Source organism: Rhinolophus sinicus, linkage group LG07, assembly GCF_036562045.2.
Source record: "Rhinolophus sinicus isolate RSC01 linkage group LG07, ASM3656204v1, whole genome shotgun sequence".
Taxonomy (NCBI): domain Eukaryota; kingdom Metazoa; phylum Chordata; class Mammalia; order Chiroptera; family Rhinolophidae; genus Rhinolophus; species Rhinolophus sinicus.
In genome coordinates, this window is record NC_133757.1 from 90,235,678 (window position 1) to 90,306,515 (window position 70,838).

A 70,838-nucleotide genomic window follows, 5' to 3' on the forward strand; every position below is an offset into this window, starting at 1 on the left:
TGCTCTGAGAGGTGCCAGAACAGGCAGCTGGCGACTTCCTCTCAAGCTGCCATTTTGGACTGGTTCCCCCGGCAGCTTCTCCTTGACTTCGAGCTAGGTCTTCTGCACTCGGCAATTCCAGCTCTGCTGGGAGCCTAACTTTGGGATCTCAAGGACAGCATGACATCCTATTGCCCTCCCAAGTACCTCCTCTGCCCACTGCTCGTGCCAGAAAAGTTCACTCTCGCCTCATTCATTTAGCTTACTTTCCTAGGAAGGTAGAGCTGGGAAGGAAGCAACAGTAAGCTGCATGCATCATACACACCTCAGTGTGAAGGACTCTACTTTATCACGATCAGAGTATCCCCAAGAATTGCGGTAAATGTCATTTCATTCTGCTCTGTATGTCTTCCTGTTGTCCCTGCCTGGGGAATTACATTTTCCGTGTCACTCACAAGCGCCAGAAAATAAGGATATGAGGGCAAGAGACTTAGCCAAGGTCACACAGCTACTAAGTGCAGAGTCAAATTCAAAACCCAGGTCTCAAATCCCCATCTATAAGGGAAAAATTCCTCCAACTTTACCAAGAGCTTCTTCCAGATGAAATGCTCACCTGGCGGCTGCAACAGTCCTTCTGTGCTGTTCCCAGCCACGTTCGAGCTAAAAAGAGCCTGAAGTTTTTAGTCCCAGCTAACAAGAGTCAGGAAATGCTGGAAGAGACCTCAGACTACCTGGTACAACCTCCTGCACCCCCACCCTCTGTGCTCTTCTTCTCCTCTGTCGTTGCCGGTGATAAGATGGAGGCCTTCACGTAGACAATGCACTCAGTCTGGAAATGAAGCAAAGCAAGGGATCAACACCAGGAGAATTTGATTCACAAAGTAAAGAGAGTGAGGTTAATTCCAGAAGACACTCGGGGAGCAGGTGCAGTGACCAGGGGACTCAGTTAGAAAGCCAGGCAGGCCAGCAGGAACCAAGGCCCAGGGCAGTCCCTAGTCTCCAACGACCAGCCTCTGATCCCACCAACTCTTAGGGGACAGCCTGGGCCTTTCGGTCTAGCACTTGGGAGCAGCTTCCTGAGAAATGACTGAGTCAATGTGTAAATTAAATTTCAGCACACAGGGTCTCAAAAGCCTCTGCTGTTTGTGTCTCCCCACCTGGGGGAAGGAAATGAGCACACCAACATTCCCCATGGGGGAACTAAATGATTCCCCAGGAGTCCTGGTCTCATGTGCTCTATTTGCTTAAATGAGTTTAGAGCTACAAGCAAATGTGAGCTTGACAGGCCTCATTTGCCAAAGACCTCCCTCGGAACTGACAAAGGTCATGCCAGCTTCTTTGTCTGCATGCCATTCCTCAACCCCGGGGAGAAATTAGCCCAAAGTCAATTAGTCCATTAGTCACCACCCATGTGCTTAGCAGCAGGCTGAACAGTATTAGGGATATAGAAAAATAAGAGGTGGTCCCTGCCCTTATTCAGTCATTAAATATTTGTTGAGTGTCTATCGTGTGCCAAGCATTGAGCTGAGCACTTAAAAATCTAGTAGGAAAATGAGAGTGATTCACTTGAAACCATAGAGCACATGTTGCAAAGTGCACAATGAAAGAAAGAATAGAAGGACATGGGTATGCTATTTGATGGCACCTCAGTGGGGTGGGCCTGGGGGATCCAGGGGGGCTGGGTCAAGGCTTGGGGAAGGCACCTCCATTCTGGCTTGAAGGAGGGCAAGGGAACAGAGGTGCAAGTGGCCCTGAAGGAGGTGACGTGGTGGTGTGGAACTGAGGAGACGTGATGGAGAGGAAGGGGAAAAGGGATGGGGGGGTAAGGCCGGGGGCACACTGTAGAGGTGTTTGAAAGCTAAGCAAAGAAGGTTGACCTTGATGATAGAGGCAAAAGCTACTGTTTATCTCTTGTGCTTACTGTGGTCCTGGAAGGATCTGGTTTGGTTTGGGGTCTCTAGCCTTGGGTAGAGCTGATAAGAGTCAACTCTAAAGAGACAGCTGGAACAACAGAGAGAGCGAAGGCTTTGGATGGACCTGTATACCAGCCCTTTTTCCTCCATTTAGTAGTGGTGGAATCTGGAGCACGTTACTTAACCACGCTGAGCTTCATTTGGAAAACAGAGAGAATGATTTCTATGATTATTAAACAAGATACTACAGATAAAAATGTCCAGCCAAAAGGTGGTACATAATAGGCAGCCATGACTATGTTTCTCCATGGCTTTCGCCTTTCTCCTCAAAGACAAACATGAGATATACAGGTATGTCCCAATATCTGCTGCACCCCAACCAATTGGTCAAAGCCAACCACGATAATCTTGAGTTTGCCAGTGATTGTCAGATGCTGCTGCCACACCTGTCTAGAGTCAGCTGAGCCTTTTGGGGAAAGGTTTCCTTGATCCTAGGAAAGCGGTAGAGGAACAAAGGACCTTTATTCCTCAGCACATTGCTGATTCTGGGTGTGACAACTAGGCTGATAGATCCAACCGGTAGTCTGTAGTCATGAAGCAACCATCCTGAGGGCAGAGCCTACTCTGGGAACATCAGAACAGAGAGATGGAAAGACCTGATCTCTGATAACATTGTGAGGCCAAGCTATGAAGTAACCTGGGAGCTGATCTTTTCATTCATTAATTCGTGAGATTCTTTTTCTTTTGTTTAAGCCAGTCTGAGTCAGGCTTTTTTGTTAGTTAGAAGTGGAAACATCTTCCTATTTCAGAGCTTTGCACAAACTAGTCAAAACCACGGAAGAGACAGATTCCAGAACAGGTGATAGGTCAGGACCTTGCAGAACTAGGAGGTTGAATTAGAAATAACCTATTGCATCCTTTTGAAAATTGTGTTTGGGGTTGGGAGAGTCGAATTTGAATACTTCCTTCTCATTTCTCTATCCTCTAGCTCAACCCTGCATTTACACTGAAGGGTTTGTTAAATGATTGTCACATGAGCCTTGTCAGCTGGTGGTTGAACAAAGTCTATTTGAACTGGAAGCGGGTTAGTGCCATTTGAACCCTGGTTTTGCATTAGCCAAGGTGGCTGGTTCACTGTTCTCTGCTCAGGGCTGCCTGCTTATGGTCTACACTGCCCAAACCAAGCCACACCTGAGGCGTTGCATCAGTTACACGGTTTCCGAGGCAGGTATGGGATACATGCCTTAGAACCCTGGGGTCCCAGTTCCAGTGAACGGGGCCCATTTCTTCTCTTGCTCTTTAACTTAGTTTTCCTTTCAATGAAAGAGTGGGGTGGACATATTTCCTAAGGTAACTTGAGCATGTCAGTGGGAATGAGTCATCCTTGAATAGGAATTCTGAAGTCAGCAAATTTTCCCCAGGGCACCTAAGAGTTCCATTCCTTACAACTTCCCTGGTCCCTTGCACCTGAATGCAGGTTAAATACTCAGCGTAAAGTTATAGGTAATCATGCTACTGATGGTGAGGATAATGATAACAATAAACAATTCCTTGAAGTGATATAGTATTTTCTAGGAAAGGAGAAACACTACTTGCATTTTATCTCAGTTAACACCCCGAGAAATCAAGGAAGAGATGTTCCTCCCAATGCAAAGGAGAGTTTACTGAAGTCCAGAGAAAAGACGTACAAGGTGCCCAGGAACATACAGGTAAGAAAGGTACATTCTGGTTATAAGAGCAACACATCCAGGGCAATTCCAGGGGAACTGCTTTCTACCTGGTGGGAGACAGGACATAGGTCGGCATCCTCTAAGGTCAGAAGGCACTGGCTCAGCCTGCAGGAAACGCAGCCTTTCTGTACTTTCTTGGAGTAGTTGAGAGACAGATGGAGTAGTGGCAGCCAGTTGATCCCTGGAAGCTTTACTCAATGATCTAGCATTATAATATTTTCTCATCTACTTTTGGAGATGACCCAACAATCTCAGTTCAATATTGTCAGTCAGCCTTTCTTATCTTCCAACACAAGGCCCTGGATTTTTAGACTTGAAATAATATTAAACAATTATTTAACATTTTTTACTTTTCTTACCACATTTGACTTCATTGATTCTTTTCATCTTTGCATTATTGCCACATGACAAATAGGGCAACTGTTACTAGGCCCATTTTACCAAAGAGCAAACTGAGTCTTGCAAAGATTGTGATAGGACCGCACGTCTGAAGATGTGGGAATAGTAAATGTGGGTCTTCTGTATGTGAGCCCATCCTGCTCTCTGAAACATCATCTTGTCCCCTTCATAGAGTTCATTCAAGGATTCTTTGAGTGCTTGCCATATACCAACAATGTGCTGGGGATTCAATGCTGAATAAGAAAGATGTGGTCTTGAACAAGAAACGTCCAGAAGAGTTGAAAACAAACAAGAAGGCAGGGAATTATTTAAATTGTGATAGGTGAAAATCCTTGTAAAAGACAGAGGTGTTTCTAATCCACACAAGCTGCTGGGTTAACTGGTCCGTGGGCCTGGTCCTATATAGCCAATCTTAGGTCTTAAAGATGAAAAACAAAATGATAAGTCAGGACAGTAAGCCATTTGAATCTCACGTGATGAGTAGATGAGGATGGCTGGACATTTCTTTTTATAAGAACATGCCTTGTGACCCAGCTTTCTAGACTCTGCTCAGACAAGGGAGAGCCTGAGGGATGCAGAGGTCCAAATGGGAAACCCAGGGCTCAGGGAGGGCAGCACTCCTTCCTTAGACAAAGGAAGAGGAGCCACACTGAGAATCTTACCAGGCGTTTTAGGGGCAGACACACCCAGCCATTGCATTACCATACCCAACAGCTGAATCAGGGAGCTAATTATGGCTTTGTACTTCTGGAGACCACATTCCTGAGGCTTTTATGAACACACACACACACACACACACACACACACACACACACTCCACACACGCTATACCATCACAGTTCTACTCCCCCATTCTGCTTCCCTACTTCCACCTCTACTGTCAACGTACCCTTTATCTCTGAAGCATCCCTTGCACAGGGTGTTTCTGTTGTTCCACACTGGATCTGGGTTCCACCCCTTGCACGTACACCAACACACTGCCTACACCCTTTGCCTAACTCAGTCATTATAAGAGGGCTGCATGTCATGCCCTGTCTTCTACCCAGAACGCCTGACAGAGACCACAGTATGCCGGTCGGTGCTGCAGGAGGGCCCTTAGAGAGTTTCATCCAAACTACCCACTTTGCAGATGAGAAAACTGAGGCCTACCAGGGGACATGGCTTGTCCACAGCATTTAAATGGTCATTGGTAGGACCAGAACCAGGAGCGGCAGCCCTCCAGGAGCCTTTTGCCTCTTTCATGGATTTCCACATCTGAAGACACAAACATGAGTTTCCGGAGGCCACCAGATCCCTTACTCTACTTTGCGAGAGTCTACCCTTTATTTAAGGGGCTGGAATGTTTGATCTATATTAACCCATTAAGCAAATATTCTTGAGAAACTCCCACCTGTGAGGCACATCTGTCTCTGGAGGTAGATGTAGAATCCAGTCCCTGACTCCAGACAGCTCAAGGGAGACAAACTTGCAGTCACAGCCACCATGCAAGCAAGCATACATATGGTGTGTCAATGAATGGGACACAGGAAGCAGCGGTCTTTAGAGGAAGGAGCATCATTCTGCCTGGGATGGTCAGAGAAGACATGAATAAGGGTTGCATTTTAGGTCTCAGATTTTGACAGTGAGTGAAAGACTTTTCAAACTGAGGTACAAGTACATAAAAGGGTGGGAAAGAAGGCCTTTGGGGTTGACACAGAAAAGTTGTAGGGTTTGTTACTTGTAAGAGCTACCATGTGTTAGTGCTTACCACATGTGAGGAGTTCTTATTTAACCCTCACAACAAGCTATAAACTAGAAATTAATTTAATAACTATTTATTGAGTGCCTACTACGTGCCAGGCAAGTTCTAGATGTTAAGGATATACTTGTGAACAAAACAGACCAAGGTCCTCAGCCATGAACGCAAGAGAACAGTCTCTTCCCTCTCAGGAGTTTCCATTCTGGGAATTGTCACCCCCATTTTATAAGTGAAAACTCTGAGATATAAGAGGGTTAAGGCGACAGTCAGGGTCACACGGATAAGAAGCACAGCCTATCTGTGCTCTCAACCCTCATGTTCTGCTGCCTTCCAGGAAGCCTGCAATTGCGAGTTGGAGTCTTCAGGGCCAAGATCTGGAGGTGGTGAGGATCTCCTATACGGTACTGAGCAGAGGGGTGGCAGAAACAAAATGGTGTTGCTTCCCTTAGGGCAGTCTCCTGTATGCTATTAGGTCGGTGCAAAAGTAATTGCGGTTTTTGTAATTATTTTTAACGTTTTAAACCGCAATTACTTTTGCACCAACCTACCACTTATAGTCAGAGGTCAGCCACCTCAGTCTTCCCCCCTACACACACACACACACACACACACACACACACACGCACACGCACACACACACACACACACACACACACACACACACCTCTTTTGGCTGAGGCTGATGCTCCCTGGGCAGAGTCATGCATGGGTTTTAGAGGATTAGCCTCAGTGCACCTCCAGACCAGAACCCCATGCAACACCAGGCACCCCATTTAACTGTCACACCAAAGCTTGTGAGCTTGGTTTTACTCATAGCTCAATTTCGAGAAGTTGAAAATGAGTGTGGTAGAGAAAATGATAGTGTTGGAAAGGTACTGGGTGAGATTAATAGCTGTAAACTTGAAACAGGCCCCAGCTTTTCCCTGAAACTTAGTCCCTGGGAGGGAGGATGCTGAAAAAGTTTGCCTTTGAAATGTCTTGGGAATGGGAGGGACAGTTTTCTGGGTTCTGGTCTGTAATCCTGACATGGTGAAGTAATGCACCTTATAGGCTGTTAATCAGGTCTTTGGACCTAGAAATCCAGCCTTTTTGCGGGGTTTGGGGCTTGGAGTGCAGAAACGTTACTGGGAAAAGGAAACTGGCGGATTAAAAGAAGGGATGATAAAAGAAGGAGGAAATACGGAGAAAAGGAGAAAAAGAAGGAATGGATAAAGGAAACCTGAAGGAGTGAGAATGGAATGCAGGTAATAAAAGGGGGGAAAGGAGGGGCTAAGAGCAAGATGGGAACAGTCGGAGAAAGGAAGAGAGGAAGGAGAGAAAGACAGCAGGTCGGGTCGCCCGGCGGGGTTTGCTGGAAGTGAGAGCAGAGAGATGGGAGTCCCGAGACCCAGCGCCCGTAGCGGGCGCAGAGAAGGGAGATCGCGAGCAGCTCCAGCTGTCAGCTAGAAACAAAGGCCGCCGAGCGGTGAGGGCGAGGCTGCCGGCCGCGCCTCGGCCAATGAGTGGTGCCGGCGCCAACCACGTCCCGCCTCGCCCTGCCTAGGCTCCGCCCCTCTCCGTCCCGGCCAATGAGAGGCCCCTCCCCGCCCCGCCCGCCCGCGCTCTGCCCCACCCTGGCCAATGAACAGCGCCGGCTCCAGCCCCACCCCGCCCCGCCTGCGGCTCCGCCCCGCCCTGTCCCCACCAATGAGCGGCTCTGGCCCCGCCCCGCCTGCCCACAGCCCCGCCCCGCCCGCCCGCCCGCGGTTCTGGGACCCCGCACAGAGGCCGGCGCGCCGGGAGCGGGCGGGCGACGGGCAGCGCGCGGGCGGAGCAGCCGAAAGTTTCTCTGCTCGCCTCATCCGGCGAGCCAAAGCCACCCGTCAGCTCTGGGAAAAGAGAGACGAGAATACATTGCAAAACACACTGAAAAATAATTCTCAAGTCAGCCCGAGGCGCAGGGGGCAGGTAAGGTGCGGTGGATGAGTGGTCTCGCTCACTCCCAAAAGGGTCTGCTGCCACGGAAGGCGTCCAGGGTCCGGGGACACCGCGCTCCCCGCGGCGTGCAGCGCGTCCGCGCGCGTCTGTAAGTCTTTGTCTGTGCCAGGTCTGTCTAGGTGTCTTTGTCTCTGCAGGTAACTGTCAGGGTCTCCCCTCTGCCAGGGTGGGTGCTGCTGGGTGGTCTGTCCTTCTGTCTTTTTGTTTCCATCTCCTGTAGATGGGGTTTATGTACTCCCAGCCCCGAATCTGATCTTGATGGACATAAGTGTTGGGTGACACTGGTGTCAGAGATGAGGAAGCCTGAGGTGTACATGAGGCTGGAGGGGCCCTGGCCCCCGTCAGTGGGTTTGACAGCTGCAGCCGGCCTCTGAGCTTGGCGGTCTGGAACTTTGGAGACGTGCTGTGTCCCCACTGATAGCAGGGACACTGATGCAGTTAGAGGTTTGGAATGATTCACTGAAGGAGTATGTCACATGGGCTGAAATGAATGGGGGGGTGATGAACCCCGGAATTAAAGTGGCCCCCTGAAGCTGCAGGTCACCAGAATCAGTCCTGGACATACAATTCAGCCAAAGTAACACGCGCACACACACATGCACACTCACACTCCCACCTCCACACACACCACATTCACCTCTTTCTCTCCCCCACCAGGAACAACCAGCCCCCCACTACTTCCACACATACATCCTTCCACATGCTTAAGGCACAGAAACATCAAGGGCCAGGTGATCTTTCTCTTTCCTGCTGCAAGTGGAAAGGATTGAACTGTGGAGCAAAGGCGTATTCTGCTGGCGCACTAGTGTGTCAGGCCTAGGAAAGTGCCCCAGACTTGTTAGCTTCAGAGCCCTCAGTTTCTCAGGAACAAGGAGTGCCTAGGGTTCTTACCATCTGAAGTTCATGGGTCCTTCCTCTTCCATTCCGTCCACACGGTCCTGCCTCCATCAGCCCCTCTGCTCTGGCCTTGGGTCCTGGCAAACAAGTGAGGAGGCACCGAGTTCTGGAGAACTCTTGTCAGGAGCTGTGCCAGATAAGGGTCTCCTGCTCTGCGGGAAGCACGGCCTAATTATCATCGTGGGAGCTGAGGAGCCCAGCCACAGACAGATGAGCTGTCTGCTTGGCAGTTCTTGAGAGACCCTTGAGAAGAGTTTGTGGGTGGGAGCAAGAGAGTGTAACCTGAGCTTCCTTGAAATTCAAAAACCAATTTTCTGTGGGCATGCTGGGGGAAATACAGGTGTTGGGAAGTATGTATGTATATGTGTGCACATGAAAATGGGTGTCAGAGACAGTGTTCCTGGGGGAAGGGTGTTCGTGCTCAGGGTGGGAAGAGCCGAGTCTGTGGGTGGAAGTCTGTGGGCTGAGGCATATATGCTCATCAGGCGTGGTGTCTGCACCTTATATTTATCCAGCGCCTTTCTTCTGAGGCGCTTTCTGCACATCACAGATGTTATCTCCTTTGCCATCTCCATTGTTCTCGAAACATAACTACCAGGTCGGTATGAAGTACGGTTAACTCTCTGTGTTTACCAGCTAAGACACTGAGGCACTGGAGAGGCAGGGCTTTCCCTGAGGTCTACAGCCACTGAGAGCAAAGTTGGGCTTAGCAACCTGGAGTTCAAGTACAGGCAGAGTCTCAGCCAGATAGATGTGAGTGGGGGACGCTCACTCTGCTTGAGGTGAGAAGAAACTCACGTGGAGAAAGAAGGGTGTCTCTCACAGGCGAGCCAGAGAGAGGGTGGGATGGTTGAAATGGTTATTATTTAACATTTGTGGCAGCCTCTGCATGCTGCACTAGGTGAAAGCTGTTTCACCCATTCAGCTTGTGCATGTGTGTGTCTGTAGAAGGTCTCCGGTCTGTGTGTGTGCCTCAGTAGATGTGTGGCTGGGTGGCCACCATCAAAGGTGCACTGCTGTGTAGTGTGTGCTGGGAGAGGCTGTGCATTAGGCATGTGCCAGGGAAAGATTTGCCAGGCAGTTTTGAGAAGCCATGTGTCTGCCTGTATGGGCCAAGAGGTAGATGGGCACCAGCCATAAAAAAATGCCTTTCTAATCCCCAAAACTTATTTATATGCCTTTGCACTTCACTCAACATTCATTTAATAAATATTCATTGGGTGCCTACAAAATGCAAGGCTCTGGGCCAGGCAGCGAGGCTTCAGAGATGAATAAGGTAATGATGGCAAACCTGTCATTAAGCAGCTTACAGACAAGCGTAATGGGTAATACCATCTTTCCCTGAAAATAAGACTGGGTCTTATATTAATTTTTGCTCCATTAGGGCTTATTTTCAGGGGATGTCTTATTTTTTTCATGTACAACAATCTACATTTATTCAAATACTGTCATGTCATCTTCTTCTGGAACATCGTCATAACGTACTAACAGTGTCCATCTGGCTGAGATCTTAACTGGGGCTTATTTTCGGGGTAGGTCTTATTTTCGGGGAAACACGGTAGTTCACAACATCTAACCCCATCCACTACGTACACTGTGTGCCCAGTACTCTTTCTTCATGATCTCATGTAATTCTCAGCGCAGCCCTGCAGGGTATGTACGGTGATGGGGGAGGAGACTTATAAATAACATAGCTGGGATAGCAAATGGTGGCGCAAGGATTTGAACTCAGCTCAGCCTCTGGCTCTTCCACTTTCTCCTGCTACCTCTGAGCACAGAAATACGTGTTTCTTCTCTGTAAAATGTCCCTGCCCTGTCCCCGCACCTCCATCCACCTAGTCGGGTCATGGGCCTTCCTCTGAGCTCCTGCCGTCATTCCATGGTATCTCGCGTTTACCCTCTGGTTCCTGAAGAGCCCACAACGTTCTCAGAGTCAGAGATTGTGTTGTGAATTCCCAGGTTAGAGGACAGAGTCTGGCTACTCTGCGTAGGCCCTTCATGAATGCTTGTTTAATAGAGTGATGAGAGAGCAAAGAGCTATCAGAGACCCTTGGCAGGGAACATTTTTCCCAACAGTGGCTTTCTGCAGGGGCACACATTGCCGGACTTTCCTGCCTCTGTTATTGGGCCAGCTCTTCAGTGCCTCTGCCTAGACAGGGCTTCTCCATCCCAACTCTTGCCTCTCTGACAGTTCAGGTGCCTAAGGAAAACCTAGCCCCCACCCACCCTGCCAATCCACCCACTCCATCTCCAGCTCAATCAACGGACAAATACAATTACAAAGGGGGAGATGCCAGGCGTGATCTAGACTTGGGGTTTTACAATCGCGCACTTGGAACCCTAGGGGCAGTGGTTTCAGGGCAGCGATGAGGTGTTTCTGGGGCTTTGCCAACAAAGAAGTGTCCAACTGCCTGGGGAATCTTTAGGCAATTTTCATGGTAGGTCTTCGAGTTTGCTTTTGACTAGATCTTTGTGTTGCTGCAGTTTGAAAACCACTGATCTGAATTGGACTCTGCTGCTGGGAGAGTGAATTGCTTCCATGTTTGGGGAGGTAATCTGGCCATGATTTGCCCAAGGTCACACTGTCACAGACCCGGTGACTCTCTTCCCATGCTCTTTGCACCACCCATTATTTCTCATATCAGGTTTGCCACATGCCTTCTCAAGAATCGTGATGATTTTAATTCACCTTTCAAAGATCAAATTTGAAACACTCTGCATTTCCCTATTTATTCACTGTTTACCCATGCCAGACGCCAGGGAGAGGGGGGATTTTTTTTTTTTTAATGGCTCGATAATGGTCTGAAATTAAACTCTGTGATGAGATTTGGGAAGAGGAACCAGCACACGTGGATCAATGTCAAGTACAGTGACAACTGGATTGTACCACCGTGGAACCTCGCAGCTGCTCAGTGTGAGGGAAGTGAGCTTGAGGACAGCAGGCAGGACGGGGTCGTGGACTGAACGTCAAGAAGGTGTGAGAATAGATGTAGCAGCAGCAGCAAGATGCAAGCTGAGAGCTGAGGAGATGGACTTTCTCTTCCAGGGGGTACCCTGGGGAGGGAGCCTGTTATCTCCTCCTTCCCCAGCTCAGCCAGTCACCCAGGCCAGACAGAGCCAGGAATGACGGGAGGGAGGGCTCACTTCTTATAACTGCCTCCGGCCAAACGAGTGTGCACACTGGCCTTGTACCTCCTCCTCCGAGGGTTTAGAGCAGTGAGTGGGCATGTGTCCGTGGAGCAAGGTTGAGTTGGGCTTCGCGTGAGCTGCCGCTTGGCACAGCTGCCTCTGTATCTGCAATCTCCATCCTGCTTCTCTCACTCTCTTGCTTCCTGTCAGACACAGACTTCCACCAGACGGCCAAACACCATCCCTAGGCTTCCTGTAGTAATGATTTTAATAGCCTTTTTTATCTGTACAGGACTTCACACTTTAAGAGACGTTGTTGTTGTTATTATTATTATTATTACCAACTCTATAGGAAGATCTCTTCTACAGTTTGACAGATGAGAATTCCCAGGTTAGAGGACAGGGTCTCCTGTCTAAGCAAGTGCTCCTGTCTGAGGTAAAGGAGTTCACCTAAGATTTTAAGTGGAACGCTGGGATTGGAACCCAGCCATCCTGTCTCCCAATCTGGGGCTGTAACTACCCAACCATCAGACTTCATTAGTTAAACAGATTTAGGTTCACTGAATTGTTGACAACCGTTTAATGTGCAGAAAACAAAAAGAAATTTTTTTTAATTATAAGAACTCAGTTAACTTTCATAGGTATTGTAATTCAAGCATTCTGAGTCTTAGAGTTTTCTTCACTTTTTTCTGCACCCCCCCTTATCCGTAAGCACTTGTTATGCACATATGTTAAATCAATAAACAATAAACTAGGAAGTATCTAGCATATTGGAATGTCTGCTTGAGACTTATGTGAAGGAATGAACTTTATCTTATGTAGGTTCTTTCTTTACAACTAGTCAGTTCACAAGGTTGAAATTATAGCAAGTTTTGCCTTCACAGAATCTGAATTAACGACATTTCATTGGAATAGCGACCTTTATTCCATTATCTATTTCAGTGTTTCAACCTTATCTCTGGACAGCTAAGTTCCAAACTAAAACGGGCTTTGCAGTCTCTTCCCTGGTAACATGAGCAGTATGTGGAAACCAGACTGGGGTGCTGCTCACACATGGCGGCTGCCTCCCGATGAGGAACGACTCTGATGGAGTGTGGACGGGGAGGAGAGTGCGGTGGGTGTGAGGGAGATGGAAGAGGCAGAAGACAGAGAGCGCGCGTGCACACACGCACGCGTACACACTACCAGCTAACACTAATTGTTCTAATCAATCCAGCAGAGAGGTGATTTTTCCTAATAAGTGACAGGCCAAATTGGTGTCGGAACAGATGTGATGTGGGTTTCACCCAGTACCTGGAACAAAGGCAGTAAAGAGCTGCCCTGCCCAGATCATCCATAGATTTGCTTCCATGTCAGTTTATCACTGTGGGAGACGATAACTGCCTTCAGGACGGCTGCCAGCAGACACACACACACACACACACACATTCATTCATCTACGCTTGTCATCTCTCTCTCTCTGAGACATGCTCTCCTCACAGTCACTTCCCATGAGAGGAATCCTCAGATTCTCCATGGCAGGACCTGGAAGACCCACACCTGGGTCTCCCCGCGTTGGCCTCTCTGTGGCATGATCTGAAGTGTGCTCAGACAGCCCCTCCCAAGCTCCCCAGAACCTCCATATCTGCCATGCCCAGAGCAGTCTCCCTTCAGAGCTGCAGATGTCCCCAGGCCGCAGCATCCCCCAGAAGAAGAGGGAGCAGTCTAAGTGAAACTCTGAGCCCAGGGTGTAGCCAAGCACACAGCCCCTCAAGGATGTCAAAAGTGGAGCCGAGATCCGGGGGGAGTGGGCATCACCCTGAAAATCCACTGGTGTCTAAGGACAAACCCTACGTGCCCCGTGTATGACTCCAGCCTCATGCATAGACTGCAGGGTGGCTGAGGCAGTGCCTGCCGGGCCCCGGGGTAGGGCTGTGCACGTGGCTCACTGGCCTGCTGGTTTGGGGGCACCTGCACGCTCCTTGCTGTGGCAAAGCCGTTTGCTGCTCAGTCAGCCTCCTCCTGGCACCCCGGACTGCTAAATTGGTCTCAACTTGCTGTACTTCCACCCACCACCTTAGTCATTATTCACTGGCAGCATTCAGAGAGTGGGTGTAAAGCAGCCGAACATTATATTCCTGCAGAAAAGAGAGAGAGTTGAGTATAGGCAAGCGAGGAAAAGACAGAGGGAAGGAGCTAAGAGAAAGAGACGGAGGTAGGGGAACAAAGCTTGGGTTTGCCAGTACCTTTCCCCGGTGACCCCAGTAACCCTGGATGGTGGGGCAGTGGGCGACAGATGAGTGGCTCCTGGCTCAGCAGGAGGAGAGACAGGCGTTCTAGGGTGAGAGGGGTACACTCACAACTGAGGGGCTGCACCTGCCTGGTCTGGACAGAGGTGAGGCCATCAGCTGTGGGAAGAGAAAGACCCGACCCTCCATCTGCTACTTAAATTCTGCAGTAGATGCTGTCACGCCCAGGGTGCATCCAATCCCATGAATCAGTATTTCATTCTCATCTCTCTCCTTCCTCCCTGCTTAGACTATAAAACCCCTTGAAAGAGAAAGTATGTCATGCCTCAGGTGCATAGCCCCAGGCCCTGGACACAGGGCTGAGCCCCAAATGCCTGAGACTGATGTTGGTGAGGCCTGCGGTGGCCCTTCCTACCCAGCCACTTCAGATCTCCCTGTGCCACCCAAGGGTCCCCGGGTCCAGGAACACAGGCAGCCAGGAGGAGAAGGTACAACGAGGGAGCTTCCAGGCTTGGCCTCCCATCTCTGTGAGGACGCTTCAGAGGCAAATGGGCACAGCACAGGACAGACCAGCAAGGGAAGCAGCTGCTTAGAGGCCTGTCCAGGCTCAGCGGCTCCATCCACAAGCTCTCCAGCCCACGGATGGGGGTCTCCCAGAGGGCTCATGCCGTGCCAACATTGCACTGGGGCTGGCAGGAGGTGGAGAACAGTGGTTCTCCTGTCAGACCGCAGAGACAGTGTCAGTCAGAGCAGACTGACCTTGACAGGAGGTTCCCTGAGTCACTGATAATATTTGTTTGGTCTCCCAGGGAGAGGATGGAAGGGGAACACAGCAACCACCCAAGCTGGAACTTGCTGAGCCCCCAACCCAGTTTCTTCCCTCCCAACTTCTTCTCCAGTAAGATAATGGGAAACCCTGAGAACAAAAGCTGCCTCACAGCTAGGCAGGCAGGGACACTGGGGAACCATGCTCAGAATGTCAAGGGTCAGAAGTCTGGGGAGTGAGCCCTGGGGCTGCTCTTGACCTTCTGCCCGTCACTAAGAGGCAGCCTGTCTGAGTGCCTCAAGGACGCTGTGCAGTCTGTCCTACCACCTCAGCAGTGAGGTCAGGGTTTCAAAAGGACACTTAAAGCCCTCACGACCCTCCCTTATTTATTGCAATCTTCAGACTCTGCAGTTTCTGCTCCCTTCTGCTCTTCCCTCTGGGGAAGGGCATCTCAGCAGGGCCCCAGGAGGTGGGAAGGATTAGACTGGGCTCCTATCTTGGGGAGACAGCCTCCCCCGCCTTGCTGATCAAATTCCCCCAGCCCCAACGCCTCAGTGGCGCCAGCAGACAAACCGCACTGCAGGCAGGTGGGGAACACGAGAGCCCAGGCAGCCCCCAGCCTCCACCTGCACTGTAAAGGGAGCTCCGCTGACGGCCAGGAGGACTTCCAGCTGCCTGCCTCCTCCCTGGCTGGGCCAGCAGCTGCCCCTGCCCAAAGGCTCTGCACAAGCTGGGGGGAGGGGGGCAGCTGGGGGCAGGATGCTAGGCTTTTCCTGACGCGACATTTCCTCATGCACCAGGACGACTGGAGCACCAGGCTTTCAGCTTCCCCAGGCTTCCTACTAAGACCTCAACCATCTGTTGAATTAGAAATCTTCTCTTGACGATGGAGTTACTTCTGTGCTACAACAGGACCGCCAAGTCCAGGGTCCCAAGATTTATCAGGAAACTAACAAACCTGCGTTAAAGGAATGACCAGGACTCTGCATAGAAACACAAAATCTCAGGGTTGAAGGGATCCTTAAATACCATTCTATCTGCTTCCCGCCCCACCCCACCGCCCGAAAAAACACCTTCTCCCCCCATTGTCTTTTCTCTACTTCTAGTCACCTCCAAGAACTGCTGTTCTGGACCCCAGGGAAACAGTTCTTTCTATTTTAGTTCCATTCCTTTAAAGTCATTGAAGGCTGGGTTCATGTCAAGCGCTCTGCCTGCCACAAGGTGTCACCGGCCTAGAATTGGGGGAGGTGACAGATACACCTTTTAAAAAATCACTACACAAAGCAGTTCAGGTCTAAAAAGTCTTCATGGAAGACGTAGAATTTGAAAAGGGCCCCGTGGGTTGGGTGTGATTTTAAAAGATGGAGGGAGGGGGCGGCAAAGGTCCAGGACAATAAGTGGCCGGGGAACAAAGGCGAGTCAGAGTAAGGAGCACCCCTCTTACCCAGTGCAGAGTCCGCATGTCATTTGACGGGCGGTGGAGAACCAGTGCAGTAATGGGAAGGGACCAGCTCGTAGCTGACTTGGCTTTTAGGAGGTTCCTCTAGCAATGGAGTATGGAATAGACGTGAGGATGGAGAACCTTCTTTCTAGAAATGACATTATGTATTAGAATGCCTTTCTATCTTCCTCCCTGTCTCCTAGTTGATGGCATGTGTTCCCAGAGCTCTCGTGCTGGTCTGGAAATGTGGGGGAGCGTAGGCTTCAGAGAGAGGGGAGTTCCTAGTCCAAGATCAAAGGTCAGGGGTTAACGTGCTGTGTCGAGGACTTATTTGTAACAGGAGACATGACTAACACCTTACTTTGGACTGCTTTGGACCTGGAAGGAATCACAGCATACTTAAAAAAAAAAAACCAAGATAAAACAAAACAGATGAGGACACAGAGGCTAGACTGGGGAGGGCCTTGCCCAGGGTCCCTCGGCTGCTTAGTGGCAGAACCAGGGACCGTGCTCCCAGCTCAGAACCTTTTCCTCGCCCCGCTGTTAATTGCAGGGCCAGTGGAATTCAGCAGAGCCTCCAACCTGAGCGCTCAGCAGGTGTGCCCCAGCGGGTGGTCTCAGTCTCTCTGGATTTCTCCCCACCCAGGACAAGGGGCAGCATGACAGCTGATCACCCTGGCCTCTGGGTCTCTCTCCTGTCTTCTTTCTTATTTCTCTGGGTGCTTCAGGCATTTCCTTTTCCTCCTTGCTCTGCCTTTTCCTTTGCTCTGAGGGTTCGGAGAAATTCCCAGCTAATGTGACAGTGAAGGTTGACATGTCAATCGCAGTTGCTACCAGTGGGCGCCTTTCAAAAATGAAAAACAAGTGCTCTGCCTCAGTCTCCTAGGTGCTAGGTTTAAACCAAGTCCAAACAAAACGCAAAGGTTGCAAATGTTAGTCAACCGTGCTAACTGCCCAGGGCATTGATGCTACTGGGAGTCGGGAAAGATTCCCAGACAGGAGGCAGGTCTCATCAAGCAGGGACCTCCTTCACTCTCAGAAGAACAGGGTGCCCGGAACCCCTGCCCACAGCCATGAAGCTCTCAGAACACCATTCCCCACCTTCCTCTGGAAGGCTCCTCAGCCTGGTACCTGCTCAAGAGCTTCCCTCTTGCCTGCTGAAAAGCCGGCTAGCCAAGGGAGGGCAAGGCAGGCATAGTGTCCTGTGAAGTCTCCAGTGAGGTGATGCCTGGAGACCGGGCTTTCCTCCGGAAGTACTTATGTCCCCGCCATGCTCCCTTACTCTCCCAGGGAAGCTGATCCTCACCTGGTTGGCAACCTACAGCCCTGGCAGAGAGAACAGGCGAGTCCTAAAGGTGAGGCATGGGCTTTTTCATGTTTGTCAATCCTGTGTGCAAGTTTGGACATGGACAGTAGAACATCATTTTGGGAATCAGAGAAACCAGTGTTTGGATCCCAGCTATGCTACTAATCGCTGTGTGACATTGGGCAAGTCACTTAGCCTCTCTGAGCCTCCGTTTTCTGATCTGTAAATTATATTGGGTCCCATATAGAATTTTTAAGAAAATTCCACGAGCCAGTGTAAGTAAAAGTGCAAGAAACTTAGTAGGAGCTCGCTTTGTGTTAGTCTCAGCCCCTTCCCGTCAGCTCCAATCGAAGGAGACTGGGCATAAGAGTGAGTTGTCTGTGAGGGAGGATCATGAGGCTGTGGTCCAGACACACGTCCAAGGGGTCAGGGAGGGACAATTTTGGAGTCAGGCAGTACTGGCTGTGACAACTGCCTTCTTATCTGCTTACTCTGCAAAGGGAAAACAATATGGGAGGGAACCACTCCATCTTTGTCTCTCTGCATCTCCAGCCACACTGTCAAGCTGACGAACTTAAAATTGACTTATGAAATTATGTAGAACAGTAAGTGTGACATCATGGAATGTCCTGAGGTCGAGACTCAGCGCTGAAAGTGGATCTCTTGCTCAGTTGGGCTTACGCCACATGTGTGAAGGAGAGGAGAGGTGAGAGGGGCAAGCTCAGAGGCCCAGGGTCAGCTGGGTGTTCCCTCTGCCCCAGGAAGGACCCCGCAACACCATCTCGAGGGCTTGTGTGGAACAGAACGAGGGGGTATGATTTCTCCCCAGGGTGAAGGGCTGGCTAGAAGGGGTGTACGCTGAGCCTCTTTCCTCCTTCCTCTTGCCTCTTGCTTCAAAGCCAATGTCTTTCCCATCTGGATCATTTTCTGGATTACGTAGCACATAAGGTCAGGAAAAGGGGAGAAAGAAAAACAAATAAAATGAAACATTTCTGTGCATTCGGTTTACGGGGGGTGCCCAGATGTGAGAGAGCCCAGGTCTGGCTGCATCACACAGGAGAATGCAAATGACTGAATTCTAATTCTGCCTTGGAAAATTAGAGAACAATTATTCCACCTAACTGGCATTAAACTAGACAGAGGCAGGAGCCTGGGTGGACCAAGGAGAAGCTGTTCTTGTTTTAACACACATTCCCCGTGTGAAACAAGCAGGCTGGCGTGGAACGTTCCTTCCACCTGCCTTCTCCTATTCCTCTGTGTTCTTTTCTGTTTTAAGTGGAGGAAACTTTGCACTTTAATGGTGAGGCCCACAGTTGAGGTGATTTCCTCCACGGCGTGCAGCACACAGCTGTTAGGTCTCTGATCCCACGTCTTCAGAGTCCAGCGATTTTCGGTCTGAGCATGTTGGTACCTAAAATCTGAAAAGACAGTACCTCCACCAGCGTGGGGCTCTCACAGCTTTTAGGACTGTCTGGGAAAGGGTGCCAGCCCAGTTGCAGGGGCCTCTGTTCTAGAACTAGGAGAGCTTGAAGAGATCTCAAAGGGCTGCTCAGGAGAAAAGAAGCCATGGGACTTGCCTTGGGCAGTCTCTGCACCCCCTCTCCCTCCCCTGCCCCTTTTTAAATCAGGCAGAACCTTGCCTACAGGACTGAGAGCTCAAAGGACTGCCCGAGGCACAGGCCCTGGGACAGCAGCTGTGAATCTCCCTCTTGACTACGCTCCATGGTTTGAGAAGCTGACAGAGCTGTGGAGCGAGGAGCACAAGGCAGTCTGGAATTGGGCCTCACTCGCGCGGACATACAGTGGCTGTAGTGACGCCTGCCAAGGGTCAAAATTAATGGTGTCTGTTGAGGTTCTTGCTTAAAATATCTCCACCGAGCAGTCCCTTGGGGGGTTCGTCCCAGAAGACAGGTTGAAGAGATGGCAGCACAGACTCAGAGCCCCTCTCCCTCCCCCCCATCCCTCCCACACAGACCTTTCTTTTACACCAGTGGCTGAGGGACAGGGACAGGGAAGCAGGTAGGGATTTCCGGGAGCAGCCAATTATGGATCCGGTCTCATGGAAGCGCGGCCTCCCTGCCTTGCCCAGACCTGTGCTGCCTACACAGCGCTTCTGAGGCAGCCAGGGCGCCAGTCTGCAGGGGCACAGTGGCAGGGGGACCCCAGGGATCGCTGCTTCTCCTGAGGACCAGAAAGGCCTTGTAGGGTCTGAATCTTCGCAGGCAAATATGTTTCCACATTAAATTACAGAGAGGCACCTGCAGAAGGTAGTCTGGCTTCCGAGAGTGGTTGGTGACTGTGGTGGTTTCTCTTGCCAGAGAACCCAGTGTGTACCAGGTCTCTTTTCCTGCCCAAGCTCCTGAGCTCAGATGAGACCCTGGAGCCCCCCCACCCTGTCCTCTCCTTGCCTCTCGCTGGACTCAGGTGAAAGGACCCACCCCTCCCCCCACCACACACACACACACACACACACACACACACACACACACGTGCTCCTCTTAAATTCTCCTCAAGGAGGCAGTGGTGAAAAATGTGGGCTGGACAGTGGAGGCAAGAGACAGGGGAGGCCAGGGTCAGTACTGCAGCCCACAAGGAAATCAGAGATGCACAGAAATGCCTGTGAGGAGAGCCTGGGCTGAGCTGCTATTCCCCACCTGCAACTCGGCGCATGTGCAGGGGACAGGAGCTGGCTCTGGCTAAACATGCCCCAGTCTCTAACCCTCTTTGCCACCAGGCGAGAGGCTGGGACTGCTCTCTCCTGCGTGGCCATGCTTCTGGCTGTCTGCTCTTTCCTTGAGTGTCCCAGGTTCTTCTGCCTGGCAGGCTCCATGGGACACCAGGTGTCCTCAGGGGGATGACTATCCATTGGTCTGATCAGTGATTTCTAGGCACTTTAAGAGCAATTCTTACAAACAATTGACAGATGATGACTCATTTTTTAAAAATCGAATCTCTCGAGGCCCCCAATGGAAGGAAATGTCCCCAGTTCTTTAGCCAATGCGAGAAAAGAAACAGAGCCCAGGGACCTGCAAAGTTGGAGAAAAATATATCAGGAGTTTGAGCCTAGCCTTAGAACCTAGCAATGTCTTGAGCCACCAAATCCAAAACAAAACAGAACAAAAAAACTAGCTGCCGTTTGGTAAGCTCTTAATTATATGCTAGCGCCTTTACAGGTAAAATTTACTCAATACATACAGAAGCCCTATAAGGTAGGTAGTTAGTGCCACTCTACAGAAGGAGGTAGAAGCTTGGAGAGCCTACAGCAGGGGCCCAAGAGTGTGGGTGAGCAGAGAGCGGGGGGCAGGGGGTGAAGGAGGGGCTGGGCTATGTGGCACAGTTGAGGTGGCTTAAACAATCAACATTCATTTCTCACAATCCTGGGGGCTGGGAAGTCTCAGCTCAAGGTGCTGGCGGATCTGGTGTCGGAGGAAAGTCCACTTCCTGATTTGCAGATGACCGCCTTCTTGCTGTGTCCTCATGGTGGAAAAAGAGGGTTCTAGTCTCTTCCACTTCTTCTAAGGGCACTAATCCCTTCACGGGGCTCCACCCTCATGACCTCATGGTTGGGGCTTCAACTTAGGAATTGGGGGTGGGGAGGGGGACACACACCTCAGTGCACCTGTCGGGCTGCAGCGTTCAGCCCTGTGCTAGGAATCAGGGTTCCTGCCCCTGAGGGTGCAGAGCCCCCCGAGGACCTGAGCGAGAGAGAACAGCCCTGGAGTCAAGTCAGGAGATGATGCAGGGGAACCCACACTGGGGGTCTGAACCCCCGGCCTCTCATCCCCAGGTGACCCCGGACCCGTTCCTTGTTCCCTCTGGGCATAGTCTCCTCATTGGTAAATTGGAAAGAAGGAAAGATCCACCTTGTGGGTTATTGTCAGAATTTTCTGGAAGTGAAAATTTTATTGAAGTATAATATACACACAGAAATCACGGATGAACAAACAGCCAGATGAGTTTTCAGAATTGTCATATAACTAGAACCCAAGGCAAAAGATAGAGCATGAAAAGTACCCCCAGGATCCCGCATGTTCCCCTCCAGGTCATGTCCGTCCCTGTCCACGACGCCATCACTTTTACCTCCGTGTAAACATCTTATTCACAGGCTCCCATAACGTGGGCATCTTTCTGTGAGAGGCTGGTCCAGGTGGTCGTGTGTCACAGTCGTTCCATCATTCTCATTGCTCCACAATAGGCTACTGTACAACTAGTCCGCTGTGGATAGGATTTAGGTGTCCAGGCATTTCCCTGGTGGGACGCTCACACGTGGTGCTGCTAGGTCTTTAGTAAACACATGTGAGCATTTCTACTGGGTGTACATGTGGAAGTGGAATTGCTGGGTCACAAGGTCTGCATATGCCAACCCTTCTCAGTGTGGTCGAGCGTGATGGCGGTCCCCCAGCGGAGTGTGACAGCCTCGGTTGCCTCACATCCTTGCCACCACTTGATATTGTCTGGCTTTTTCATTTTCCCACTAGTGGTTGCTTAGTGGTATTTAATTCTGGTTTTAATTTGCATTTTCTTGATGATGGACCATGGTGAGCGCCTATTTATACATTTTTCACCATTTGCATATCCTGCTTTATGAAGTGGCTAATTGAAATCTTTTCTTCATTTTTAACTCGGTTTCATTTTATTAGAGATTCACAAGAGTTCTTTTTTGCATTCTGTTGGGAGTCCTTTGCCAGTTATGTGTACTGGAAATATCTTCTGCCACGCTCTGGTTTGCCTTTTAACTCTTAATGGAAACCTCTGAGGAAGAGAAATTCTTAATTTATCAATATTTTTCCTTATGGTTAGTGTTTTTTTATGTCCCGGTTAAGAATTGTCTGCCTATCCAAAGGCCAAGAAGTTATTCTCCTGTGTTTTCTCCTAGAAGCTTCAGTGTTTTACCTTTCACATTTATATCTAAAATTCATCTAGAATTCTTTGTGTGTAGTATAAAGTAGGAGTCAAAATTCACTTTTTTATAAGTGGATACTGGTTAACCAGCAGCAATTAATAAAAATAAGTTTATTTTCCCACTGCTCTGCACTGTCCCCTTTGTCATAAATCAAGTGACCATATACCAAGGATGGCAAAAAAATGTATACACATTTTAAGAAAGCAAAAAACTATATTAAAATTACACTGATGGTAACCACTTTGAGCAACTCTTGTAATTGCAGACGTCAAACATGACTTGTATTCATCTTTTGTTATCAGTATATATTGAGCATTACAATTTTAATACAGTTTTTTCCCTTCTTCAGATGTATATACATTTTTTTTGGCACCCGGTATGTGCAGAACTGTTTCTGGACTCTCTTCTGTTCTATCAGTCAGTTTCTTTAGCCTTATATCAATGCTATACTGTCTTAACTCCTGTTACTTCACAAGTCTTGAAATCAGGTAACATGCCCCCTCCACCTTTGTTCTTTTTCAGGATGGTCTTGGTTACTCTTGGCCCTTTGCATTCTAATATGTAAGCTGCTGGGATTTTGATTGGGATTGTATTGACTTTATAGAATGATTTGGAGAGAATGAACATCTTTAGAATATTAAGTCTTCTGAGTTCATGAACCTGACATATGTTTGCATTTGTTTAGGTTTTCTTTAATTTATCTTGGTAATACTTTACAGTTTTCAGTATAGGGGTCATATATAACTTCAGTTGTTCCCAGATAACGTACGTTTGCTAAATGGTATGATTTTAAAATTTCTTTTTCTGTTTGTTTCTAGTATATAGAACTGCAAATTTTTTTTTTGTTTGTTTGTTTTATGTATACTGACCTTGTTTCCAGAAACTTTGCCAAATTTATTGCAAGGATTAAATGAGATAATGAGTAAACCCCAGGCATATTGCAAGGGGCTCACTAACTCTTATCCCTGTGCAAAACAACTGAGGCCGGACAGGTGCAGCACCTAGGATACGGTTAGTGAAGGAGGACATCAGGGTGGGAAGATCGGTGAGCCCTCAAGGGTAGCATTTGCCAGGCTGATTAAAGGAGGGAGAATCCCTATGGAGAGAAACAATAGGAGGTCCATCTTGAATGGACCTTGAGAGAGGTTCAAGAGCTCTGAATGGATTGTAATGTTGGTACTACGCTTTACAGTTTGTAAAGCCCTATCAAATTCACTCTGTCATTGATTCTCACTGCACAACTGTGAGGTCACGTGGAAGATCTTTATGCCATTTTCAGAGTTAAGGAAAGGACTCAGAGTTAAGAGGCTTGTTGGCCAGAGTCTTTCCATGAGGAAGTAAGGGGTACAATAGGTTTCACTGCTTAATGGAGAGGTTGTCTAACCCTATCAGATGGTAGCCTTGGTCTTGATGAGATAGGCCATGGGGACAGAAAAGGTTATCAGAAAGATAAGTGATGACAGTGTTGAAATCTGTGTTTAGAAGACCTTTGTGCAGAATGAGGGGTGGCAGGCCATCTTGAAGGTTGTCACCACAGGCTGGGCACGATGCAGGCTGTCAGGGAGGGAGGAAGGAGCAACACTGAGAAAGGAACCATGGGACAGGCTAGGTACCGACTGGGCTGGGCCACAGTTCCCTTAGTGCAACATATACAAGTGAAGGATGTGCCTTTGGGTCTTTTGGATCTCAACTTCCCCTTCCAAAAAAAAGTGAAACCTTGCCTGTCTTTTACCCTTTCTCAGCTAATTTTATGATTAAAACTAAAACCAAAACAAACAATAGCTTTCCCCCTCCTCTGCTCTGTTGGACCTGGGTGTGTGTGCTCCCAGCCGAGGACTGGGGGCTCCCAGCTCCTGTGACACACTGACCTCTTCATTCATCTTCAGAGGGAGACTCCCCTTGGGCCTCCCACAGCTGGCCCCCTTTGGCCTGTGTTCATCCTGTTAGCTCAGGCCTTTCATCTGGTGACTCCCTTTTAGATAGCTCTGCTGCGGCCTGAGCTCCCTCAGCATGAGGCTGAACTTGGCAGTGGCGTACACCAACAATCCTTTCTCTCTTCTCAAAGCGTGTTTGATCACTGATTGCACCAGAACCTCTCAAAGTGTCTCTGTTGGAGAGAGCAGTTTCAATGCTGCCCCAGAGAGATGATGAAGGTGAGCCCAGGAAAGAATGACTCACTCAAGACCACACAATTCATTGATGGTCCAGAGGAACAAGTTCAAGCCCCTAATCCATTGTCATTTCTACTCCACCATTTAAAAAGCAAAACAGAAGAGAAGAAATAAACAACCAGAGGAGGTGGGCTGTCTGTAGCTTGGGCAACACTGAGATTCCCTGTATTGAGTTAGTTTTGCCTCTCACACCACCCAGGTTTGGAGTTGGAAGATGTCCATGGACCCCAGCCCTGAAGGAAGTACCACCTCTAGAGACTTCTCTCCTTCCTCTGTCTTCCAGCCCCCAGGGAGAGGCCTGGAGCTGGGCAGGCATGTCGTGGCTGCTGCGAAGGCCAGATGCGCTGAGGGCAAGGTGGGCAGGCAGTCTGTCCTCTGGGGTCTGCAGTGACAGCCAGCATGCTCAGAGTCCTTCCTTCCTGTGCCCCAGCCAAGCTAGCATCTCTCCAGTGTCTTCCACACTGTCCTCTTGCTGGTACTAACTGCTATTCCACGTAAGTCATCATCCCTTGTCTAGAAAGGGCCCTATATCTCCTCAGAACAACCAAGTGGGGAGGAGGGATTGAAGCAGAAAACTGGCTGCCTGCTTGGAAAAGACTTTGTGGAAACTTTCTGGGCTTCCAGCTACACTACCCCTTTCCCATGAGACATTTCCGAGACATACCTGAGCATCCATGAGCCATCTCCTTTGAGAACAGGGAAGCCACTGGAGAGAACATTGGGCTCAGACACCTACTGAGCTCTCCTCCAGAGCTGTCCCCACTCCACCCACTTCTGAGGTCCAGGGACACACCATGGCAGGTGAGGCTGGAAGGGAGACTGTGACATTCTATTGAAAATACCAAGTCGGTCTACCATTCATTGAGCCCCTAGTCTATGAGTCAGACACTTTACACATGCTGTCACATCATCTATAGAACAACCCTAGTGTGTACATGTTAGTGCTTTTCTACTGAGAAAGACATTATCCCCTCTCCCAGGGAATATTTGGGACAATGTCAAAGACACTGCTAATTGTCACAACTGGGCAGGGCAGGGGCCGAGGGTGAGTGTAATTCGCATCTAGTATATAGAGGCCAGAGATGCTGCTAAACTTCCTACAATACTCAGGACAGCCCCTTACAACAAACAACAATCTAGTCCAACTTGTCAATATGCCAAGGCTGAGACACCCGATTGCAATTTATAAATGCACAAAGAAACACTGGATTTCAAAGCGAAGCAGCTTCCCTGAGGCCTTACAGCTGGGCAGTGGCCAAGCTGTGTGCAGTCTACATCTGTCTGACCCAAAAGCCTGTACTTCTTTGGTTACAAAATGCTGTGGTCAAGAGCAACTGCCCACCAGGACCCATCTGTCCTGGGAGAGAACAAACGTCATTGTTTCTCACTCTGCAAGCAAACAACCATCTGTACCCGCTGACCAGAAGCCAGGGAGCTCAGGGAACAGCTGCTCAGGTGCAGACCTTTCCCACCAGGGCTCTGGTGGGTTACTGAGGTATGAGCCCTGCCTCTTCCCTCCAGAAATTTGGGATCTCACCCAAGTGGTTACAATATGTGCACAGGCAGGGGCCTGGTAAGTGCCAGTTCAGGGTATTGCCCAAAAGCCTATGGGCGTCAGGACTGTGGGCCCCAGGGGAGATCAGGGATGTCACCATCATGGGAGGGCAGGACTAGAGTAGGTCTTGGGAGGCGTGTCATGGGACCTCAGTACTCAAGAGAATTGGGATCCCGACATGAGGGAGAATGGGCGTGATTCTAAGGCCAGGCTGGGGAGGCGGGCGGCTGGGCTCTAGTTTGGCAGGTGGGTGATAGACTAGACCCCTGACTCTCTTCTTTTGTATCTCCTACTTCATGGTCTGGCGGTCTGGCGTTGGCTCTGCTTCCTCTAGTGACTTCCTTCATGGCCCTAACACCCATCGTGTTAACCATTATCTTAAAAAATGTTGAAAGACATCGTTTCTGCTGAATTGCTGGGAGAGGACAACCGTTCTGCCATTGCACCCGCCTGGCCCCTCAGCAAGATTCAGGGAAGATGTAAGCAAAGCGTGAGCTGCAGAGCTGGATGGTGGGGAAGGACCCAGTGTAGGGAGGAGGCAGCAGATAAGCCTGGAAGGTCCTTGAGAGCTGGCTGCTGGGGAGAGTCCTGAATGCCAGGCTAGTGGCTGAGAGAAAGGCAGAGATTGGGTCTCCAGAACTAGCTGGTTCTGGGAGGCACGGAAAGGGAAAGCAGTGAAATGTGTGGAGTGATATAGCTGACAGTGTTTAGAGAAGGGAGCTGCCGGCCGCCCCCGCCCCTTCCTCCCTGCTTGCACTGCAGAGGCCCCAGTTCTCCTGGTGCTTCTTGAAATAACATTAGCACAGTAGACGCCCCAGCTATTAGCAGGGGAGGGCAGATCCACCTTCAGGCAGTGCCGCCCTTTATTTCAAATGGCCTCCCTGCTAATGGGGTCTGAACACATGCGCACGCGCCTCCGTGCATGTGGCATGGGAGGAATTATCCCAATGAATGTCAATGAATGGTTGGGGACAATGAGATACAGTGAATGAGCGAGTTGTAAGAGGTCTTTCATGAGGTCTGAATGACAATTAGACTCCCAAGGAAGGGTGCCAGCCCAACAGGATCCACAGCCAGAAAATGAGAAGGGACTTTCACATCTGACACAGCAAGGCTGCAGAGGGACCAAACCCCTCCAATTAGCACTGTTCCTGGGCAGATTCAAGTGGGAGGGAGGCACCCCACCCCACCCCCCCGATGTGAGAAGCTCTCAGAAGATCCAAGCCAATTATTTGGGAGAAAGAACTGAGAAAGGAGGGAAATCTGGAGAGGGGGTCCTAAGGGAATGAGGCTCCTTCATCTCCCCTCTTTCCGTAGCAATTCTATTTCTTGGGATGGAAGCTGAATGGGAAAAGGAAATTTATGCAGAATACAGCAATTTCTGAGGCAAATGGCTAGGTGTCTGCCATTTTTTATTTTCCTAACCCCAACTCACTCACGTTTCTTCTTCCACCCTCTTTGAGCCTCTCTGGCTTCCCCCCCTCCTCCTTTTAGGATGCGTTTAGCTGTGTATGTGGAGACAAATAAAACAGCGTTAGTCTTCAAGAAGCCCAGGGACTAGTGCAGGGTGAGAGATAAAGAACAAGTGACTCAGGGGAGAAGATGAGCTCAGTGCTGCGATCGCTTCAGGCCCTGTTGTAAAATGACAGATAAAGAAGCAGGGGAGACACAGGAAGCCTTCATGGAGGAAGTGGTATTTAAGTGGGACCTTGAGGAGAGTGGGTTATCGAGGGCTGAAGGCTGGGGTCACAGGGGCAAGTTGTGAAATAGATTCTAGGTTGAGCCAACAGCCTGAGCAAGGCTGTGAGAGTCGTAGAAGTGGAGTGGTATTGGGAGAAATGGTGAGGCACCTGTGGAGGGGGAAGGATGGAACAGAACTGGAAGGGGGGCTGGGATCCAGGTCACAGAGGTCATGAATGCTCTGGGACCGCAGGTCTCTGAGCAAGGCAATTAGTTAGGACATTTATTCCAAAGGGGAGAGGCCTAAAGGACCTCCCCCAAAAGTGATCAGGTCTGTGTTTCAGAGATGTGACTTGTAGTGCTGCCACGTGGCAGATCTGTCTGAGCTAGGAGAGCCCAAAGGCAGGACGTTCATTGGCTCTTCATCCATTCTTTCGTCACTGAATATTTTTCGAGGTCCAACTGTGTGCCAGGCACTGTGCTCCATGAGACAAGCCAAGCGACTCCCACATGAAGGAGCTGTTTCCACACATCTGTCCTAAGGACACTGGAACACTCCTGGTTGCATGGGGTCTCCCACATATGTTGTCCTACTGCCACCTTCCCTCCCGTCCCAGAATTCCCAGACTGCACCAAGCCAGAACTGGCAACAGACACAGATAGCCCCTCTGGGAAATTTCCAGATTGCTGACAAACCCTGTTATTTTGGATCTTACAGGAGATTCTTGTCTCTGTGTTAGGTAGAAGCAGAGGAAAGGGTGATTTTAAGACAGTCTGCCCACCTCAGGTTGCTGGGTTTTCTGGAGTGATCTCCAGAGAGAAAATCTCCAGTTAAAAAGCCCAATTCTTAACCATGCTTTTCTTGATTTTGTCCTGTTAGAATTAATACCAGCCTTTTATACTTCCCTTCACTTCTGATGTCCAATACTGGGGACGCCTTTAACAGCTATCCACTCTTCAAGCCATTGTATCTTAAAATGAGTAAAACAAATGGATCCCAGGATTATCTTATCTCCTGATAACCTACAGGCCTCTCACACTTTTATTTATTTTATTTGTGGTGGTGGTGGTGATGGGGGAGGGCGTAGGTGGCTACTAGCTTTACAGACGTTTTTCTTTATTAAATTGTGTTCCAGTCCCGGAAAGCTGCCTTCATTTCTGCAGGCTACATGATTCCCTCCACCACGCTAAAATGCACTCAGCCACACACCTCCTTGCTACTAAGCCCTGACTCCTTTTAGTTAATAACAGCTCACCCAGCGTGTGACATCTGCACAAAAGAAATCAGGTCTCCATAACCAGCAGCTATGATATAATCTCTGCGTTCATCTCCACTGCTGTTTCTGCAGGGCACCCTCCCCCTTCCTCACTTGGCTCCCTCTCTTTTCCCAGTCACTTCATTTACACCACAATGACGGTCCTTCCCATCAGAGTCCCAGATGGAACCAACCTGCACTTTCTATCTTCTCTCCTCCTCTCTTCTCCCTTCTCCTCCCCTCCCCCCAGATTTCCCTTCACCCTTTGGGAAGGGCTCCTCCCAAATCCTCTTAGATCTGCCCCCACTCCCTGCTCTCCTTTCTCTCTGGGGTCTTCAGGAACACTTTTGGGTCAGAGAGGAGTGGGGATGGGGGCGAACCGACATGCTCAATTCTTCCTTTTCTTTTTGCCCCCAACTTAATGAGTCACCTGTCCCTTCCACACACATTCTCTGCCCCCTACAGACACTTCCCTCCGTGAGCCCAAGATCATCTCTCTGAGAGGTAACCCCCCCCCACACACACACACACACACACAGCTACACTAACTTTGTTTGCTATCACAGCACCCCAGGGAGCCACTCAGTGAGGGGCTAAGGGTCAGGTCAGGATGTCACTAGGACTAATTCAATCTTCTTTTGTACTAATCCTAACTTCCGACTAGATAACGCCACCAACTCATCCCAGTTTTCCTGAGACTTTCCCTGTTTTAGTCCTGAAGGCTCCCATCCCAGGAATTCGCACAGTCCCAGGTGAATCGGGACAGCTGGTTACTCTATGAGTCTCAGGTTCTTTGCACAAAATGGAGCTCCGAGTGTAGATGACTTAGAAAACCCCAAGGCCAGTGGGGATGTTGAATCCTGTGTACAGACGTATGCCCCAGCAGGCCAAGTCATTCAGCTGTGCTCCTATGGCACGAAGAAGTACTAACACAGGCCTGCAAACCCCAACACCCCCAGCCCGGGACGAGACACTCAGACTGGGGTGCTACTGAGGCACAAATGCCACACAGAGAAGGCTTCTCTGGAGCGTGGTGGGGCGGGGTGGTCACAGCTGTGCTCCAGCCTACCTGGTGCAGTCCAAGGGGCCTGCTGGGGTGGGGGGTAGGGCTGACAGAGGTTATAAACACCCGCTGCGTAGTGTTTTATGGTGTTGAGCTTGGAAAGGGTGCTGCTCATGGAACCCATGCACCACCAAATGGAATATTATTTTTAAACACACACTTACCCATTCATCTCAGAAGCATTTAATGAGCTCTGGGCCAGGTACTATGCTAGAAGTTAGGGATGCCCTGTTGAATGAAACACAGTCCTATTTGTTGAGGAATCGATATAAAGAGGAGCTGTGCTACGGTGTGACTAATGCTGTCATAAGAACAAGCAGAGGGTGCACTGAAGACATATCAGGAGGCCTCACAGAGGAAGCCCTGTCTCAGCAGCGTCCCAGGGACTTAGGCAAAGGGAGCAGACTGGGAAAACTTGGGAGAGGACCAGCGGGAGATGCCTGCAGATCTACAGAACTGGAGTCAGAACGGATGGGGGTGCAGGGGATGCAGGGGTGCCATACAACAGGAAGATGAAAAGATGAACAAATTGTAACCAGCAAGGCCTTCTCTGCCCTATGAGGAAATGGGGACTTTATTCTTCAGGCAATCAGGAATCCTTGGGAGCGCTTGGAAAAGAGCAAATATCAGGCCTATTAATATCCCAAGGGAAATATGACAGAAACTTAGACTAAGACAGCAGTCTTAGTCTGGTTTTGAGGCAAATCAATAATATGACAGGACTTAGTGATTGTTCAGCTATAGGTCTGAGGGAGAGGAAGGAATCAAAAGTTCCTGGCTTGGTCAGGTTTCTTGGAGTCAGATTTCTGGCTTAGTTGTGCCATTCTCCAAGACCAGGAGCCAGGAGGGACATGTTGGGGGAAGATGGCTGATGGCAGGGAAGAAAAACTGGCAAATTCCATTTTAGACATCTAGAGTGTGAGACGTGGTGGACCATCCAAGGGAAGAGGGCCAGCAGGCAGATGGGTGTTCAGGTCAGGAGCTCAGGAGAGAGGTTCAGGCTACAGACACAGATGCAAAACTCAATACTATGTGGATAGAGCTGAAGCCATGAAAAAGGATGGGCCAGCCAGGAGCAGAGGACAAGGCCCAGGATAGAACCGTGTAGAGAACCAACATTTCAAGATGAAAGAGGCAAAAGTGATGGAGGAGGACAGGCCAAGGGGATAGGAGTAAACCAAGAGATATAGTAGCATGGAAGCCAAATAAAGAATGTCTTAAAAAGGATGGAATGAAAAAAAAAATATGAAATGACTAAGAGGTCAAGTTTGATAACTATTGAAAAGTTTTGGTCAGATTTAGCAACATCCCTGGAGAGCAAGTTCTAGTGGGTTGGTAGGGACAGACGCCAGGCTTTTGTGGACTGAGGACAAGTGGGAAATAAACAAGTGGCAATAGTGAGTACAGCTTCTCTCTCAAGAAGTGTGGCTGTGAACAGGAGGAAAAATGGTGGTTCCTGGAGGGGAAAATGGAGTCCAGGAACTAGTGCGCCCCTTTTTTTCCCCCATTTTTTAAAAAAAATTTTTTTTGTTGGGAAACAGTGTGTTTCTCCAGGGCCCATCAGTGCCAAGTCGTTGTCCTTCAATCTAGTTGTGGAGGGCGCAGCTCAGCTCCAAGCCCCATCGCCGTTTTCAGTCTTTAGTTGCAGGGGACGCAGCCCACCATCCCATGCGGGAATTGAACCGGCAACCTTGTTGTTCAGAGCTCACGCTCTAACCCGCTGAGCCATCCGGCCGCCCCTAGTGTGTTACTTTTGAATTGGCAGATTTGTGCATGTTTAAGTGCTCATGGGAAAGAATAAGAGAAAGCGGAAGGAAGAGAACACAATTCTTGGAGCAAGACCCCTGAGAAGGTTGGAGCTGATGGAATCACAGCAAGGCTGGGAGGCTGGAGGTATCTATGCCGGATGTGAGGGCATACCGTTGTCAGAGGCACAGAGAGGCTGGAAGCACTACGGCCACATTGAAGCTTTGAGGGCATTCTCCCCAGTGCTCCCAGGTATCTCTGTATTGTACAGATGAAGTTGCCTCCACGGCGTCAGGTGCAGAGGCGGTGCAGGCTTACAGAGTGGAGAAGACTTAAGAGACACGAGAAATACAAAAGGCAGCAGGAAGAGCCTAGGCTTCCTAGGAGATCTTGATTCCTTGGTCTGCCCATCAGAATCTGGGCTCAGAAAGCGTTTACTATCTAGGTCACAAACGCACTACTGAGCTATGAGCAGGAGAAACCGGAAAGGCTGGATCTGGGAGAGGGTGGGGGACTGTGCCTCAGATGGGAGGAGAAGGGAACGGGCTACATGGGCCCTGGAGAGTGGTCAGGGCTGCTGGCAAGGAGGTCACTCTAGATGTCAGATGCAACACTGAGTGTCAATGATCCTGTGTCCTGGACCAGTTGGCAACCACACTGAGTCAGTGCAGCTTGTGATGGTGGCAGGTGAGGTGAGAAGAGAGGTAGGGGTTGGGTTGTACAGGGCCACGCATGCAAGCTAGGTTTGTCAGTCTCTGACAGGCTGATGAGGGCAGGCTCTGTTCTGCTCGCTGCTGTATCTATGGGCCCTGATAGTGAGTGCAGGTAGTAAGTGCTACACCAAGGACTTGTAAACGTTGAACACAGGGGCAGTTGCTCCCAGATCTCTCTACCTGTGAAAGCCCTGCTGACACATGTCCTGGCAGGTGACATGTAGCTGTGTCTGCCCTTCCAGTCCTGCTATCACCTTGCTTGCCTCACGACTGGGCTGTGTGGGCAGTGGATGAGCTCTGGCCTATGAGCCAGGAATCCTGGGTGCTAGAACCAGAATCTTCTAGCTGTGACCCTGGAGCTCTGCTTATAACACCTGTCCAGGGTTGTGGCAAGGACAGATGCGATACGGACCCAGTGGGAAGGTGCTTAAGTATAAGGTGCCACAGCACCCTATGTATCACTGTAGACAGAGCCCCTGGTAAGTGGCCCATGTCGCTGGCACTCACTAGCACCTAGTTGCTTCCCTTTCCTTGTCCCCTGTAGTCACCTGAACACTAAGTGGCTGAGGGGAGGGGGCAGGAGGCCAAGGGGTGCTAAGCCTCCCTCCCTGACATCACCCGTGGCCTGGTCCTCATGGGAAGAGATACGGCTTGTACGTAAGGTGACCCCCCATCCCAGTTTATGTCTGCTGTCCTGCTGTAAGTAACACCAATGCCCTCACTCACTCGTAATAGTGTCCAAATGACACGGTCACCCTACTGACAGCCTGTGCTGTGTTCAAAGCTTCCGTTCCTCGGAAAACTTATGTTTGCAAATCAGTCATTTTGTGGTACACAGAGAGAACCGAGTCTGGCTAGCAGCTCGGCTAAATACATATTTATACTGCACATATATCTTTGGCCACCATCACCCCATTTTCCTGTTATACTGCCCACGGGACCTAGGGAGCGAGGCCCGTAGCCAGTACAGTGGAGCTAGGGAAGATTTCAAAGGGAATTCTTGTGCCCTCAGCTCTCTCCCACCTGGCTATAAGTGATGGGTTACAGTGAGCAGGCTGACTGGGGTCTCCTGGAGGGAATCTGTATGCAAGGGGGTTAGGGCCGGACTTCTTAGCCCTGGCTTTTTACATTTTGAGAAGACAGCTCAGCCCAAGAATTCTTTGGAAACATTATTGTGGCACGGACAATATCTTATACCTCTGATTCAAACCCTTCAGTATATGGAGTTTCCTGATACTCTAGAAGTGCCATGTACCCTTTCTCCACACTCGCTGTCAACTTCATGAGCCCTGAGTGGCTACTTGGGGAAATGGGAGGGAGGCAGGGAAGAGATCTTCTCTTATGGAGGGAGGGTAAGCTTTTTCCTAAGGCCTTGGTGGGTTGGAAGGAGGGGATGAGAGTGGGGGGAATGCAAGGCTGGGAATTATTAAGATGAAATATAATGACAACGCTCACCAAACTCAAATTCACAAGGACTTACCCAGCATTTCCTCAGAATATAAGACGAGGAGCTTATAATAATTCAAGTCAGGCTGTGATCAGTACAGTGATAGAATACAAAGAAAATCCCAGAACAATGGTTCTCAAGCTTTATCCTGCATCAGAATCCTCTGGAGGACCATTAAAACACAGATGGTGGGGCCCCAGCGATCTGGGTGGGGGTGGGTCAGAGAATGTGCATTTCTGACAAGGTCCCTGGGGACACTGCTGCTGCTGGTCTGGGGGCCACACTTTGAGAACTATTTCCAAACAGGATGTAGAGGTTGACATGCCTTGAATTCGTGTGAGGAGCTCCACAGAGGAGGCAGTATTTGAGGTGGGTCTTAGCAGGTGAATAGGGTTTAGGATACCCAATGGTGAGAGCAAACAATTATTGAGTGCTTACGACGTGCTGGGCAACTTGCCTTGTTCATGTGACCCTCATAGGAATCGGCTAATGTAGACAGGGTTATTGTCCGCAGAGGCACTGAGGGATTAGCTGCCCCAATGTGCTCGACCAGCTCGAAACAGTGTTGAGGGGACACAGCACAGGAGCTGCTGCTGAGGGGTCTTTAAGATCCCCCAGCTGGCGGTCCCTCCTTCTGCCCAGATCTCAGCTTCTGCTCCGAGATCTCCAGCTGCCATGCCGTGTGCCCAGCCCACCTCCCCAGCAAAGTGCAGGGGATGGACATCTGTGGCCTTGGATTTGATTTCCCACCAGGGCATAGGACTGGCATTGCTTCCTTCAGACACAGTTGAGAAAGGAGAGGTGCTTGTCCACCTTTCCCTGCGAAGCAGCCAAGGTCAGGGAGGTCCTTGCTAGCAGAGGGCAGAGCGTGTGGAAAAGCACTGACAGGCAATTTGGGGAACCATGAGCCATTCAGCATCACTGGAGCATGAAGTGCAAGGAGGGGCCGGAGTGAAGCTGGAGTGACCTTCGAGTCGCTGCATCTCCATGGGCTGCTTCACAGCCTCTTTATGTACCTCTGGTCCTGCCCGATGGTGACCCCTGCCAGTTACAGTCTCACAGAGGTGAAGGGGACCGTAAAGAGGGACTTGGTGGACAGCCGTGGGCCAACCCTCGGGGATCCCTGGGCTTTGCAGTAATTATCTCACTGTCAGTGAGGGGCAGCGGTGGGGGCAGCAGGCTCCAGCAGGGTAGCAGGTTCCTTGATGCTCAGCAGAGGCTGCTTTGCTAGATGTGAGGCTTCTGGTTCCCTGACAGGAGCATGCCCGGAAGGAGGGAGGGGGGAGGTTGAGAAATCGGGACAGAGGTGACATAGGAGTCAAAATTCCCCAACCAGACACACCAAGAGAAGATTAACTCAGGACATGTACAGACACATCAGGAACGGTCACAAGATCCCGTGTTGTGCACACAAATCTCAGCAGATCACAGGCCATGCCTTTGAGCAAATAGAATACACTCAAGTGTGCATGAGTTCCAGACACCAAAAGCCACCCTCCCTAAGGGGCCAGGTGAAACTTCAAGTCACTCTAGGTCATTTCCAGGATCCAGAGTCAAGAGTCTGAGCTTTGCCGTCTGCCAGCGCTTCCCCAGCTCCAGTCCCTTCCTGAGTTCCAAAAGCTACCAGGTACCCTCCCCCCACAATACTCACACTCACACATACTGGATATACTCCGTCAGTATCAAAGCCAGCCTGTAATTCCCAGGCTCAGAGGAGAGGTGAGGCGTGAAGGGACACTCTTTAGGGCAAGCACTGTTCATGGCTGGTGATGACACGTGAAGGCTCAGATTGCTGGGATGTGAGGTGGGAACTTGATTTCATCTTTGGTCTGGCTCCTTCGATCTGGGTATTTTTAAAGCAGTACCTCTCAGCATACAGTGATATATCCACTCCAGCCCTTCCTTCTCTCTTACTGAAGAAAGACAGAAGTGGGAAGAATGCTGGCGAGGGGGCCAAGAGGACAGGCTCCCAGCTCCAGCTCTGCTCCTGCTTTGCTATGTGGCCTTGGACAAGTCACCCAACCTCTTTGGGCCTCCGTGGCCTCTGATCATGGAGCACGGAAGCAGCATTCTGAGCTTTAAAAGCTTTTCTTCATTCCATTCAGTTGTTCCACCTATGATCTAGCGTCAACTTGCTTCTCATCCTACTGATTGTCCCGGGCTCCGGCCCCTCTTAGGATGGGCCTCACGCATAGGTGGGGTCTCTGTGATGCCACCAAAGGGGCCTTAGCGCCCTGTTACTGTGCAATGTGGGCACACCATTAGTGAGAGGCTCTCTGCTCCTGGGATGAAATGGGCAGTGAGGTACCACACCTGTTGTATTTTCCTCTGACCAAGGAACTTGGTCTCTCCAGTGAAGAGGACCACAGTGTGGAGATGGGGACAGGTGAAGGAAGGTTATATGTTAAAGAGACGGAGCCACAAAGGCATTCCAGAGTCAGAGACCCTGAAGGGAAGTTGAGACACCTCCCAAACCTATTCAAGGTGCTGGGTTGTCATGTTACTGTGTGTCGTCACGCACCTTCCCCAAGTCCGTGGTCCATATTGCTGATTAAACCAGATTCTTTCCTACGAAACCCAAACCTGGCTTCAGAATGCTTTAGACAGCCACAAAAACGGTAAACAGGTAAAACTTATGCTTCAATTCCTATCTAGGATTCACCCTTCTAGGAGGTGCCCACTCAGCCTGTACTCTAGGATGGTGAGGGTTTGGCAGCAAAGGGGCCATCTGTTCCCTGCATTCTGGCCTCCAAAGTCCTAACTAGTGCTGGGCTCCTCACTGTGACCAGGGGAGATGGGAAGGAGTCCAGTCAGACCCCCCAGCACTGCTCTGGACATCTTACCCCACCTCCCATTGAAAACCTGAGTCACCATTCTTTAGAGGCTAACGGGGGTTGGGGGGGAACGTGGCACCCTTCACAGCTGCCCAGCTCCCATGGGCCCTGGTGCCCCGTGGTGCCCAAGTCATGGGCTTAGATGAGGCTCACCTTCTGCCATCTCACGCGGGAGCAGCTGCTGTACTCACAGCAGCGGGGGTTAAATTTGCATGAGCTTTACATGTACCGGTGACTTAATTTTAGAAGGGAGAAGGACAGGTTGGGATTGGTGGGTAATCATGTTCCTGAGGAGAACTGTCAATCAGGGCTGTTAAGACATGAACTGCCCACTGAGATGAGGGAGGCGGAGCCAGCAGCTGACCGCTGAGACCTGCACACAAAAGGCTGCCAGGCAGAATGGCTTTTGACTCCTCCCAGCAGTGGGAAGCAGAATTGCTTCCGATTGTTCACCCTATGGGATGACTCAGCCTGCCAGTGATTTCCCTTTCACTTTCTGCCTTTCCACGGAACCCAAGGGCACTTAATTGAGAGCTGCGTGGGCCCCTGCTCCCACCCCACTGGCACCTGCTTCCCCTCACCCCTCTCAGGCTCTCCTGAGCTGCCCGTGCTCCCCACCCCTTCCTGTTCCATCCACACGTCTTTTTCATTCATCCTTTCTCTCAGAGAATAGTGTTGAGCTTTGCACATGGGACCTTCCAGGCATCAGCAGAGCAAGCATGGGAGGTTTGCAGACAAGGCTGAGATGATTAACCAGCTCCCAGGCTCGCCCCTGCCCCAGCCCTGGCCCCTGCCCGACCCTCATCCAGAGCAGCAAATGGCAGGAGAGGTCAAGGACAGAAATACAAACACTGGAATTCCAGATAAGCTGAGTCAGACAGTGTACTGGGGGAGGGACACATTGTCAGGGGGAGAATCATCTTGAAAGGGGAGTCAAGTAACCCTGGGCACGTGCCCCATTTAACCCAAGAGAGACCTCTGCTGGGGAGTTGGCTGGGGGCCACCCAGAGCCCCTCCAGCCCCAACTGACAGAGACTACAGGCCTGTTCTCACACTCTGCAAGCCGCCCCCAACCCCCACCCCTGCCCTTCTTGAGGCAGAGAAGCAGGTCTGGCCCTAGCCCTGCTCCCCCAGGGAGATGGGGGTGGGGATTGTAATCCTTCCCTAAAGACCTGCTCCTCTAACTTCAAGACAGGAGGATCTAGTTTGAGCATCTTTCCACACTGCTTTATAATTTCAGAAGCACTTTAGTGTAAATTTATCCAGTGTATACCATTCTTCTTACTGTGGTCAAGCATTTTCATATATATGATTTCATTTAATCCAGTGAATGCTAGCAATGTAAAACCGATATCAGCTGTGCTTATCTGACACGTAAGGAAATAGAGATGTGGGAAGGTTAAATCTTATGCCAGATGACAAAACAGATCCATCAATGTCAAAGGCCTAATGCCACCATGCAGGTTGCACACTTGCCATATAGGGGCCTGCTGAATGGTGCCTGACGGCTCCCTCCTGTGGACCCACAGCTGTGCAGGCACAGACCTTGCCCTCAGGGGGTTGCCGGAGGGGCAAGCAAACCTGGGAGGTAGGGAAAGAACCAGAAGAAGAGCTGAGCTTTCCTGACTCCCACTGTCATGTGGGGTCTCTGCTCCCGCTCCCCACATAAGAACGCAGGATATAGTGAGGCCAAAAAGGAACACCCACGGAGCCATAGATAGGGGAGTCATACCACTATAGTCTCACTGACGGCTGGGTTGGAGACAGGAAGTAGGAGCCATACAATCTGCAACCTGCCATCCGCTTCTCTGCCAACCAACCAACCCCACTTGCTAACTGCAATCCGCGCATACTAGCTCAGCCACCATCATCTGCTATTGTAGCCACGGCAGTTATATTAGTGGCCAAAGACTAACTGGTTACTGCTGACGGCCAACTAACCACAGCTGATGGCCATCTGATCACAGTTGATGGCCATTTACTACCTGAGCCAGCCCCTTTCCATGTGAGGCCGAGACCCTGAAAACTGCACTCCTGGCTGTGTCCCCGCATTCCACCCCTACAGGGTCTCGCCTCACAATCTACGCGACAAGCATCTTCCGCGAGGGGCCCTGTGCGAGTAGCCTGAAGGTGAATGCAATATGCTGGACACAGCCAGGCTATCTGGACACAGCCAGGGTTTCTCAGGGCACCACCAGTCCTTCTGGGCACAGCCAGACTTCCTGGGCACAGCCAGGGTTTCTCAGGGTACCACCAGTCCTTCTGGGCACAGCCAGACTTCCTGGGTACAGCCAAGGTTTCTCAGGGCACCACCAGACCTTCTGGCACAGCCAGACTTCCTGGGCACAGCCAGGGTTCTCAGGGCACCACCAGACCTTCTGGTACAACCAGACTTCCCGGGCACAGCCAGGGTTCTCAGGGTACCGTGCTGGAACAACAGTGACTCACAGCCAAGGTGCTTACATATTCTCGATGGCGGCCGGTCGAGATACAGGAAGCAAATGTCCACCAGTTCCACTGCATGGTGGTGTGTTCCCAAGCAAACAGTCAAGCTGTCCATCAAATCAGGGAAGGAAGGCAATTCCCCATAGTCCACAGTCATTCGCCAGGGCTGTGCACCGGCCCCACAATGTGTGCCTCTCTGTAGGGTGAGGGCTCCAAGTCCTGCCCAACCTGGGGGTGAAGGATGAACTTCACCTCACCCGCATCTTCCACCAAGGACTCAGCAAGCCTTTCCTCCTGGGACTACAAGTCCTGCATCCGGGCTGCCTCAGCAAACACTTCCCAGCCCACAGGGCCGCAACGGCCTTCGCTTTCTCTGGCCTATGCTGGTCGGAGAACTGTCCATGTCTTCCCACCCCTCCACGGGGGTCCAGCTCTCTGGCAGCTGCTCCTCCTGGTCTTCCTGAGACTGAGTGTTCATACACACAAACTGCGCCACCGCCCTTTGGGGAGCTTTGGCCGGCACCATATCCTGCTCACTGCGCCATGTGTCATGCAGGGTGTTATGTGGGGTCTCTGGTCCCGGTCCCAGCACAAGAACGCAGGATATGCTGAGACCAAAAAACACCCATGGAGCCATTGATAGGGGAGTCATACCCCTATATTCTCGCTGGCGGCTGGGTTGGAGACTCAGGAAACAGGAGCCACACGATCTGCAACCAGCCTTCCGCTTCTCTGCCAACCAACCTCACTTGCTAACTGCAATCCGCCTCTCTGCAATTCGCAATCCGCACTTGCCAGCCACCCTCATCTGCTAGCGTAGCCATGGCAGGGCAGTTATATTAGTGGCTAAAGGCTCACTGGTTACAGCTGACGGCCAACTAGCCACAGCTGATGGCCATCCAATTACAGTTGATGGCCATTTACTACCTGAGCCAGTACCTTTCCACGTGAGGCTGAGAGCCTGGAAACTGCACTCCTGGCTCTCTCCCCACACCCACCAAGCATCTTTTCATTATAAAACTGTCCCCAAAGGACAGCAGGTCTGCACACTTTGAGGCGGTCAGCACCATGTGGACAGAGAAGCAGAAGGGAAGCAGATAAGGACAGTGGCAGAAACAGGGAGACCTGACAGCCCAGGCAGCACGTTCTGCCATGGTGTCGGGTAGGGGCCAGGGGGGCAAATGTCTTAGTCAGCTCGGGCTGCTAGAAAACAATGCCACAGATTGGGGCTTAAATGACACACGCTTACTTCTCACAGTTCTGGAGGCTGCAAATTCAGGATCAAGGCACTGGCAGATTTGGTCCCTGATGAGACCTCTCTTCCTGGCTTATAAATGGATGGCCACCACCTTGCTGTGTCCTCCCATGGTGGGAGGAGAGACAGAAGGAGAGGAAGGAAGACAAAGGGAGAGAGGGATGGAGAGAGAGTGCTGGAGCTCTCTGATCTCTTCTTACAAGGGCACTAACGCCATCCTGAGGACCCCACCCTAATCACCTCCCAGGCCCCCCTCCTGATAGCATCCACTGGGGGTTAGGGCTTCAGCACACGAATTATAGGGGTACATAGACATTCAGCCCATAAGAGGCAGACAACAGAGTAAGAACTTTTACCTCACTTCTGTAGGAAAGAAAACGTTAAAAAACCACTCATGTGCTGGAGGCAGAGAGAGCTAGAGCTGGCTGTCATCCATGCAAACTGTTGAATAAAACAATCAAGTTTGCAGAATGATACGTACAATGTGATACCATTTATATAAAGAGAAAAACAAAGCAACACATTGAGTATTATGGTCTATTCAAAATATGTTTAATGATCAAAACACGTACCCACAAAATTCATGATAGGGAACCCCCACCCCACCCCGCCGTGGAGAGAGAGATGGGGAAGAGGAAAGGAATAGGAAAAGGGGATTTCAACTTAGATGTGTTCTTTCTAAACCAAATATAACTACCTTTTAACAATTGTCAATTCTGCATGAGTTACGCAAGTTATTTTTAGAGCATTTCAGTATTTTAAAAATCGATTACAGTTAGAATTAAGTAGAAGAAGAAAGCTCTAATAGAACATCTCAGGACCCAGGGCAACGTTGGTGAAATGCCCACGTGGATCCGTGTTCTTCACAGTCTAGGTGGCCGGCTGCCCTCTGACTGCCTGGCCCCTCCTTTCACCTTTAACTCCCCTTTGAAGTAGGTCTGAAGTCTGTCCCAGTCCTGGGAAGGAGGGCTGCAGGGCCCTGGAGTCTGAGGGGGAGGGGAAGGCTGCACTGAGGTGATATACTTTCTTTAGTTTCACTCCCCAGTTCCCAAAAGGAAACCGGGAAGTCATTAGTTAAGACAATAATCTAAGACCAAATTATTTGTTTCTCCCAGGAGCCCCAGAGCTCACATTTGATCCCCCAGAGCAGGATATATTAATCTTTTTAACGTGAGTCAACCAAGGGGCATTCGGGGTCAAAGAGCCCTGGGAAATCATAGCCAAATCTTGAAGGAGGGACATTTTTGGGAGGAGGGGTCAATAGCTCCCACTCGATTCTCAAGAGCTCTCGAAGAAGAACTGAACTGGACCCAGCCCCTCATGTTCCGGTTGAAAACAGCCCAGAGAGGCCTGGAGGCTCTGCATCAATGAAAGGGGGGAGGGTTACGCCTGACACCCTGTCTGTCTCTTCTTGTTTCAGGGCGTCTTGGGGAAGTGGCAGTACTCAGACCACTGAAGCAGCACTGGTGGCCGGCCAGGCTGTTCTGGGAGTGCAGGCCTGGGGCGCTCCTGCAATAAGCCGTCTGTTGTATAACTGAGTAGTTCAGAAAACTGGCCTGGAGAACAATGAGAAATAATACTAACAATAACCAGCACTGGTGATGTTTTTCAAGTACTTGCTAAGCTCTCACTTTCTTTCATGTTCATCAGGAAGTCCTGTGATAGGGCAGGTGTGGTTGCCTCCACTTTACAAGTGAGGAAACTGAGGCACGGAGAGCTTAAATCACTTGCTCAAAGTCAAACTGAGTCAATGGCAGAACTGAGGTTCTAAATATCATTTCATTGGTTCCTGTAAAAGCAGGCTTCTCAACCTCAGCGCTATTGACAGTTTGGGTCAGACAACTCTTTGTCATGGTGGCTGTTTGTCACAGGGGTTGTCCTGTGACAAAGATACCAGTCATAACAGTCAAAAATGTCTGGTCTCAGATTTGCCAAGTCACCCCACTTGAGAAGCACTGCTCTAAAACACCACACGCTCCCTCAGGCCTTCGCACGTGCCGTTCTCCCTGAGGGACCAGTCTATCAAACACTGCACCAGGCTGCCTCTTCCTGAATGCCATCTTCTCAGAAGCCTTCCCTGGGCATTGCCACTAAGGTAGTAAATGCACACACGTGCACACACATGCACACACACACGTGCACACACAGATATGGGTGAGCACACGCACACACAGACACACACACGCCTGTTTTTCCCTATGTCTTTGACTTTTGTTTTTTATTCTATGAGCTTACTACTCTCCTTCTTTCCTCTCTCCCCCTGCACTATGCATACGTGGCCCTTGTCAGATGCTGAATAAATACAGGGGGTGACAAAAAAACGTATACACATTTTAAGAAAGGAAAAAACTGCATTAAAATTACACTGATGGTAACCACTTTGAGCACCTCTTGTAATTGCAGAAGTCAAATGTGACTTGTATTCATCTTTTGTTATTGGTATGTACCATCGAGTATTACAATTTTAATAGTTTTTTCCTTTCTTAAAATGTGTATACATTTTTGGGGCACTCTGTATTTGTTGAATAAATGACCAAATGAACCACACACACACACACACACACACACACACACACACAGCCCCATCATCAAGGCTCAGCCTGCAGGCGACATTGCGTGACAGTTACTAGGGACACATCCCATTGGGTGGGCTCAGTTGTAGGCGGCACAGCCCACGCTGTGTGCTGGAGGAGGCTGCTGGATGGAGCAGGCAAGGCTTCCCAGAGCTCTGTGAGTCCCCGCGGGCTAGCACTGGGTGGCGGCACCTCCTCGGCTGGCGGGGGCTGGGCAGAGTAGAGATAGATAGATGCCTGCAGCATGGCTGTGGGTGCTCATTTGACCCCCCCATCAGGATCACTCCCTGGGAGAGTGTGGAGAGGAGGAGAGATGGGGAGGGCAAAGGAAAGAGAGAAGGCAGGAGCAGGAAGGGAAATACCAGGGACTGCAAAGGAGGAGGGGTGGCTGGAGGCTGTGGTGACATCTCCAGACCTTGGGGGAGAGGCAGGCTGGAAATGCAGGCTCACTCTCCCGGGGCGGAAGTCTGGATTGGTGTGGACAAGGCCAGAGCTGCTCCTCCCCATGATGTGGGGTGGGAGGATGAGGAGCGCTCTTTCTCACCCTCCCGAGTCTAGACGCGCCCCTCTGCACCTCCATGCCTCCGTCTCCCTATTCCAGAAAGGGAGGAGCAGAGGCACGTGTTCCTGTGGCGTCAGCCCTGTTTCCTTTGGGAAGGAGGGCGCAGAATGGAATGGGGGGGGGCAGTTGCAGTGGGAGTAGAAGTAGCTCAAAGCTGAGGGCTTCCCAGGCTCCAAGGTCATTGCCTGTCCTGGTGTAGCAGCCACGGTCATTTGTGAGGGGAGGAAAAGGGACTGGCACTGGGTCTGGGGGAAATTCTCCTGAGTTCCCTGGGGCCACATTCTGAGAATTATAGGCTAGGGGCTCCTTTCCCCACCCCCAGCTTTTCTCTTTCCTCTCTTCTCTTAAGACCTGAAGTCTAATTCTTGCTGGATCCCTTCTGTGAACTCAGTAGGAGGTCACGCAGAGCAAGTTGACTACAACTACTCAGTGTGAGTTTCCATGGTTCCTTCCCCTTTCCCTCCCCTGTCCTTCTTCCCTCTTCCTTTCCCCTCCTTCAGTCTCCAAGATCTGTATGGTTGCTTATTTCCACCCCGAGTACATACTCCTGGCCAGTGGGAATTATTTCCCAGGAATAAAAATGTGCCCCTTCCTCCATCCTTCCTGAGGATAGGCATACAAGTCCGGCAGGGCTGGGTGAGTGAAAAAACTAGGGCTTGGGAACTAGGCTGGACCATAGCCAACTTTTCTGCGATGCTCTCTCCAAGTTGAAAATGGAACACATCCAGACACTTAAAGGTAATTGGTTTAGCTCCAAGTGGATCTGGGGAAAATCTCAAACTTCAAAGCGCCTCTGTGTGTCAAGACCTGGGGAGTGGAGAGCAGAGGATGGGAGCTAAGAACACCCTCAGAGGACCAGAGGCCACCATCCTTCTCCCTCTTCTCTCCTTCGCTCCCCCACATCATCCCCTAGGGTCTAGTGCAGTACTTGTGCTTCACAAGTCATCCAGGCTGCTGCTGAGGTGAGCAAAGGAGCTCACCTGTACCTAAAACCCCCAAGGGAGATGAAGCTACGGCCAGAGGCCATGACCTTAATTTCTCCTTCAAGCATTCTCTCTCCCCCAACCCTGGAAACTCATGTTACTATCCAGGATGGGTCCCTAGCGTCTCTGAGCCTCACCCAGCAGTGTGCTGTCACATGGATTCATGGAACTTGAGTCTAGGTTCCACGATGCTCATTGGCCAGTGGAACGACAAGGGCCAGGTCCTCTAACCTTTCGAAGTCTGTGCCTCGTTTTCCTCATTTTTGTCCTAGGAGCTATAGATGCAAAGTCTTTGCTCACACAGAGCTTATATTCCAGTGGAGACATTCCCAATGCACAATTTTAAGATAAGATTATTACAGGTGAAAAGCAAGTGTTACAAAGGGGATAAACAGGTTGGAATAACAGAGAGAAATGGGGAGATGGATTTTTCCGGGGGTAACCGGAGAAAGCCACTTTGTAGAGGTGATATTTAAGGTGACAACTGAAGGATGAGAAAGAGTGTTCTTTATGAAGAGCTAAGAGAAGGGACTTGTTAGCAGGTGGGAACAAGCTTGGTGTATGCAACCAACAGAAAAGAGACGAGTGGTTATAATTGTGGTTCTCAGCAAGGAAAGAATGGGGTGAGATAAGATGGGAGCAGCAGGCAAAAACCAGGGCCTGCCGGGGGCCTACAGGGCTTAGTACGTTGTCTTCTCATCAGGGAGGGTGACGACTGTGACACTGCAGATGGTTAGGATGGACAGTTTGGGGAAAGACAAATTGGGAGGCTGTCTCAAGGTGCAGGGGAGAGGAGAGGGCAGTAGGGCAGGGAAATACCAACAGACCCATACAGCATGTCAGCCCGAGACTAGTTATACACACACACGTTTGTGGAGCACCGAGCCTGGGCCAAGCATTGCACTTGACTCCTGTTAGTCTGCTGCATCCTCATACTAGTCCTATGAAATAGTTATTATTTTTATTTTGTAAGCAAAGAAACCTCAGAGAAGTTGGTTTTCAAATGTCTCATCTTCACAACCCTGTTTGCACAGATGCTCACAAATGTGTAAATGGCTGGGCAAAAAGTGAGTCGCCAGTTGCCCAAGGGGTATAAGTGCAGAGTGCAGGAGAGTCTTTTGGTCAAACACAGCTTCCCTACATGTGGACAGCAGTGGAATGTTTGCCTCATAGGACCTGACGGCCTCAGCTAAGCAAGAGATGGACGACCTGGGGGATGAAAAATACATTCTGCCATTGTCAACGGTTAAGTGAGCAGAGAACGCAATACTCCTAGGTAGCGCTGTCAGGGAGTGGGGTGCAGGAAAGTTACATTTGGAAGGTCAAGAACTCATTCTGGAAAATGAGGTCGGGCATTGGAGATGACATAGGGTGACGAATGCTGGCGGGAACCATGGTAATACTGTAATAATAGATACAAATGAAAACGCCTACCATTGAGTGCCTACTATGTACTAGGCATTCAGTGAATGTCCCAGGCCCATTAACTTATGGTGGTACCTAATACACTCCTCGTAACTATCCCCTAGGGTAGGCATGGCTGTGGTTCCTTGATTCTAAAAGGCCATCAACTTAATAAAAGCATTTCATCAGAAAACATACATTACACTTACACAACAACGTTTTATTGCGTTATGCTTTTACTGATGGAATGCAGGACATATTTATTCATAACATTACCACTTTATTGTTCAGAATAGCAATGCACGTTTGAATCCAAGGCTTCACATTCAGAGTTGAAGAGTCTTCTGGCTCCTTCCGTTATACACACACAACTCTCCATAACCCGCCTGGGACTTTTTTTGCCTCTTCAGGATTCACAGTGTAATTTAGAGCACACTAAAGAGCACAGGGTTTCTTCCAATTTCCTACTTTATTAAACTTGTAATTGTTTTTTCTTCCTTAATTGGATCAGCTGTCTTTTGACTGACAGAAATACTCCTCCGTGACGCATGACAACCACACAGCCTTTCCTTGCTTTGAAAATCATGCCACCTATGCTTACAGATTTCCCTACGTCTGCAAGTGTGCTGACATGGGTGTCCCAGGGTATTCCTCTATCCGGCAAGGGGCAAGGTTGTTGTTATTGCTTTCAGCATTTATTATAAGATGCATTCCGATTACTTTTTTAAAAAATCAAGTGTGTCTTAGAATTAGCTTATGAAACTGAAGGTTAAAGGTATTCAAGAGTTTACTTTGCAAGTCACAGCTGGCGGGTGGCATAACCAGGAATCCAAACCATTTACCACATACCTCTTCATGTTCAAGGGCACAATTATTTCCCTCTTCATTGCCTCTTGAACCCTCTCCAGTCAGGCCTTTCTTCCCACCACTGCTCTTGCCAAGGCCACCGAGAACCTCCCAAGGGCCAAATCCACTGCCCAGTTCTCAGTCATCACCTTACTTCAGGAGCATTGTCACCTCCTATGAGACGACTTCCGTACCAGGTTTCCTGAGGTCTCCTGCATCAGTCGGAGCCTTCTCAGTTTCTCTTCCGCATCCTCCTCACTTTCCTGCCCCGCGAACCAGTCTTCAGACTTCTCTTGTCTTCCTGCCTTTGCTCCTTCAGTGACCTCTTCTAGGCTCAGAGCTGGCTTCTCTACACACACAGCCTTTCCAGGGAAATCTGCAGCTCCCACAGCTCCCACCCATCTACTGCCTACCTGCAGCACTCCTCAAGATCTTCAACCAAACCCTTCTTTGCCACCCCCAGCTCATCCCACACCGGCTTTGCATCTCAATGAACGGCAACTTATTCCCAGTTGCTGGGATAAAAAACAGTGGCGTCATCCTTGACTCTTCTCTTTCTCCTGCTCCCTGCATCCGATCCTTTAGCAAATCCTGTCAGCTGAACCTTAAAATTACATCCAAAATTGAATCCAAAGCTACCAGCCTGGCCCAGCCGTGGCCGTCACTCACCTAACAGAACTGGCCCCCCGTGTCCACCCAGGCCTCTCAATGACCTCTTCTCCACCCAGCAGCCAGAGGAACCCTCCACAGCCTCATTCAGATCAAGGTATCTCTGCTTAAACCTACTAGAGTAATAGCCAAAGCCCTAGGCCACCAGACTCTCTGTGGCCGGCATCTGCTAGCCCCTGACTTCTCCTTCTCCCCGTCCCCTCTGCTAACTAGTCTCCAGACGGCTGGTCTCCTGCCTGTTCTCACATGTGCCAAGCACACTCCACTGCAGGGACTCAGGGCTTTGCACGCACCGCTGCTTCTCAGCTGCTTCTCTCTCCCCCAGATTTCCACATGATTTGCTCCCTCATCTTCTTGGGGTCTCTTCAAATGATACCCAACAGAGAGGCCTCGCTTCTGCTTCCTGTATAAACAACCACCCCCCAGAATACCATAATTCCATCCTATGCACTCTGCTTCATTTCCCTGTAGCACCTCGGTCACTTGAGATAGTACACATTGTTTGTTTATGGCCCGTCCACACTACACTAAACACAAGCCCGCAGACACCGGGATGGTAAGTGTCTTAATCACTGTTGTATCCCCTTGCTCAGAACAAAGCCCTCCAGAAGCAGGCCGTCAGCCATTGTGTGTTGAATTTGGCACAAAGGCAGGATGGAGAGCCTAGTAACGGAGACGGGACCCAGCTTCTGTTAAGAGACGTATGCATTTCTCCGCTGCCCAAGCTCAGCAGTCAGAATAACTCCCTTCGAGTTACCACCGAGGTCTACAGTGACCGGCCCATCCCAGGCTGACCGCTGCCCTGTGTCTCCTTCCAGGTCTGCGCTCTTCCAGGCTCTGCGAGGCTTTTGCTATGACCGCAGTCTCCTCAGGGAGCCAGGACTACCTCTCGCTGCCATAGCCACACCAGCGCCTCGCTCTTCCCTGCCTGTTCCCGGCCCCACGTCACCATGGGCAGCGTCAGTAGCCTCATCTCCGGCCACGGCTTCCACAGCAAGCACTGCCGGGCTTCGCAGTACAAGCTGCGCAAGTCCTCCCATCTCAAGAAGCTCAACCGGTACTCAGACGGGCTGCTCAGATTTGGCTTCTCCCAGGACTCAGGTCATGGCAAGTCCAGCTCCAAAATGGGGAAAAGTGAAGACTTCTTCTACATCAAGGTCAGCCAGAAGACACGGGGCTCCCACCACCCTGACTACACTGCACTGTCCAGTGCGGACTTAGTGGGCCAGGCTGGGGTGGACTTTGGCCCGTCCACCCCACCCAAGCTCATGCCCTTCGCCAATCAGCTAGAAATGGTAAGTGGGGCGGGGGGGAGTCTCTGGTAATGGCAAGTGGGTTGGAAGGGCAGAAGCAAGCAAAAGTGGGGTAGAGAGCACGGGGTCAGGGAGGGGTGGCAACAGTGACCTAAGTGTTTAGATCTCCAAAAGGCCAGAGCAGTGCGGTGAGGGCAGAAGTGTCAGTCACACTGCAGAGATCAAAGGGTGGTCAGGGGCAGTGAAGCATTGGTCAGCCCCCTACTCCAGGCGTCTTGGGGGAGCCCTTACACAGAGAGCAAAGGAGAAATGAAAGGCTACCTGAGCTCCCCTGGAATGTAACTGGATTATCAAGGCAGGACCAACAGCAAGCATCACTTTCGGGAAAGAGAGGGAGTTCTGTTCTCGTCTGGACGAGCAGATGGAGAGTCCGCTTGGAGAGCTGGCAGCTTCTCCTGATAGCGAACCCGTGGCACTGGGCCTTCTCCTCATTCGCTGCTCAAGCTGGGGCTGGAGGCATCTGGCTGGATGAGGGCCGTGAGTTTCTTACCCTTGTCTTTAGCAGAAGTGAGGGCAAAAGAGCCCTAGGTGCTCAGAAAGCCAGCCCTCCTGCCAGCTCAAGCTCGCGTGGGGCCCACCAGTGGATGCTGAAAACGCCATGTTCCTGTCAGCCCCCTGCCCCACCCTGGTGGTGATAGATTAGGAGGTGGCCCTGCCCACTTGCACAGAGCCTTACGCATTTCAAACTAAAGGGCTTATAAACTGCAAAGTGCTCCACCAATGAAAATGACAATGTGTTAAGAAGGTGTCGTTATGTCAAGGGATCCTCCCAAGCCTTTGAGGAGGTCACAGTGGTGTCCTTGCTCCTGGCGTACTGGAGGGGGCAGTGGAGGTGAACAAGGGGTAGCCTTCTGCGGGGACACCATGCTCCCCCAGCCCAATGTCCCTGTCTGCACCACACAGAGACAGAGCTGGAGCTGTCCGTCATCTTGGGAGGCTGGGACAAGCTGGTGACAGGTAATTCCTGAATGAGCATTAAGAACATCCCCCCAGGCACAGAGGACTTTCTCCTCCTTGAGAGAGGAGCTGCTTCAGAGCACCAGGCGAGGTCCTCCGTGCCTGCGACCAAGGAGGGTGCCACGTGGCCGGGTGGGGACGGAAACGGGATCAGTACTGTTCTTTTCCTCCCCAGGGCCCAGAGAAGGGTGCCGTGAGGCCCACCGCCTTCAAGCCCGTGCTGCCGCGGTCAGGAGCCACCCTGCACTCCTCCCCGGGGAGCGCCAGCCACCAGCTGCACCCCGCACCGCCAGACAAGCCCAAGGAGCAGGAGCTGAAGCCCGGCCTGTGCTCTGGGGCGCTGTCCGACTCCGGCCGCAACTCCATGTCCAGCCTGCCCACACACAGCACCAGCAGCAGCTACCAGCTGGACCCGCTGGGCACCGCCGTGGGGCCGGCCAGCCGTTTTGGGGGTTCAGCCCACAACATCACCCAGGGCATCCTCCTCCAGGACAGTAACATGATGAGCCTGAAGGCGCTGTCCTTCTCCGATGGGGGCAGCAAGCTGGCCCACCCGAGTAAGGCAGACAGGGGCTCCTCGTGCGTCCGCTCGCCCATCTCCACGGACGAGGGTGCCATCCAGGAGCTGGAGCAGAAGCTGCTGGAGAGGGAGGGCGAGCTACAGAAGCTGCGGCGCAGCTTTGAGGACAAGGAGCTGGCGTCCAGCCAGGCCTACGAGGGGCAGCGGCGGTGCAAGGAGGAGCTGGAGGGCCCGGAGCAGAAGTGCAGCAGCAAGCTGAAGCCCGCATCGCAGAAGAGCCAGCGCACACAGCAGGCGCTGCACCTGCAGGTGCTCCAGCTCCAGCAGGAGAAGCGGCAGCTGCGGCAGGAGCTTGAGAGCCTCATGAAGGAGCAGGACGTGCTAGAGGCCAAGCTGCGGGCCTACGAGAAGGAGAAGACCAGCTTTGCCCCCGCGCTAGAGGAGACCCAGTGGGAGGTGAGGCCGTGGGGGCTTGGGGTGGTTGGTGTGGGGTGCCAGGGCCCCTCCCCGCCTCCCAGTTCTGGCCACTGCCTCAGCACGCTGGGGTAAAGGGCCAGCTTTATAAGCCAAAGAAGGGGCTCCCATGTCACCATGTCAGGGATGCACTTACCCTGTGCCTCCCTCTCTCGCCCTGTCTCAGTGCCTGGTGGCCCCCAGAATTGAGTTTACTTACCACGAGATGAGAGGCTGGAACCATGAGAAGAAGGCCTAGCTGGGTGTCTGAGGGCCAACTCACTTTATCTACTCACAGGAGGCTCAGGGAAGCACAGCCATACTGGAATCCGTGCTGGTCCAAGAGCCAAGAGAGAGCATAGGATTTGTTACGTTTGAGGGAAGGGCCCCCACCCACTGGTGAGAGTGACCCCATTTGTGGCAAGTCTCAGTGACAGAAGGGGCTACTCCTCATAGAAGTGTCGGTGGGGCTTCTAGTTGGTGTCTGAGAAGGAAACAAGAGAAAGAAAAGGGCCCACGCATGCGCACGCACACGCACATACAGTCAGGCACAAGTGAGGTCTCCACTCCTGGCCTTGCTGGAGAACCAGCTCAGCACCCACTTCCTGCTGCCTGAGAGCAGCTTTCCTCCCTGGGAGGCCCGGGAGGTGGTTTGGGGGCAGGTCACCTCACTTTGAGGGGCATGTGCATGGGTGACAGAAACATGGCAGACATGGAAATCGATACCATTGATGTTAAATGTGGATGACGGAGCTGCCAGCAGTGGGCAAATGAAACCACTGATCGCTGATTTACACATGGCCACAGGCTGAGGTATAGGTTGAGATTTTGACTCTGAATTAGGGGTGAGACGGGCACGTGGACAGACCAACCCAGCCCACAGAAAGGAGCCTCCACGAGGGCTGGGCCTTCATGGGTCACCATGCCTGGTAACTCTCTGGAGGCTTCCTGTCAGGACAGCTTCATTCTGGGAGGCAGTGACGATGTCACTTGCTCTGAGCGAGGACCTCTCACCTCTTGCCACTCTCTCTCCTCCCCGACCCTGACTCTCGGCAGGTGTGCCAGAAATCAGGTGAGATCTCTCTCCTGAAGCAGCAGCTGAAGGAGTCCCAGATGGAAGTCAATGCCAAGGCCAGCGAAATCCTCAGTCTGAAGGCCCAGCTGAAGGACACACGGTGCAAGCTGGAGGGCATGGAGCTGAAGACACAGGATTTGGAGAGCGCTCTGCGCACCAAGGGCCTGGAGCTGGAGGTCTGTGAGAATGAGCTACAGCGCAAGAAGAACGAGTCAGAGCTCCTGCGAGAGAAGGTGAACCTGCTGGAGCAGGAGCTGCTGGAGCTGCGGGCCCGGGCTGCCCTGCAGTGGGACAGCGCGTCCCGGGGGGGAGGGCGGGGGACGGGGCCCGGGCCCGCCTTCTCCGAGGACATCCCCTCCCTGCAGCGGGAGTTGGAACGGCTGCGGGCCGAGCTGAGGGAGGAGCGGCAAGGCCATGACCAGATGTCCTCAGGCTTCCAGCACGAGCGGCTGGTGTGGAAGGAGGAGAAGGAGAAGGTGATCCAGTACCAGAAGCAGCTACAGCAGAGCTACCTAGCCATGTACCAGCGGAACCAGCGCCTGGAGAAGGCCCTGCAGCAGCTGGCCCACGGGGAGGGTGCAGGGGAACCTTTGGAGATTGACCTTGAAGGGGCTGACATCCCCTATGAGGACATCATAGCCACAGAGATCTGAGGGGCCTCCTGGGAGAGGGACAGCTGGGACCTGGCATTAGGAGGCAGGGGTGCTGAGCCTGTCCAGGAGGGCTCCCCTCTCCTTCCCCCCTGCTCAGGAACTCAGCCTCTCAGAGAGAAGCTTCCCGGGCACAGACCTGGGATCCTCAAGGGCAGGGAAGTGGAGGGGAGAGGAGGGACGGCCTCTCCTCCCCATTCCCACGGTCCAGCGCTCACCATTCTGCAGCTTTCCCAAGAGATGGGCCCAGGGGTTTTCCATTGTTTGGTTAAGGGCTCCCTAAACCTTGGCCTCTGTACAAATATTTAGAGATCCTCTCTCCCAGGGATGGTGGTGGCTGCCATGAAGACCAGTGGCCACTTCTTTTCCTGTCTCTTTTCCCATAACCTTTCTCCCCCAGATACACTGGGATGCCTTGGGACTAGAAAGAAGCCATTTGTGACTAGAACCTGGTCATAACCTGAGCTCTTCCTCTGTCTCCAGACATGTAGGGGTTGGAGTGGGGTATGGAGAACCTAGATTAGCAATGTCAGCACTGTCCCGACCCTGGCAAGCCACAGAAAGGAAGGGCAAGCTGGGGCAGCCCAGGAGAATCTACCTTGCAAGGACAGGTTGGGCAGAGAGAGAAGCTTGGTAGTCATGGCCAGACCCTGCTGGGCCTCCTAACTGGAGGTGAGCAGCCTTCGGCAGCTGGTGGCCTTTGACCTTGACCACACTTCTTAAAGCCATAGATACTGAGGGCCTGGGTGGGTGCTGGGAAGGGAAGATTGAAGGTACCATGACACAGGGTTGGGTGCGGCTTTCCAGTGGTCCCAGGGAGAGCCTCCAAATAGTTTGCAGTGCGGTGGGGGGGAGGGGGGAGACAGAGCTTCCCCACCTGGCTCACGTTGGCCAGAGGCTACTCTGAACTTGTTTTCTTCCCAAGAATCAAGTCTTTGCTGGATCTAAAATCATGTCTATCCACTAAGATGGTGCAGGAGGATCTGGGCAGTGGCAACCTCTCCCCTCACATCTCCAGTGCTGAGTGCAGACAACAGTCCTTCTGGGTCAGGAGGGGTCCCCAGAGCCCCAGGCAGGGAGAGTGAGAGGTATAGACACAGCCTTATGAACAGCCCCAGGGCCACCGGCTGGCCTCCCTCCCCCCAGGCCCCACAAGAGCTCTGACTGTCCAGAAGCCAGAAGCTGCAGCTGCTGGGGGCTGGGCCCTTGCCTGGGGAGGCTGGGGTTTCTCTTCTGAAGATGTGGAGAGCTGGGGGAGGACAGAAAAGGTAGACTGTCTCAGTTGCTTGTTTCAGGAAATTTTTCTTCTTTTTTTTTTTTTTTTCTTTCTGTCTTTTCAGAAGCAAGCCAGATCTAGCAGGCAGCCAGGCTGTTCCATGTTCTATTTTTGACTCAAACTACAGCTGCTGTTCTTAGGACAGCCAGCTCTTGCTGGGCTCCTGCGCCTTGCGCCTGCCTGCTGGGAGGACAAAGGGGATAAGTCTGGGTACTTCCCAGCCCCTGGCTGCCTCCCCGACCTCTGACCTTTGACCTTAAGCTGCAGACCCAGGGTGGGAGTGGAGCGGCTCCTACTCCCTCCAGGGCCCACCATGTTCCTTCCCTGAGTCTCAGCTGAGGGCAGGGCCACCTCCCTGTAGTTGGCTCTGCCTTCCGGTCCCCAGGGTTAAGCCATGCCTTTCCTGCTGCCTTCACAGGACAGAGGAGCATTTCTGGAATTTGAAGCCATGACTCTTAGTCATAGGCTAGATTTAAACTTGGAATCCATAGGCCGAGACCCATCGTCCCTGGAGGGCAGTGCCATCTCCTGGGCACAGTACAGACCCTTAAGTCAAAGCTGTCCCTTTCTGTGCGCCATGGCCCTCAGGCCCCCATCCCCACCAGTCTGTGCCTTGTTTGAGTCCTTCCTGTGAGACTCCCCATGGTACAGAGAAAGGGGCTGTTGCCCCCACTCCCGGCTGTAGACACCCCTCGACACCCCTCTCAAAGAGCAGCCCCTCACCTCAGGAGAGGTGGGTGCTAAGGCCAGGAGGTGGGTGCTAACCATGGCATGACCAGGCCCTGCACCCACATGCCTGCTGCCGGCCCACCCCTGGATGCCCTCCCTGGGCTGCCACCAGCCCCAGGCTCCAGGATAGCCCACAGTGGCACCAGAGCGCATCTGTGTCCTGTAACATAGGGACGTTGCCACCATGTGGTTTTTCTTCCTTTCCCCGTGAAAAAAATGTCCTTACTCCTCCTGGACCATGCCAGACCCAGCCTCTCCAGAAGGAGGCACTGAACAGCAGAGGCCGAGCAGGGACTGGGGAGTTCCGCCAACACTGCCTCGGAGCAGGCGGCCTGGCCCCCGGCCAGCGTGAGCTCGGTGTCCTTCCCTCTGAACATTCCTGCTGGCACGTTTCCTCGCTCAGGCAGACCCACCTCCTCCGCTCCCTAAAGGAAACCAGGCCTGCAAATGCTCCTGCCGTCTGCAAAGAGAGAGCAGTATCCAGCAGCACGTCACCAAGGAGGAGATTCTGCCTCTGGGACTTGGGATGACCAGACTCTCACAGCGCGTCCACTGTGGGTGTCTCCTCTGGCCTCCGTGTAGTTCAGGTGACTCCTGCTGGGCACACTCAGCCGATGTGGGCACTGAGCTCAGGGGGGCTGGGGGCCATCTCTCCCTGAGAAGCATCCCCTTGAGCCTCTGCCCCTACCCTGCTCTTGTCCCAGCCCAGCCGGGACTGCTCTTGGGTGAGAGGACTGCCCAGGGGTAAGCCAGGCTGGGCTATTGGAGCAGCAGCTTTGGGAGAGGGTGTTGCTGTGGAGCCTGAGTTCTGAGCAGGAGCCATGTGCCCTGTGCAGGTGGGCACTCCCCTCACGTCCGTCCACGGTGGTCTGTTCACTGCATCTGCAGGCAGAGCCGGAACCCCCCGCCGTAGCTGCCTTTGGACGGACTGGCATTTGGAAGAATATGTACACAGTTGTTTCTCTCTTGGTTTTTTCTTGTTGTTTGGTTCGCTTTGCTTTTGACAGCTTCATTTTATTTTATTTTCGATGCCATGTGTTGGCCATGTAAACTATTACTGGTAATTTTATGTTTTTATTTATGAATAAAGAATGCCATGTCTCATGCCCTCCCTAGTGACTCCCCACCTACCCTCCTTCCCCTGGCTGTGGCGCGGCAGCCCCTTGGGGTTTCTCCATTTGGAACAAGAAAGGTGACATCCGTCGCACCAGGGAAGGAGGTAGGGACGGCCATGATGAGGTAGCACTGGCTGGTTGGAAAGCACAGGCTTTGGCATCTGATAGACCCCCCGCTGGCCCCTGCCACTCGCCAACCCTGTGGTCTTATCTGGGAATGGGCCCCAGGCTGACCCTGAGGAGGAGAAAAGGAGACCGAGGGACATGGTCCTCTGCAAAGGCAGAGGGGCCTCTCCAAAAGAGAACCCTCCCCAGCCCAACCCGAGGCCTCGCCTGCCTCATTCCTCCAGCTGCTCACCTCCCCAGCCAACCCGCCGTCCAACTGCACATGGCCTCTTTGGCAGGAGACCAGAGTGGCTATTGCTGCCACAACCCAGGGCCTCCCAGCAGGGAAGGTGCAGTCACCACAGTGACCATCTGTCCCGCCGGCTCACGGCCAGCGTGCCTTATTCACCTTGACAAGTGTTCCCTATGGCCCCAGGCTCAGATTCTAGGCTCAAAGGGCTTCTACTCAGGTGGCAGGTGACAGAAGGGACATGGAAAAAGGGAATTAAGAGCATGAGGTAGCCAATGGAACACGAGGGGTAGATGACAATATCTCTGGGTATCCAAGCAAGGTGGCAGGTAGGAGGGGCCTTGGGAACAAGGGTGGGACATGAGAGGAATGAGGAGGAAGGGACAGACAGGACACATCGCAGGACAGGCATTCCCACCAGGGAGGGCCCCCGCCTGCCCACAGGGGCACCAGGGGCAGCCACAGAGGCTGGAGGGGAAGGAAGGTCCGGCTGCTGGGAGCCTCCAAAGCCCAAGGCTGATGAGGCAGCTGAGAAGTGACTAAGCCAGGACTAGTTCCCACATCTGTCGAATTCCAAGGCCTAGCCTTGGGGCAAAGGGGTCATGTTGGGCTTTAGGTAACCCTTTCCATTCTTCCTCCTAGACCTGGCCCAAGGCGGCTAGACTGTTGTCCCCTGAAATATTGCCTCCCACCCATACACCCCTGCGTGGCCCCTCCCCTTGAGTTCCGGCAGGCCCTGGGCTTACTTTAACCAAAGTCAGCAGAAGTGACATTCCTCTGCCAGTTCCAGCCTAAGCTTAGGAGGTTGGGCAGCTTCCACTTTTATACTTGAGCTGCTTTGTACAAAGCACCCCCTAGTCTGCTAGAGAGACCCCGGGAGCAAGAGGGATTTTGTTGTCCCAGCTAGGCTCCTGCTGAATGCAGCTGAGCAAGTGACCAGGATCCAGCCAACCCCCATGGAAGAGATTTCCTCCCTGCTTTCTCCCCTTCTAGAATCCTGACCTCAGAACCAGGCACCCATTAAATGGCAGTGTCTTTAAGCCCTAAATTCAGGGTGATTTATTATGTGGCTTAGAAATAGATAACCCAAACACCCTGTGGCAACCCCCTTACATTCCACTCCAACAGCCCCTCTCCATCCCAAAGTCTAGGAATAGTAGGGAAGCAATGCCCCTGGAAAGGAACAGGCCGTGGAAATGACTGTTCAGCTGCAAGAGGGGCAGCAAAGTGGGGAATGAAGGCTTTCCCCACCCTACTTCCTCTGGAATGCTGTCGGGAACGCAAGCCTTCCTTGAGCCCCAAACCTGCTTATTATTTTAGGGAAAAAACAAGAACAAAAGGGAAATGAGTGAGAGAGAGAGAGAGAGAGAGAGAGAGAGAGAGAGGTGGAGGCAGGGTGTCATGTGAGGTCTCAGCTCCCACTCCCCACATAAGAACGCAGGACACGGTGAGGCCAAAAAGGAACACCCATGGAGCCATAGGCAGGGGAGTCATACCACTATGGTCTCGCTGGCGGCTGGGTTGGAGACACAGGAAGCAGGAGCCACACAATCTGCAACCCGCACTCTGCCGTTCTGCCAACCAACCTCACTTGCTAGCTGCAATCCGGCCTTGATAGCTCAGCCACCATTTTCTTGCTGGCCCCCATTCGCTGCTAGCATAGCCACGGCACTTATGTTAGTGGCCAATGGCTCACTGGTTACAGCTGACGGCCAACTAGCCACAGCTGATGGCCAGCCGATCACAGTTAATGGCCATTTACTACCTGAGCCAGCACATTTCCACGTGAGGCTGAGAACCTGGAAACTGCACTCCTGGCTCTGTCCCCACACGGGGGCTAGCATGGTCAGCACAGTCAGCACAGAGCCGTCTCAGGGTATCCTCATGGGCCGTAATACAGACTGTTCTGCTGGGAAGAGGGAGGCAGCAGGCGAGGGTCAGCAAGCAGCATCTGCAGCAGGTGCTTCCTGAGTTATGTGAGGAACGTCATGTTATCCCCAAATTTCTCCCCAGTGCAGGCATCACAAAGGGAAGCATCAAACATCACTATCTCATTCACTCATGTGTGTACACGTGGATCCATTCAGCAAATATTTACTGAGCTGCGACTTGACGCCAAGCTCTGTTCTGGACACCAGAGATACAGAGGTGAACAAAAACGACAGAGGTCCTTTCTCTTTGAGGACCTTACACTGTGGAAAGTAACAACTAAAGTGGATTACTTTCCATTCTGATGAGTGCTAGGAAGGAAATTCACAGGTTGACAGCAGCTGCTGTGCCTAGGGAAGGGTGTGTGGGGTGGAACGATTGGAACAGGGAAAGGAAGGCTGGAGAACCAAAATGTTCCTTTACTTCAACATGTTGGGAGACGGTGCCAGTCACTGTTTTTTCCTAACTTGGACCTCCCCTTCCCCACCCCCCAAGTTCTCTTGGAAATCTCACCTTCCCTGGGGCCTCAGCAGACAGCTTCCTAACGGATGACTCACAGCTGTCCTCTAACCTCAGCTTCTCTTGTTACTGCCCCTGAACGGCTCCTACAGCCCTGAACAGCCTGTAACCTCACCTTCCTGTCCCACAGACAACTCTGCCCATCGCTGCCAGCGAAGACCATTGACAAGCGTGAAGCACTCAACATCACTCTTCCACGTGTGGAACTGTAAAACACCATTTTGTGAAAGGGCACAATCCGTATATGGATGCTTTAGTTAAAATAGCATCTTTCCATGTGACTTGATTGAGAGAGCTTCAGCTTCAGTGAATTTCTCCATCTGTACATACATTTTTTTGTAACGTCTGTCTGTTTGGGTGGGAGGGGCCTGCTTCACCAGGGCCCCAGCAGAGGTTTATTCAGCCTACTGTGTAGTCCAGACCACTCCCCCAGGATCGCTCTATTCCACCAGTCTTGCCTTGCGAGGGTTTGGAGCTGTCATTGGCCCCCTGTCTTCACCCTCTCTCTCCAATCAGACCCTCAATCCTGTAGACTCCACTTTTTAAAACCCTGCCCTCCATCCTCTTCCTATATCCACTGGCCCTACTGAAGTAGTCAGAAAAGTCTCAGAATGCCCAAGACATTTTTTTTTTAATTCAAGTTTATTGGGGTGACAATTGTTAGTAAAATTACATAGATTTCAGGTGTACAATTCTGTAATACATCATCTATATATCACATTGTGTGTTCACCACCCAGAGTCAGTTCTCCTTCCATCACCATATATTTGATCCCCCTTACCCTCATCTCCCACCCCCAACCCCCGCCCCCCTTACCCTCTGGCAACCACTAAACTATTGTCTGTGTCTATGAGTTTCTGTTTCTTCATTTCTTTGTCTTGCTCTTTTGTTCTTTTCAGTTTTATATACCACATATTGGTGAAATCATATGGTTCTCGACTTTTTCTATCTGACTTATTTCGCACAGCATAATAATCTCAAGTTCTGTCCATGTTGTCACAAATGTTCCTATATCATCTTTTCTTACTGCCGAATAGTATTCCATTGTGTATATATACCACAACTTCTTTATCCATTCATCTATCGAAGGACACTTTGGTTGTTTCCATGTCTTGGCCACTGTAAACAAAGCTGCAATGAACATTGGAGCACACGTGTCTTTATCTATAAATGTTTTCAGATTTTTTGGGTAGATACCCAGGAGAGGGATTGCTGGGTCATATGGTAATTCTATTCGTAATTTTTTGAGGAACCCCCACACTGCCTTCCATAATGGCTGTACCAGTCTGCATTCCCACCAACAGTGTATGAGGGTTCCTTTTTCTCCACAGCCTCTCCAACACTTGTTACTATTTGTCTTGTTGATCAGCACCCAAGACATCTTCTAATTCCACCCACCTCAGTTTGACAGATGTGCTAAAGAGACCAGAGAGGAGAGAGGACTTCCTCAAGGTCACACAGCTAGTGAATGACAGACCCAGTCGTCACCTTGATGACTCTGATAACTCTGCTGGTGTCTTTGCCTCAGTCTGGTCCATTAAACCCATCGCCACACAACAGTCAGGTTTATCTCCAGTGCTGCTTCCACCATGCTCTTCTTTGCTCAAACCCTTTGGGGGCTCCCCACTGACCTCAGAATAAAATTTGATGCTCTCAGCTGGCTTCAAGTCCCTCCACTTTATAGTTCCAACACCTACCTTGAAAACCTGAGTCTGACCACAGATCAAAGCATATTCCCTAAAACATCACATCTGTCATCAACATGAGCTCAATAAATGTCGAGACATTCCTCGTGTCAGTCATGATCTTCATGAGAAAACCCCACACTGCTGCTCTGCCAGTCCTGTGTCCCACCCTGAGTCCCAGCCCTTGGTGGCTCGATGGGAAGCAGTGTGGCCAGGGGTCAAGGGCTCAATCTGTGGAATCAGAGCTGGCTGCACTTGCCTCCAGGTTCCACTGCTACTGTGCTGTGTGAGGTTGAATAAGTTACTTAACCCCCCTGTGCTTCAGAGTTATTTTGACAAATTAATAATTTTTAATTAAAGTAAGCTAAAGCATTGTTAATTAGTATTATTACTATTGATACAGGATAGTTAGCATGTCCCTTGGGGACTCACAGGAAAATGTTCCTCCATCACTATCATAATTTATCATTACCAGTGTTATTATTTGTTAACACAAGATCTGACAATTCAGTTCGCGAACTCATCCTAGAAAAAGTGCTGCATACCTCATTGCTGAGTATCCCTACGGTCACCTTCAAAGTTCTCCCTTGGGAAGCTATACACCGACACCAGCGCCTAGTCCACCCTTCAAAGCAGTTTTCAAACTCTTTTTCTGGAATGGCCATCAGAGCTGTCGTCATATTACCCTTGATGTCCTGAATGTCATCAAAATGTCTTCCTTTCAATATTTTCTTCATCTTCGGGTAAAGAAAGAAGTCACTGGGGGCCAGATCAGGTGAGTAGGGAGGGTGTTCCAATACAGTTATTTGTTTACTGACTAAAAACTCCCTCACAGACAGTGCCGTGTGAGCTGGTGCATTGTCAGGATGCAAGAGCCATGAATTGTTGGCAAAAAGTTCAGGTTGTCTAACTTTTTCATGCAGCCTTTTCAGCACTTCCAAATAGTAAACTTGGTTAACTGTTTGTCCAATTGGTCCAAATTCATAATGAATAATCCCTCTGATATCAAAAAAGGTTAGCAACACCGTTGCAACAAGTTCACGAACTTAATTGTCAGACTTCGTAAGTCACTACTTCAAGCAGTGATGAACTATCATGGTTCCCCAGGCTCCAGCAGCCCCAACAAAGCTCCAGCCCTTGGGGAACAGCTGACTTTGTTCTGGTCATCTGTCTTCCCTTCCCCCACCAGCTTCTTCTCCCCAGCTCTCAACTCCAGAAGGTGGGCTTGTGGGGAAAGCCCCAGGGGGAGAGGGCGCAGCTGGGGGAAGAAAGGAACAAAGAGAACTTTGCTAAGGGGTGTGGTGGAGCAGGCCTGGGCCTGAGCCAGCCTATGACACTGACCAAAACCTATGCCAGAGGGAGCAGTTATCATCCTGTTCATCTCCCCAAGTTCAGCCTTTCCTGCTCGTGGTCCATCCCCCACCCCTGCCTCATAGAGCCAGCCCGAGGGCACACACACTCATGTGCACACAGGCACACTCTCAGGCACATGCACGCACATGTGCACAGAGGCACAGATTTCCCCCTGCATTCTCCCTGCTGCTCCCCCGCCCCCATTGCCTCAATTAGGGCTAATTGAGTGGTAAGTAGCTGGAGACAGCATTTGTCATCAGTGACAGGTAGGCAAATGAAATTGCTCACACCGAAAGTGACAGGATGATGTGCCTGCCTGATCCATCACGGTGGCACCCTCTTGGGCCTCAGGGCCCGGTGATGCCATGGGCGTGCCGCCTGTGGGTTCAAGGCCAGGGCTCCCTTTGCTGGATTGGTTCTTCCCAGCAAGGGGACATCGGCACAGCAGAGCAGGCCAGGTGGGCAGCGCTGCTGCCCAGAGAGAGGTTAACGTGTCCTGGGCTGGGGCTGGATGGCTTCCCAATCCTGCCCTTGAACCTACCACTCCCAGGGCCCTGCATTTTACAAGGAAAGGAGCTGTGGTTCAGGGAGTATAGGCCCCCAGGGGTGGGCATAACACTGACACTAGGCTGCCTCTTCCTTCCACCCTTATTACAGCCCAGGAGCCACAGTCCCTGACAAGCCATAAAAGGTTGTGTTTGCTCTCCTCTTCCCCACCTGCCCACAGCAGGAGAGAGGCCCACCCTCCCCTCAGTGCAGGCCCTTTCCTTCACAGAGTCCTGAAATTCCACCATTAGAAATGCATTCTTTGGGCTGAGGTTTCAGAAGTATGACTACCTGGGAGAGATGACCCCTAAATGAGTGAATGGGATTCTGAATGGGATTTCCCAAACTACTGAAAAATGGGGTCCCATGAGATTTCTGGGCTCCAGGCATGGACAAAGCAAGGGAGCAGCAGTGAGTAAATGCATGTCAGTTAGTCCAAAGTCACCTTGTTTTTCTCCTCCACTGTCCATCAGAGTGGCTCAAGTTCTCCAGGGCCACCTGTCCTCCAGCTGCTGAAAACGCCAGTCTGAGCAGCTCGGAGTTTGGCTTGTTCTGGCTCCAGCTTTAGTCACCATCAGACTGGACAGAGAGGACCGCCCACTCAGGCCTCAGGACCATCCATCCAGGCCCATCCTGTATAGATAGGGAGCCTAGGGAACCAGGCCCACCCAGGAAAGGAGAATCGTGGATGCGGCTGAGCACCTCTGACCGCCCTACAGCCCCACCAGCCTCCTGGCCAGCTTTCCCGGCCAGGCCCCTGTGAAAGCAAGTGCTTTCCAGGGAAATTCTGGCTCCAGCTCCCATTTGGCTGGGCCTCAAAGCCTATACTTAGAAAGCAGGAGGGGCTACGGCAATGCCCACTGGAGCTCCAAGCCAGAGCTGGCATCACAGAAAGGCACCGCTGTGGAAAAACCAAAGGTTTCCCAGACCAGGCCCTGTTTTCCCAGGCAGTTGCCACCTCGCTCCTGCTTCCTGAGCCAGAGAAACACAACACATTCTCAGGCTCAATTTCACACCGCCATCTTTAAATATCTTGGTTTAGTACAGTATTTTCCTATGGATTATGGATTCCCAAAGGGCACAACTACATCAGAAATGACAAAAGCCTATCAAGCTACTTTACTTTTCTTGTACACACACACACACACACACACACACACACACACTGGGAAAACCAGCAAAAAAGACAGTGCTCCTTTTCTCTAATTTCCAGATGTTTTTAAGTTGATGTTGAAAATCAGGACTTGTGAGGTGTGTGGATGTGAGTGTGTGTGGTGGTATGGGTGAATGTATACATGGGTGTGGGTGGGAAGGGGCTGGAGGGTGCTTCCATGTGGGAAAGGGCAGTGCACCATTGCATCCCTACCCCTCACCAGGGAACAGGTCAACCTCCAGAAAGTGCCTCAGACACTACTGGTAAGTTTCCCCAGGAGGCTGGCTCTAGCACAGACGCATGCAGCCATACTCGGGAGAACCTGCCCTGGCATCACCTCAGGGACAGGAAGCCAGCGAGAAGCCATGGGGACTGCGTAGAGGGAGGACCTCACCATGAGGGCTCAGCTGATCGTCATGCAGAGCAGGTGAGAGGGCTGGGCCTTTATCTCCCCCTCACCTGTCCCCATACCCCAGCCACTGCCTCTGGCCCTCTGGGAAGAGGTGTGGCTGTGGGCTCCAGAGCTCTCAGAGCTGACGGCAAGTATCAGCAGAGTGAGAGGGGCAGCCACTACCCTCCCACCGCTGGGGAATGCGTCTCCTCCTGGAGGAGTGTCCAGGCCCCCACCAGGGCCTCCCTCTCATAGTTTTGCCCACCCCCACCTCTGAACCCTGCAAGGAAAACCAAAGCCATATGGATGGGGGCCTGTCTCTGAGCTTGCGCCAACTCACCCTCCAAGCCATCATGAATGGTACCAAGACCAAACCAAGAGTCCTGGGCAAAGCTGAAGTACAGCTGACGTGCACAATAACCCTCTTCCTGCCCCCCAAAGACAACCATGCAGATGCTCAGCTATGCTCCCTACCAAGAGCTAGGCTAGTAGTTGTGAATGTGGGCACGTGACAGAGAAGGAACATTCGTTGAATATCTGCAGTGTGCCTAGGTGACAGGCACTTTTAAAGACTCCTTGGATGTCCCCAGCAAATCTCCAGTGGTGGGATTTAAGGCACGTGGAGGACAGCTGGTCCCATTGATACAGGAGAGCTAGCATGTCCCTAGGTAGACAGGGAGGTCCCTGGTGGAATAAACAAGACAGCCATATCCTAAAACTTCAGGTTTTGAAATCACTCCTTGGCTCCAGGACACAATGTAACAAGGCCTCGAGGTTTATCATAAAATTCCTTTTGGCCTGACAAACGGAGCTGATCTGATAGATAAGAGTGGGTTACTTTGCTAATTCCTTCAGGACAGGCAAGCAGAACAAACCTGGTAGACGAATTTCATCGTAAGGTGTCAGTTCCCTTCTTCAAACAGTTCCCTCCTTCAAAGAGCTCCCCTTCCCCAAGCAGGCAAGGGAAGGTATAAAAGTAAGAGCTTTTGCCTCAGTCACGGGGACACCCCCATTCAGACCCCCTTCCGCTTGGGAGCTCTGACTCTTTGCTTTCAATAATCTATCCTCTTTTTAAAATTATTTGCCTCTCCTGGGTCCGTGTTTCCATTCTTCGGTCTCATGAGACACGATCCCAGCCGACACCCGGAAACTGCCGGCAGGTCCAACATCATCTACATCATTTGGGGACTCACAGGAACATATTCCTCCATCACCATCAGAATTGGGGCTGCAAGGGAAGGAGGCTGGGGGCATGCTGTAGTGTTCAACCAGAGAATGAAATGTGTAGCTGTGTAGTTCTATGTAGGAATTGCCCAAGAGCCAGTCAGCCAGCTCAGCTACCGATAACCTCAGAGCAGTGGCCCCAGAAGCCAGCCCAGCACCTCGCTGGCCACAGTGGGTACTCAGTCCTTGGCAGGGGGCCCTGGATGGGGAGTCAGACTTCCCACAGGCTCCACTGCAGGTTTCCCCGCTTGACCTTGAGCAAAGCCCTTAACCTCTGAGGTCCAGCTTCCCATACCTGTATGTCCTGGTGATCCGGAGGGTCCTTGGTGAAGGCTTTTCCCCTGGGCTGCTGGTAAAGCCATCTCCGGCAGTAAATGACAGAGAAAGTGGCCATTTCCAGGCTATTGTGCTCTACACCAAGCGGGGAGAGGGAACAGGCTGGAGACAAATAGCTTTGAGGATGGGGAGGCTGAGGGCTCACCATTCCACAGCCTAGAGGCAACAGCCTCCAGAGCTGCTTCAGCCTCCAGAGCATGAGGCTGGGGCAAGAACGGTGGGGGGGTGGGGGGTTTCCGCTTTGTGTCCTGGGAAGGGCAGGCACTGTAACTGGCCTTCCTTTTTCTCAGAGGCACCAAGAGGAAGAAGGCAGAAACTCTGGATCCTTGGAGAAAAACATCACATTGGTTACGTGGCTTCCAAATGATCAGGAACAACCGCCCATCAGCCAGGGCACCCCCCATGGCTGATGGCCATTGGAACAACCCTTTCTCTGATGCCCCCTTGGTAATCTATGCCCCTCACCGTGCTCTAATCTGTGTCTCCTGAGGCAGCAGGACAGGCAAGAAGAGAGGGTGACATCTCAAGATGGTCCCCCTTGCCCCATCCAAATGCCAGCAGCCTCCCCCTCCGCCGCTAGAGTGAGGGTGAGGTTTGCTGGATGAGCCACGAACGGGCTTCCACCCCCGGGAGTGCTGCCAGCCGGTGACTCTGGAACTGATGAGGCTGCTCCATTGAGACTGGTGGCCTGGCTTGTGCGGGGCACGCATACCAGTGGCCTTCATTCTGACCCATGAGGTCGCCCACGGTCACCATGGGTGGGGTCTTACAGTGCCCGGCCGTGCAGCAAAGAGCCTCACCAACAGGCCAGCTGTGGGGATAGAAGTGGCTCAGGGTCTGCGCTCTGGACCAGGCTAGGCCTTGATACCCACTGCTTCCAATAGGGCAGGGAGCGGCCCCTACTCACACCTCTTCCTTCATGGTGTCCTCCACCGAGGGTGCTCAAGTCCTTTGGAATCCCCACCCAGTCCCCAGCACAGGAGGCACCCCCAATGCAATCAGCATGTCCTAAGCAGATTGGGAGGAGTGGGGAAGAGGGCTGAACCCAAGCTGCCCTCAGGACTGGCTTTCTGGTCATGGAGAGGCAAACATGAGTAATTACAAGGCAAACTGTGCAAACAGCATGGGGAGCCAGGAGGGATCTTGGTGGAGGAGGGGTGCTGTCTGCTTCTAGTCCAGTCTTCTTTCCGTTTCATTATGGGGTTTAGGTCTGTGGTCACACCTTAATTATCATGGGCTTAATTATGGGGAGGGGTGAGGAGGTGGTACAGTACTAGGGCTGGTCTGCCCTCCCCCAGCCACAACAGAATGCCTGGTGTCAGAGAACTGGCAGGGGCCCCCCACTGTTAGCTTTCTGCCCCTGGGGAAATCGTGGGGGGGGGAGTGGCTCTCAGCCTGTCTCCTCTTTAGTTACATTGGGACAATGCCACCTACCTTTCAGAGGTCTGTTAGTGTCCTAACAAGTACCTAGGACGGGGCAGCTTTAAACTACAGAAATTCATTGTCTCACATTCTGGAGGCCAGAAGCCCGAAATCAAGGTGGGGGCGGGGCCGCGCTCCTTCTGGGGGCTCTAAGCGCTGGTCCGTCTGCTTCCCCCAGCTCCTGGTGGCCCCAGAAGGTCCCTGGCTTGCAGCACCGTCATTCCAACCTCCACCTCGGCTTCCCCCGGCTGCCTGCGTGCCTCTATGTCTTCACATCGCATTGTTCCCTCTCTGTGTCCCTCTCCTCTTTTTGTAGGGACACCAGTCACATTGGATAGGGGCCACCTCATCTGAATGAATGACATCTGCAAGGATCCCATTTCCAAATAAGGTCCGGTTCTGAGATACTGGGGGTTAGGACGTCAACAGACCTCTAGGGGGGACACCGTTCAGCCCATCACAAGGGTGTCGGGAGGCCTGACACTAAAGGGCGACAATCGGGAGTCCCTGGGCTGAGCGCAGGCTGAAGCAGGCCCCTGGGAGGAGAGCTGCAGACAGCGGGGGCCGGGGCGGGTCTGGTGGGCGGGCTTTAACTCCTCTGGCTGTTTAAAGCCGCCCTCGTGTAAAGAAGGGGCTGGGCCCGGGAGAGTAACTCACTCAAAGGCAACTTGATTTTCCCCAGAATAGACCCAGGTCCCGAGGGTGGGGAACTGGGGCCCGACCCCTTTGAAGTGCAAATGTCAGCCCCTGGTGCAGCCCTCGCGGAATAATCCGGCCTCACATCTGCGGCTGCCACCGGAAGTGCGCCCACCAGCTGCTCCCGCTATCTCCCCAGCCGCCCGGTGGCAGTCAGGTGGCTGGAGAATCGGGCCCCAGGCAGTCCCCGAAATCACCACTTAGCGGGAGGGGGATTAAGGGGAGTGAGTGTTCAACGTGCTGGCAGCAGCTGCGTCCTCCCTCCCCATTTGCTGGGATACCTGCTGTTCCAGCCAGGCGGTGTGATGACAGGGAAAAGGGCACATGTGGCCTTTTGTTTAACAGGCAGCCCTGGGGCTCGGTCACAAGTGGGGGACAGGACCTTCGGTGGTTATGATAAGAATCAGAGAATGAACTTGATGAGGAGGAGGTACAGAGGTCTCCTGTGGCAGAAGGGGTCCCAGCTGGCTGCTCCAGTGACACTGGCTGGCTCCACCTCAAACCCAAGGCCAAAGCCAGTACCCAGACAAGGGAGGTTCTGCTCCTAAAGCTGGGGTTTGAGACTCAGATGGATCTGATGTGCTGTTGCTGGTACTCAGCCTCTGTGGGCTTTGGTCAAGTTAGCTAACTTGAGCCACAGCTTTCTCATCTGTAAAATAGGAACCATAATGCCTACTCATGGATTATTGGGGCGGGCACGAGAAAACGTAGGCAAAGCACCTGTCAGTAACATTTATCAGGTTTAAGTCCTGAGCGTGGGCTAAGTGAGGGGAGAAGAAAACACAGGCAGTGTAGCTCTCAGGAGGTCCTTGGTGCTGAGAACTTGCTCTAGAAATGGTTGTTCCTTCCTTCTTCCTCCATCCAACGTATCTCGTCCTTCTTGGCACTAGTCACGTTACCACCTTGCAGGCTCACTTACCTCTTTCAGGGCCCCATTTCCTATCTGTCTGGGCCGAGGTTAACAGGGCAGGGTCCTCGAACAGCCTCCAGCCTGAGGACAGACAGGCATCAGTTGAAATGCAGGGCCCACCCCACACGTGCGTCATCAGGAATCCTCACTGCTGCGTCCCTGCCTGTCTGCCACCTGGGGAGACATGGCAGGCCAGCCTCAGTTTGGGCTCTGTTAGGTGAATTGGGAAGTGCTGAGAGTTTGCCTGTGAGTGATTTAAGGACAGAGCCCCAGCCACTGGTGCGCTGCCTCTGAGGAAATCACCCAGCTAAAGTCCTGGCCCAGGTTTCTGACCCATGTAGCCGACACCAACATCGCTGCCCTTAACCTTTTTCTCTCGCCCCCACCACGTCCTCATCTGTCAAACAGGGAAACTAGTTGTGCCTGCATCACAGCATTGTTTTGATAATTGAATTGAATGGTTCAAATACATCTTTCTATCTTAGCCTGGCACATAGTAAATGTAAGTTCCGGCTCTTGCTACCCAATCCTAGGGGTGGATGTCCTGAAGAGAACAAAAGAAGACATCTTTGGGTGTAGACAAGTTGGGACTACAGTGAGAACCAGGGGTGACAGGAGGGTCAGGAGCGGAAAGGAGGCACTTGGGTGATTCCCACTCGGGGCGTCTAACAGGACTGGAAAAGGAGGGCCCCTCTTCTGTCCAGCACACGGACAGGTGTCGTCACTCTGTTCCTAATAACATCTTCTTTTCTTGTATGACACACTGACACCTTGTGGTGAATATTGGAAATGCAGTGAGAATCGGGCATTTTTTGAAGTCTGATTTAGAGGATTGAAAGCCACCTACAGACACATATGCCTTGCTAATAGCATATGGCTGGTCGCTGAATGACTGACAGGGACCTCAAACTGATGAGGGGCTCAAGCCATGGCTTATGGTGGTTTTGTACCTGGGGGCCAGGCTGGTTTTGATTGGCGGCCAGGCTTATCTCAGAGCAAGCCTCAGAAGAGTCAGTCCTCTCTGTGCCCTTAATAGTTCCCTGGTGTTGGAGCTTCCAGGCCTGCCTGACACGAGCCCTCCCCACCCACACCCTCCAGCTAGCAAAGGAAGCCCAGGCATATGCTGGCTTCCAGGGCTGCAGCGTTGGCATTCCCTGGAGATGCCAGGATGTTGTCTGTCAGTCACATAGCTAGGAACTGAGATTCGGGCCCTCTTTATAAGAACATGGATGGACCCCGAGGGCATGATGCTAAGTGAAATAAGTCAGACAGAGAAAGACAAATGCTGTTTGATCTGACTTATATGTGCAATCTGAAAATACTGAGCTTATAGAAACAGATCAGATTGGTGGTTGCCAGAAGGAGGAGGCCAGGAATGGGAGAATTGGGTGGAGGGGGTTCAAAGGTACAAACTTCCACTTACAAGATAATTAAGTCCTGGGGATGTAATGTACAACATGGTGATTACTGGTAATGATACTCTATTACATATTTGAAAGTTGCCAAGAAGGTAAATCTCATCACAAAGAAAAAAGTTTTTGTAACCATGTGAGGTAATGGATGATAACTAATCTTATTGTGACAATCATTTTGCAACAAATAATATATCGAATCACTATGTTGTCTACCTTAAACTTACACATGTTATGTGTCAATTATATCTAAATCAAACTGGTGGGGCAAAAAAAGATCCAACCTTCTCCCTCCTATTTTTGGGCACTGAGTTCAGAAGCACTTCTGGCTCTTGAAGGGCACATTCCCTACACATTAGCGATGACCAAGCCAAGGGCAGTAGTGGCTGGACCTTGGGGTCTAAGGACCCTGTACTGGGCATGCTCAACCGCTGCCTGGGAGTAAGGCCAAGGCTGCCTTCCCTTTTCCCAGAGCTTCTCCTTGGGGAAGGGCACTCTTTCTTAGAAGGGACAGGGCTGTGCCCCCGAGACTCTGGAGCCAGCAGGGTAAAGGCTTCCTGGAGCCGATACCTGCCTGTGCCCTCCTGGGCCCCTCAGGAACCACAGGATCTTGTCTAGCCTGGGGCTGTGAAGGCTCCCTGGTCACTACGTCCCCATCCTCTGAGCCCTGCTTCTCAGTGCGTCTCATGTAGCAGAAAGGAGAGGTGCTCTTGGTGGGTGGGATGGGTCGGATCCCCAGCTGCCCGGCTGACAGGCCTTGAGGCAGCCCTCTTGAGGTCTCTCTTCTGACCTGGTTGGGAGCAGTGGTCATGGGTGAGGAGAGACTGCAGTACGGGGTCACCAGTGTGCGCTATTTTGTTTTGCTCTTCTGAAAAAGATGCTAGTCTGGAGCCCCTCTTCTCTCACTCAGTTTTGCCTAAGAATAGAATCCTGGTAGCCCAAAGAGTCACCACTAAGAGATTCTGCATGGCCCATCTTTATGGCCATAGGTCTCCTTACTCTTACAAGGCTTAAGGTCCTGGTCATGACCTTCTTATCTAAAAAAAAAAAAAAAACAAGGTCTTTGAGAACAAGATGTAAGTTAGAGCTGAGTCAATCTTAGGCAATCTATGTGACCTTGGGGAAGTTACTGAATACCTAGCTAGCTTCAGGACTAACATTGGCAACATGGAACGTATCTCACCAGCCACATGAGAGACGCAATAAAACAT

General features: G+C 51.5%; 1 protein-coding gene across 6 annotated transcripts; it reads left to right on the forward strand.

Moving 5' to 3' along the window:
• Positions 1 to 7,506: 7,506 nt before the first annotated feature.
• LZTS1 (leucine zipper tumor suppressor 1) lies at positions 7,507 to 55,692 on the forward strand. 6 transcript variants are annotated; one of them, XM_074338277.1, is made up of 4 exons: positions 7,507 to 7,824; positions 48,427 to 48,903; positions 50,054 to 50,854; positions 51,908 to 55,692. In XM_074338277.1, the coding sequence occupies exons 2-4, from the start codon at positions 48,559 to 48,561 to the stop codon at positions 52,577 to 52,579; spliced, it is 1,818 nt and encodes a 605-aa protein (XP_074194378.1). In that variant the 5' UTR covers positions 7,507 to 7,824; positions 48,427 to 48,558; the 3' UTR covers positions 52,580 to 55,692. The 6 variants fall into 6 exon arrangements, with proteins under 6 accessions (XP_074194378.1, XP_019600222.2, XP_074194379.1 ...); XM_019744663.2 differs by having other exon boundaries at positions 7,507 to 7,706; XM_074338278.1 differs by lacking the exon at positions 7,507 to 7,824 and adding an exon at positions 9,146 to 9,231.
• Positions 55,693 to 70,838: the final 15,146 nt, after the last annotated feature.

Coding starts and splice junctions, on each gene's coding strand:
- LZTS1 (XM_074338277.1), top strand. CDS start 48,559: ATGGGCAGCGTCAGTAGCCTCATCTCCGGCCACGGCTTCCACAGCAAG. Junction 48,904..50,053: donor TCGCCAATCAGCTAGAAATG/GTAAGTGGGGCG, acceptor TTTCCTCCCCAG/GGCCCAGAGAAGGGTGCCGT. Junction 50,855..51,907: donor TAGAGGAGACCCAGTGGGAG/GTGAGGCCGTGG, acceptor GACTCTCGGCAG/GTGTGCCAGAAATCAGGTGA.